At 32.3% G+C, this 72,089-nt stretch overlaps 9 non-coding genes across 9 annotated transcripts; all 9 read right to left on the bottom strand.

Moving 5' to 3' along the window:
• Positions 1-31,192: 31,192 nt before the first annotated feature.
• On the bottom strand, positions 31,193-31,265 carry TRNAF-GAA (transfer RNA phenylalanine (anticodon GAA)). Its single transcript has one exon. It is a non-coding gene; the product is annotated as a tRNA-Phe (tRNA).
• A 779-nt stretch (positions 31,266-32,044) lies between these two features.
• TRNAF-GAA (transfer RNA phenylalanine (anticodon GAA)) lies at positions 32,045-32,117 on the bottom strand. The gene has a single exon. It is a non-coding gene; the product is annotated as a tRNA-Phe (tRNA).
• Positions 32,118-32,738: 621 nt separating this feature from the next.
• Positions 32,739-32,811, bottom strand: TRNAF-GAA (transfer RNA phenylalanine (anticodon GAA)). The gene has a single exon. It is a non-coding gene; the product is annotated as a tRNA-Phe (tRNA).
• A 502-nt stretch (positions 32,812-33,313) lies between these two features.
• TRNAF-GAA (transfer RNA phenylalanine (anticodon GAA)) lies at positions 33,314-33,386 on the bottom strand. The gene has a single exon. It is a non-coding gene; the product is annotated as a tRNA-Phe (tRNA).
• A 286-nt stretch (positions 33,387-33,672) lies between these two features.
• Positions 33,673-33,745, bottom strand: TRNAF-GAA (transfer RNA phenylalanine (anticodon GAA)). The gene has a single exon. It is a non-coding gene; the product is annotated as a tRNA-Phe (tRNA).
• Positions 33,746-34,236: 491 nt separating this feature from the next.
• On the bottom strand, positions 34,237-34,309 carry TRNAF-GAA (transfer RNA phenylalanine (anticodon GAA)). Its single transcript has one exon. It is a non-coding gene; the product is annotated as a tRNA-Phe (tRNA).
• A 787-nt stretch (positions 34,310-35,096) lies between these two features.
• On the bottom strand, positions 35,097-35,169 carry TRNAF-GAA (transfer RNA phenylalanine (anticodon GAA)). Its single transcript has one exon. It is a non-coding gene; the product is annotated as a tRNA-Phe (tRNA).
• Positions 35,170-35,745: 576 nt separating this feature from the next.
• TRNAF-GAA (transfer RNA phenylalanine (anticodon GAA)) lies at positions 35,746-35,818 on the bottom strand. The gene has a single exon. It is a non-coding gene; the product is annotated as a tRNA-Phe (tRNA).
• Positions 35,819-36,064: 246 nt separating this feature from the next.
• On the bottom strand, positions 36,065-36,137 carry TRNAF-GAA (transfer RNA phenylalanine (anticodon GAA)). Its single transcript has one exon. It is a non-coding gene; the product is annotated as a tRNA-Phe (tRNA).
• Between the last annotated feature and the right edge of the window lie 35,952 nt (positions 36,138-72,089).

Raw genomic sequence — 72,089 nt, forward strand, 5'->3', positions numbered from 1 at the left:
ACTTTTCGTACCAAATAGTCCGAGCACTGAGCTAACCGGGCTGCTTTCCTACCGGATGTGTTGGGAGCTCTTTTGAAAATGCGTTCTATTTTTTTGGCTTTAGAAACATCATGTGGTTTTCTATCAACTGACAAGTTCTCCCGGTACTGTTTAATAACATTGGAAACAGTTTGACGGCAGACCTTTGTATGCTTGGCCAACTTTTTGTAAGACCAAGTTGGGTTTTGTTGAAAATATTTAATAATTTCAGTACGCACTTTTTTCTGGTCACTCATTTTAATCAGATTAACAAAAAAATTAATATAATTGACATTACACATAATAACTGACATGTTTTTCAAAGGTAACTTGATCAAAAAAAAATTCAAATAATACTTGGGTTAAAAAATGTAATGAAAAACGTGTGTTAAGAATTTTTCGATCTCACTCCTTAAGTAATAATTCATATTAAGGGGAAATATTGCACAATAAATCTGTCACTGACGGCATTGCAATTAATGTGTTTTGATTTGGGTTTACAGGAGTTTGATCTTTGTACTTGTCTGTTAAACAAATAATTGAAAAATAAATTTTAATATAATTATCAGGGTTTGTAAAACGCGAATTTTAAAAATATTTTTTTAAGCTAAGTTTAACTTGGTACACGAGTTCTCTGAAGTACATAATACAAAATATAAAGTTCCTTAAAATTTATGGTTTAGATTCTATCGAGGTTCAAAGTTCAAATTTTATATAACTTTTTCACACTCTAAGCAATTTTTACAATATTGGTCTCATAGTAATGATAATGAATCCTAGTTTCAATGTATTTCCCTTTGTTATGAATACAAAATATTTACTAGAGTTTTCTAAAAATCGACTTTTTTAGAAAATCGGATTCGATTGAATTAGTGGGCATCAGACATGCTTTCGAGAAGTTTCCTATTTCAAATTAGCAAAATCGGTCCACAAATGGCTGAGATATTAGGAAAGAATCAGGACAACATCGATTTTTGACTTATATCTGGATTACTAAGACTAGAGTATCCAAAACCGGCCAACCGGTTTTTTCATCTTTGTAAACTCGACCGGTTTCGGTTTTCTTAAACATTTCGGTTTTTTGAAAAACCGGTTTTTGTAAGACGGTTAACCGGTTTTATGAAACATATTTTCAAAAGCTCATTTAAACATATTTTTATGATACCATTTTTTAAAATATTGATTAGTTTTATAGAAAATTGTTGCATTTGACAATATTTCGTGAAATATATAAAATTATTGCCTTAAGAATTCAAAAATTTTGAATTAGCATATTTTTTATATTGAATAAAAATTTAATATAAACCGGTTAACCGGTTCTTTTGAAGACAAAAACCGAAACCGTATAATCGGTTTTTTTAAAAGATAAAAATCAAAACCGGTTTTTTCAAAAACACACCTTTTCGGTTAACCCGAAAACCGGTTTTTTAAATTTGCCGGTTTTTTGGACACTCTAACTAAGACATTAATATAGAAAATATGGATATCTAATGATAGATATTTCAAAGACCTTTGCAACCTTTTTATATAAGACCATACTAAATTGGACCTACAATGGGTGAAAATCGGAAAAAAAAAATTTTCTCCCAAAAAATAATTGAAAGAATAAAAACAAATTTTTCAAATTTAAAAAAAAAAATTAAAAAAACAATTCGAAAATTTTTTTTTCCAAAAAATTAAAAAAACAACTTTAGAAAAAAAAATTTTTTTTTAGTTTACCTAAAAATATTTGAAATTTTTATTTTGAAGTATAATTTGGTGCATGTCAGTTATTATTGTTGTTAATCTGATTTATAAAAAAAATGTGCCTGCTGCATAATGCATGACGAAACGTATGTTCTGGAAAATTGTTCGCAGCTTCTGAGTCAATATTTTTATGTTGCTGATGCTCGAGGGAATGTTGTAGAAAAGTTTAGGACCCAAAAGCAGTTAATTTTCCCAAAAAGTACATGGTATGGCAAGCAATATGCAATTTCGCCAAAAATTTCTTTCAAATGGCTCTATAAATACCGAAATTTACATCAAGGAATATTTACAAAAGAGGATGCTTCCATTCATAAAACTTCTTAATTTTCACTTATTTTTGGCCTGATTTGGCATCTTGTCACTATTGTAAGCAAGGTCTTAAGTGGTACAAGATCAATAATGTGGTATTTGTACCAAGAGAGGCAAAGCCTCCAAACTGTCTGGAGCTAAGGCCGTTGAAGAGATATTAAACTCTTGTTAAAAGAGAATTGAAGAGCATAAAAAAGGTGTCCAAAAGTGTGGGCAATATTTTGCATGCTGAATATGAATTTTGACATTTTTAGACCGTTTATCTAATGGTGTTTTCTTTTCTGGCATAAATGCTGCATTTATTCTGCCTTTTACCCTTCTTTGTGTTCTTTTCTGAAAAAAATGTAGTTTGGTCGTGTTCTTTTCTAATATTGTTACCCTAAAACCCTGAATATATGCAACATGTTTCACCCTCAATTTTATCAAAGGGTTAGAAATGCAGCACTTTTTTTGTAAGCAAAAAGTATAGTTTTTTAATATTTAGTAGCTACATAAAAGAAAATTGCATAAATGGTAATGATGTTGTTCTATTGTGATCGTTAAAAATGCAACACATTATGAGGGTATGGGTAACATTTAATAAATGGTATACAATATATAGGCAACATTTTGTGTCAGAAAAGAAAACACCATAATGCTCTATCCAATTTTGCTGCGGAAAATAATAAAGTTCTTGAAGAGAAGTACTTAGAGAAAAGTAATACGCAAATGGAGAGCGATAGTGCCCGTGCTAATCACTCTATACACTTGCCAATTCTAACATAAGAATTACTAGAGAAGCCTAGGTTGTTAAAATTATGAATATTTAAATTATGATTTCTTTAATAATTGAAATGATGACAAACTTATGGGGTTTTCTTCCATTAGACCAGGACGTGTAAATAACGATCCTACTGTGTCTAATTTAAGATCTCTTCTATATCTTCCAGATGGTAGCGTAACATATAAATAAAATTTTGATAAGGATCACATTGATCTACCTGTTCGTATTCAACCATATACAGAACATGTTGAACCAAAATCTCTATATTCTGGTTAACTATCAAAAAAATGATTTGCCGTTATTTTAAATAAATCACGTTAAAAACTGACAGATGTCATAAATGAAATCAAAATAATTTATTTTTATTAAAATGCTAAAAACACACACACATTGAATATTTTTGTGAAGCAAAACCAATTATATGTGAGATTCGGTAGTTAATTTAAAAAATATTGTAGAATACCGAATTTTTATAACTCAAGTAATACGCGACAAAAACTCTTGATGTATAACATTAATGTTTTTGAAAATTACAAGAAAATGTGTTTACACTCTTAAAAATTATAAAAAATTGGATTTATATTCATTTAATTTTTTACTATCATTGGGGTAGCGAAGCTCACCGGGTTAAGATAGTATTGTAGCCTTTATCTAATAACATCCTTAGAATCCCATTTCCAATTTTTGACATGTTTTTACCAAATAAAGTAATTTTTATTGAAAAAAATACAAACATTTAAGACATGCTTTTCGAGATATCCTTCTTTAAAGGCCTCATACTTATCATACTTATTTTTCTCTTACTGTTTAAAATTATTTTCTTTTAGTAATTGATTAGAATAAACTACTTTCAAGGATTAACATAAGACTAAGTGGAAAACGCATATAAAAAATATCATCGAATTATGAGAAATAATGGTTCAAAAATTTATTTTTTTTATCGAAATTTTTTGTTTCGTCCCCATTATAGAAATTTTCCAAATCATTCATTCATTACTGACTGGCATTATCAAAAATAATAAAGTGCAATAAATAACAAAAAAAAATATATATAAAAATATAATTAACACACATATTATATGACTTGTATTTATAAAATTGTTTATACAGTAATTCATTTAATAATTCATTCACTCTACTCTAACCCACTCTCTCTTTCCTGCATCTAAAGTTTACATGTGCATACCTGCAAAGTATTGCATTTTCAATCTGTCAATTAAAAATTGAATTAAAGTAAATATTTATATGTATACAAAAAATTTTAAATTTAAACAGAAAAAAAATATCATTAAATATAATCGTGATTATGGCAAATCAACAAGTGTGTGTTGAATATGACTGCTGCTGTTGTCATCCCTGCAATAATTTTGTGTTTTACATAGAACAAAATCTATACATACATTTGAAATGTGGGTATTTTTTATATAAAAAAAAATTTACAGATAATTTTAAATACAATAAATGCAAAAATAACAAAAATCTTTAAATATAAATGTATTAACCAAAGTATTTTGTCTATATTTACAATGACATCAACCATATGGTGCGAAAAAACAAATTCTATTATATGGATTTAATTTTATTTGTGAAATTTAACGGAATGTATGCTGAATTTAATATATTTTTTCTAAGGTTTTTGCAAAGTGTAAACAATGTAAAATTTTAGAAACCATTTGTCTGTAAATACATAATAACCCCATGTCAATACTTGACAAATATTTATCACAACACTTAATGACGTTTGTTATCAACTTTGTCTGAGCTAAAGCTCTGATAATTTTGTCATAACAATGCAATAACTTAAATAAATGGAGACTATACCTTGAATTTTTTTCTCTTGACAACAATTTTAAAGTACTCGTATATCATGATAAACATGTTTCATGTATAGACACTGTGTTATTGGTTTTGTAATATATATTTAGCAAATAAAGTTTTTGCAACCTATTCCAAAATGCTTATTTCAGAACCATATATTCTTTAATAATAGACCCGAGCAACTAAGGACAGATGTTGATGGTTTCGTAAAAGAATAACGCTGCAACAAATGGTTAGAATACCCCAACATTTGTACAGTTGGTTCCAAAAGGCTCTGTTATGCTATAATAATTCGATGTGGCATTAAAGATCGTAGAAATGATTGGCGTGCGCCACTCAGTTTGCAGATAATTTACTTTACTACTTAACACTTAAAATGATAAGTAGCTAATTAACAAAGCTGAAGTTATGCTACCACACCGATGATGAAATCAAAACGTACAACATTACTGCAAGGTTCGGAGCTTGGTCCTCTATTGTGCAATATTATGTACAACGATGTCAGTTTCAGCAAGGTATTTGGATGAAGTGGAACCGATCTCTAATGAAGAAGTATTGACTATTTGAAATATATGAATGTGTTGGGTTAGAGCTGGTAGTCGAGGAAAAAAGAATATATGAAATTAGTAGTTGGAGTCATAATAGATGCAAGACTAAACTTTAAGGTGTACATTTACTATGATCACAAGAAGGCATCAAATGTTAGAGAGGCTCTGGAAATAATGATGTAGAATGTAGGTCGAAGAATGTAGAAAAAGCGGTGGTCAGCTCTGTGATTCTTTACGCCGCTCACATATGGTCAGGAGCCCTAAAGGTAAAATACACAGCATTTTACGGAGTATCTTCTCTTTCTGAGCAACTGCTTAAGATGCAGTCTATATTCTCGTATATTCTCATTCTCATCGCCATAAGCGTAGGGTTTAAGGTGAGATCCGGGTCGACCGGAGTGGTAACGTGGGACAGCAGTATGAACAGTGAAACTGTTACAACAACAACTACTCGATATCGATAACCTTACTTATCGACAATGGGCTCAATCAGCAATGGCCATAATAGCACATACATATATACTCAAAGCATAACATTGTTGAACAATCTATGTTGATAAATGACATCTCGAACTCCTCTGTTTCCAACAATGTTAAACGCTCGATTGCCAATTACCACTGTGGCAGAAAATATTGTTCAGTTTAGAGGAAAAAAATAAAAATTAACGTGCCACAAGTGCAAGTAGTTTCAACAATACTGATACAGGATTACATTCCCCGACTCTTCCGAATGGCATTCCAGTGACTACCCAAAAATTAAGCAATATATGAACGAACATAACTAGCGATCAGACTAATACCACGTTTTCCATTTGGCGGAATAACTCCAAATCATTGTTCCGAACAGGACCAAAATTCTTATACTCCCAAAATTCAAGACTATTTCGTTTCAAATTGAGAAACGTTCTACTAATTGGGATTCGGAACTGCAGCGATCGGTTATATTCCTAAACAGCATGGACAATGGCAACGCACAATGTTTGCTGTGGGACTCATCCACAGCATTTTACACTGTTGTTCCTTTCACGCTGATTCCCGACATCAAGAAATTCACTGCTTCGTCCAACCATCTCAAACGCTAAAGACTAGAAATCAAATTATTCCAATGTCTCAATGTTCTTGTGATTACTGCACATTTCAAATTATTTTGCGTTGTACAATAAATTAGAAATTTTGGGAAATCTGCTTAAAACCCCGAGAACTTAGTACAGTTTTTCGTGAGATTTTTTGTTGTAAAATAAACGTGAACACATATTATCGTCGTTCGTGGAGTTTATAGACAAACGCTCACAGCCTCGCCACTCCTGTTTGACTAGTAGTTCTATTAACTCCTCGCACCTCCATAGGTAGTGGAAGTATGCTTAACAATGCGGTCTGGCGAATGGTTTATTCACTCAGCGTATCACCAACGAAGTCTTCACAACACTATCCACCATCTTACGAAGGAGGTAAAGTTCAATATTGGATTCTTAGTTGATTGTTAAATTTCAAATGTGACAATTTTGGGAGTCACCTTTGACAGCCTCTTTACCAAAGCAATTATGCACAAATTGTGAAGAAGAAGTTTCATGTATAAAAAAACCACGTTGACTCCCTACAAGACAATTGGACGGTCAGTGGTCAATTACGCTGCACTAGTGTGGCCTTCGTTGAGTAATACCCATTGGAGAAATATTAAATGCTGTCAAAATGCAACCTTAAGGCGTTTTTTGATATGCAGATAGAATCGGAACGTGGAACGAACTACACTCCCAGTAATGGAACACAACGTCATGTTGACAAAACAGTTCCTCTTGGGATGGTCCACACAGCTGGAGTCTCCCTAGAAGTATGTCAAGAAGGGTCTTGGATTATACGAGGAGAGCATACAAAGTGGAGCACAGGATCCATTAGATCATAATTCATATACATATACTTTGAACCAGATTCATAGAGACGCCATAAATACCACTGTTGCCGGATACCGCATTTATGTAGTACTTGGGAGTCACATTTGAAAGTCTCCTTACCTCAGCAATCTTACACAAATGGGGCATGGATAAAGAAACGATTGGACGGTCAGTGGTCACTTACGTTGAACTAGTGTGAACTTCATTGAGGGATACCCAGTGGAGAAATATTCGACGCTGTCAAAATGCAGCCTTAAGGCGTGTCACAGGCTATATGCAGATAACATCGGAACGAGGAACCAACTACTCTCCCAGTAATGGAACACATGTTGTCACGAGATTCAAAGAGATATCTCGTTCAAAGCTCGGTATACGAATTATGATCTAATGAATCCTGCGCACAACTTTGTATGTTCTCCTCGTATAATCAAAAGTCATTCCTGACATACAGCTAGGAAGACTCCAGCTGTGTGACACATCCATCCCAAGAGGAACTGTTTCGACAACATGTGTTCCATTACGGGGAGGGTAGTTGGTTCCTCGTTCCGATGTTATCTGCATATAGCCTGTAACAGGCCTTACTGCTGCATTTTGACAGCGTCGAATATTTCTCCACTGGGTATCCCTCAATGAAGTTCACACTAGTTCAGCGTAAGTGACCACTGACCGTCCAATCGTTTCTTTATCCATGCCCCATTTGTGTAAGATTGCTGAGGTAAATACGTCCCATAGCATATAGGTACAAACCCTACAGCGGAAAACAAGAATAATATTAGCTTTTAATATCTCCACGCAGAGAAAACAGATTCGTGATAGCAACCGAATTTGTTGCCAATCGAATGATTGCACACATAGAATTTTTCGGTTCTAACAACAGAAAGTCATTTGAAAAAGATGAATTTCGGTGGAATCAATCAAGAATTGTTTACCCCTTAAAAAATTTTGTAGCTGCAACTGTAAAATTCGGTCACTAAGGTAGAATAATTCGATTGGCAACAAATTCGGTTGCTATCACGAATCTTTATTCTCTGTGCATTTAAAGAGCTATATGTACATTTTGGATGAAAAATATTTTAGTTCTAGCTAAAGTAAGTGCCATTTGTATGTAGCACAGACCTGATTTTTTATTTGTATATTTTTGTTTTTATCTCAAAAACAAACAAACAAACAATAAAAGAAACAACAACAATAACATTCTTGTTTTTAATTTATATTTTGCAATTTTCCTTTTTATTTTCATTTTCTTTCCTTGTTAATGTCAATCAACATGCGGCGGGTTTTTAAGTGTGTGTATGTGTGTTTGTTGTTATGTTTGCATTTTTGTTGTTGTAGTTTGTTTTTAACAATATTCACTCTGTTGACATTTTCTTTATGGCCAGTCAGTCAGTCAGTCCATCATTTATAATTTTTCATTTATAATCCTTTGTTATTTATTAATGGTCGTCATCATTATCATCTTCCTCATCATTATAATCATCGTCATGTTGTTTGTTGTGGATCATGTTTATTATCATCCATCTGTGTTGTATTGTGATGACATGTAACCTGAAATGTCTTTCTTATTGTCAGAGTAGTTTGTTGAATTTCTCGTACATTACAAGTATGTATGTTTGTGGGTATTTATAGTTTTTGAGTTTTATTGTCACAAAAACACATACAGAGAATTTGGAGTAAGGTTACACAGCCTTACATACATACATACATATCGTCACCTAAAATGCAAAAGGGCCTATCAGCACTTTTGAAAATTTTACAGGAGAGACCAAAAACTTAATAAAATTAAATGTGTTTCTTTAATACGGTCGTTATTTATAAAAATAGAAAGCTAAAACTTTGTAAAGACTGTTACGCCCTTTTGCATGTGCCTTGATGCGCTGTAACAATATCTATTAAAAACTAAATTTTGAATGTTTTGGTTGTTACGCCCTTTTGCATTTCAGGCGACGATATGTACATACCGGCGGAAATACATTGTACATACAGACAATCATACTTTCGAGCCGTACTATTTTGCAAAGTGTGCTGTGTTGTGCTGCTATGTGGTGTCCCATTTGTACATCAGAGTCAGTTAATTTATCTCTCTGCCAAAGGATGACCTAGTTGTTGTTTTTGTAATTGAGTTTATGAAGAGTATGTCACTTGTATTTTCACCCAAAGTATGTCAATTTGAAGTATTTACTTTATATGTATGTATATAACGTACTTGTATATAAAAATCATAAAAAAACATACAATGTCATATTTAATCTCATTTGATTTTTATTCATAAAAAAAGGGTTGATAAATAAACACATTGTGTTTGAAGGGAGCAAAGAATATTTGATAAAGATTTTTTCTTATTCAAAAAATGTATAGATATTGTTATTTACTCTGTGTGGCATTACGCAGACATGGCAAATTGTTATTTTGAAATGGTAATGATCAATAACCAAAATTGTACTTTTATAATAATAGTAAAATAGTACTTTTTCCAACCTTTTTTCAAAGGTTTTTCAAAATTAAAAGGAAAACTGCACCGAGAAAACAGATTCGTGATAGCAACTGAATTTGTTGCCAATCGAATGATTCTACCTTAGTGACCGAATTTTACAGTTCTGGCTACCAAATTTTAGAACGGGTAACAAAAGTTTGGTTCCTTCAACCGAAATTCTTCTTTATCAACTGACTTTCTGTCAGTTTATGTGTACAACCGAATCATTCGATCCCGATCCCGAAAATCCCGGGATTTTTCGAGATCGTGATATCCCGAATCCCGGGATTTGTGAAAAAGAATCCCGGGAGTTTTCGGGATTAACAAATCCCGGAATATTATGAGATTTTTGATATTTTAGGAAGATTTTTGAAGCACCCAAAATACTTAGAAGCTAAATTTCAGCATATTTATAATACTAAATTTCGCTTCAAATCCAAACGCAGCCAGATTTTTTTATTTGAATCAGGGAGCAGCACGTCTCCCTTGCATTGACAGATTTTTACACAATTTACACTTTTACGAAATTTATGTTCAAGTTATTTTCTGAAGGGGACTAGGGGCAAATGTAGCCCGATTTCCGCAATACTTAACAGTATAATTTCAGAGTACTTACAACTTATTTTGTGCAAAATTTTATAAGGATTGCCGCATAATCAAGATATTTATGACTGCTCAAACAGTACACCGGGGGACAATTGTGAATCATGGACCATTTTATTTTAATTCAATGCATTAGTTTTTGATTTGTTATATTTTTACTTAAATATATTAATGAAATTAATAGTTTTTATTGTTGAATTTGATGTTTTTGACGTTTAACTAAAATCCCGAAAAATCCTGGGATCCCGGGATTTACATTTCTAAAATCCCGAATCCCGGGATTTGTAAAACCCAGTCCCGTTTGGAATACCTAGTTTAGTGTAAGAAATTAAAAGAAAACATAACGCCTCTCGCGATTCTCAAATTTTCGCATATTTCTACATGTACCTCAAAATTACTTCCCTTATTTCGCATATTTCTACATGTACCTCAAAATTACTTCCCTTATTTCGCTTACTACCCTTATTTCGCTCGATATTTTAAACAACAATGTTTAGAAAGAACTTATTATTTCTTAAATATATAGTACGCTCTGAATGGAACATAAAGACCAAATTATTTTTCATATACATATATAACATCTATAGCCGTACAAATGTGTCCGGATTGTCGAAGTTGCACTGTATTAATATAATACAGAGGGCTCTATTGAAGATCCTTAGATCCATGACGGCAGTACGTACGTACAATGACTTAAAAGTCCTATTGGTAAAGGACAAGTTTGCAAAAATTCTAGAGAAATAATTACAACGCCATCCGAACCCGCTTGCAAGACTCCTCAATCGAATTATATCAAATACAAGGCTTCATAGTGCCGATCTACCAGCCGTTAAATTCAGGTCCATTAGCTTACTAAAGCTCCCGAATGAAAGCAAATAGCCAAATCGGTATTCTAAGCGCACTGAAAATATAAAAGTAGGTCTAGTTTCTGAGAGATGACCACAAATGTTGATGAATATCAAATATATAGGGTTGCAACAGTTTGCAAATTAAATTAATTTTACAAGCCTGAAATCACTCCTCCATCTTTTCAGCAAATTTTATTCAAATCGGTGACTATCGGTAAAATACTTGTAAATATACAATGGAAATACTCAATATATTCTGAATTAATTGGATGTGGTACATGGTTTTATATGTAAAATTATTTAATTTAATTGATTTTCCATCTATTCAAAATATAAATTTCAAATTAAATTAACATTGAGTCTACAATTTGAGTTTGCAATAAAGGTGCGTGTAGCATATAATTGTTGTTGCTAGCCTTTGTATATTATAATTGCTGTTACTCGTAAACTGGAAAATAATACTTTTAAATAAATATACATGACTAAAACGTGATTATCATGACTACATACAGTATCGGTGAAAATACATTTGACAAACTTTTTTTTTCCAATTCCAAAGAAAGTAAATATTTTAGAAGCAACAGATGCACTCACTCTACACATCCACAATATTGTTACGTTTTAACCTTTTCAAAACGTTGTTTTATTTCCTTTAAATAAACCGGATACTTTTGATTGCAAATAAAAGTTTAGTAGTTTGAAAATTGTAACACGTGTTTATTTATTTAAAATGTACAACAACAGAATTAAATAGTCACTCAGTGTTTTTTTATACACGTTTATAAATTCGCAGAAATACAGACACACTTTATAATGTACACGAATTCACTTGAAAAATACAGCACACTTTAAGGCACTCAGTTGATGTTTATTCAAATAGCGTCTCTGATAAACTCACTAACGACTGCAACCTCTGCCACTATTTATAACACTACCATCTGCACTCTAGATTGTTCTTTAACTGTCAACGCTCGTATTTTCGAAGCCTAGAGCATACGCCATCTCTGGTGATTTTTCTACAATGTTCTTTAACTGTCAAAGCTAGCAAACATTCAGCGTTGCCATACTTACGATCAATGATCAACTCAAAGCTTTTATTTAATGTTAATAATGCCCACAGATACGTTACAGTTTGAGAGGCACTGCTTTCAAATAGCATTATGCAACTTTAAATCAGCCGTTAAAATCGTTATATTTGAATTCAAGTACAATTTCGTAACAATATTATAAAAACCGAAATCTAATTTCAGTATTTCATATGATAAATAAAAATTGTATAAACAGCAAACGAAGATAAAAAATCATTTGGTTTAAAAATTTGTTTTCCCATATGGGCAATATAGAGTGGAATAGATTTTGCAAAAATAAAAGTATCTGAAAAATAATTTGGTCTTTATGTTCCATTCAGAGGGTACTATATTTAAAAAAATAATAAGTTCTTTCGAAACATTGTTGTCCAGAATATCGAGCGAAATAAGAGTATATCGTACGTGACATAAAACGGAAGTCATTTTGAGGTACATGTAGAAATATGCGAATATTTTCGAATCAAGAGAGGCGTTATGTTTTCTTTTATTTTTCTTCTTTTCCTTTACAATCCGTCAAATTTAAATAAAATTTAATATCGTACGTGACATACCGTACGTGACAGATTTTTCTCTTATAATAAAACAATATATATTCTGTAAATATATGTATACAAAAACTAAAAAAATTAATAGAAAATATATATTCGGTTTCAATAAACAATTTTATAATCAGCCCAATTATGAATAAAAAATTGTCCGGGAGTTTTTTCCCATTGAATTTGAATAGGAAAAATGAGAAAAGGGAAAAAACGCCCATGGAATTTTTATTCATAATTGGGCTGAATAGCAAATAAACAATCAGAGTCAAATTCATTTCATACTATATGCTAATTGGGAGCTTAGTTTTAACCGCAATTTTAGCCTAAAACATGCCAATTAAATTAAAAAATTAAATATAGTCAGTTTAAACTAATATTTTTGCCAATAAAATATTGTAATAAGCTCTAAATACTTACACATTGTAATATTTTAGAGTTTACTCATATTCAAATCATCTTGAAAAAAAGTTTGAGGGGTTTTTGGGTTTTCAGTCGTGGTAGTCATTCTCGTGGAATTACCCATATGTTTTGACCGACACTGTACTTACAGTTTTTAGACAACAATTTATTTCGAATCATTTTGCCAGTTTTGTTTTCAGTTTTTCTGTTTCTCGCATATTTTTTCTTTAGTCATTTTGTTTTACTTTTATAAAAATCAGATATCAGAGTTTTTAAAGGTTTTATTCATTAGATTTAGAGTGAAAGCAAAGCATTAGTTTTACTCTCGCTTTAAAGCAAACTATTTAAAAATTCCGAATTAGCTGAATTAACCAATATTCTCTATTAAAATGTTTTGCTTTTTAAAACAAAACTGCTTCATACTCTTAATATTTTATCTTCTTCCAAAAATTTTGTATTTTTCAGCTATTAACATTTTTGGCGCCTAAAAATTGTGCTTTTCGCTTTTTTGAAAATTGTTATATAGCTGGAAAAGTTATTGATTAATTGTAAGAGTCATCTTATTTATTATTAATCTGCTGAAGATGTCACGCATTGGTAATGAAAGAAACCTATTTATTGCTTGTGAAACATGTTGCCCTGTGACAGGGCAACTTTTACGAGCGATAACTTGGGATCAAATTAAAGATTTAACTCATTAAAGCATCTGCAAATTGTAAATGCAATTGTTGTTGTTATTATTCTTATTATTATTGTATTTTTTTTTGGCATATGTTATTTGTAACTCTACAAAACGACAAGTATTGAACATACGACAGTGTACATTTTCTGTTAGTAATGTAAGCAATCGTAAGTGTTGTAAGTAGATGACTATTTCAATATGGAGACCCCAGCAGTTCTAGGAGACACTTCCGAACTAGTCATTTTACTAGTAATTTTTAGGGTAATTTTTAGGGTGGGAACTAGTTACTTCAATAGCTACGTGACTAGTTATTTTATGTCCTAAGCAGGGGGTCAATTGATCCTTTTTGATTACAATGAGACTGTCTAATACCTGGTCCAAAGTAGTCAACACATTGGATTCACATACTGGTTAAATAGCGTCAGTTACCTTACTAGCTACCTAACTGGTAACTTGATCATCTATATAATTAGTTATTTTAACAAATAGTTAGAAAAGACATATCATAGAAAGTCTAATAAAGGATTGCTTGTAAACAAAACTTCTTTCGACAACTCTCCAATAGATTGCTTCTGGTGGGTAAAATCAAGTGCAGTACAAAAAAAGTTTGAAGTGACTTCACCATAGGTTACTAAGAGACACTAAAGTGACTATTGATTTCATGCTATGTTACATGGGATATCAGTATACTTAAACAAAAAAAACCTGTATGAGAATTATATCAACAAAATTTGTATAAAACCAATTTGTACGAATTACTTACAAAACGTTTACAGTGACTACACTCTAGATTACTTAGAGACAGTTGAGTGACAATTGTCTTCACGCTAGATTATCTGGGACGTATAAAGTAACCAATTGTCTTCTCTCTGCAATACAAAGAGTACATACGTGTCAAATGACCCAAATATATAAATTGAAGACAATCAAGTGATAAGCAGTTCTAGGAGACAGTACCGAACTAGTGATTTTACCCATCATTTGGGGTGGGAGCTAGTTACTTCAATAGCCACGTGACTAGTCATTTTAACACGGGCATGTCCTAAGCAGAGGGTCAATTGTCTCTTTTTGATTAAAATGGGACTGTCTAATAGCTGGTCCAAAGTAGGCAATGCATTGGAGTCACATACTGGTTACATAGCGTCAGTTACCTTACTAGCTTTGTAACTGGTTACTTGATCAGCTACTTGACTAGTTATCTTAAGACGTGCATGTCCTAAGCAGGCGGTCAATTGACCCTGATTACAATGTGACTATCTGATAGCTGATCGAAAGTAGTCAACGCTTCTGGTGGGTAAAATAAATGCAGTACAAAAAAAGTTTGAAGTGACTTCTCCATAGGTTACTAAGAGACACTAAAGTGACTATTGACTTCATGCTATGTTACATGGGATACCAGATACTTAAGCATAAAACCAGTTTGTACGAATTACTCACAAAACGTTTAAAGTGTCTACACTCCAGATTACTTAGAGACACTTAAGTTTCAATTGTCTTCACGCTAGATTACTTGGGACGTATAAAGTAACCAATTGTCTTCTCTCTGCACTATAAAGTGCACACACATGTCAAATACCAAAATATATAAATTGAAGACAGCCAAGTGATAAGACATTTGTGACAATTACTGTCTTTAAGGGATACATTGACTACTTGCTTAACTGCTGGGCCAATACAAATATAACCACACACTGAAATGTACATACATACACACACATACAGATGAGTGTGTACGTGCAACGCTCTATATTGTGCTGGCTGCTTTTTGCTGCTGGTTGCAACTGCAAGAACGTATGCTGCTTATTTAAAGATTACAATACGAAACAACGTGAGTGCGTGCACGAAACACCAACGATACCAACCAAGAATTGAAAATATGTGCAGCTGAAATACATGTGTTGTTGCAACTACCCAGCAGTTCTGATGACTGTTCGCTTTTCATAACTTAATCCGTTCAATATAAATATTCTCAAAAATACGTAAATTTATTCAAATAATATACAAATTCATTACACATTAAAATATTGGCATATTACTCGGTATTTATTTTATTAAGTTTATCCACTTTTTCCGAAAATCCTCCCATTAAAGATTTTGGATGAGGTGGTTCACTTACGCTTAAAAACGGAATTGGGATACCTTTCCTGTATTCTTTAATTATTTTTTTTACAGGAGCCCGATACCTTTCCACTGGCCGATGTTGTGGACAGTGGATTTTCCACCCGTGATACAAAATTGTAATTATTGTTTGAATTCTATTCAAGGTTCATTTAACCATAGTGGCCTGATGTCAAAGCGGCCCAGAAATATGAAGGCACTCTGTGCTGTTTTAAGCAAGGTAAAGACCGTTTTGGTAGACACTCCGTAATATATATTTCGGGGTTTATCGTGCCTGATGTCACAAACGATTATTTTCTTTTGCCAAAACAGCAAATGGCTTGCCACACAAGAAACTTCTTGGGAAATTTCGTTAGGCTTTTTGTCCGGTATTATTTTTGAACATTACCTCGTCCATCAGCCACATAAAAATGTTGACCCGGAAGTTGTGAAAAGTCTGCCAGTACATAAGTTTCATTATCCATTACACAACAGGTGTATTTTTTTATAAAATTTTACCTCAATTTTTTCGCTCGTTCTTTTGCTTCTAAGTTTTACCGATCTGGAACTATCTGAACTTTATACAATTTCCACCCTGCATTATATTTGGCTCTGTCGACAAAAGAATCAGATCATTTAACTTTCTTATACTGTTTAATGGCTTTTGAAACAGTGTGACGATGAACCTTCAAATCTGTTGCTATTTTTTTTGAAAGTCCATATTGTATTTTTATAAGTTTTTTCTGATTCAGTCTTTAGAGGTCGTTTGGTCCTAAGCTGGATAAAACTGAGGGACACTAACATGACAAATACTTCTAAGTTAGATTACCTGGGACAAGAAAAGTAGCCAATTAACTTATTTTTGCATTACGAATGAAAAATAAGTGTAAAATGTTACAGCAACATATTAACTGGAGTTACTTGACATTAGAGATCAATTCGGTCTAAGAGTGGTTTATTGTCACTATGAAAACAGCAGGGTAGTGATGGAGAGTATGTGTGTGTTTGAGCTTGAGTGAGTGTAACCAACCAACAATATTGTTGGGTGTCGTGTGTCTTTAAAAAATTGTGTGTTTAGTGCAGTTTTTTTTTTTGTTTAGTTTCGATTTTGTTTTTATTTATAATTCTATATTTACAGTGACGAAATCAATGTTGGCAACACGTTTTCAACTGGCCTCTTCAATATCGAGTTAAAATACCAGAAATTTCTGTTGGAAATGGGAATCTTCCAAACTTTGTTTCTGCTATAAAGCAGAGGTAAGGATTCAGCAAGAAATAATATAGGTAGAAATTGGAGGAGTTAGAGGAGAGAAGAATTCAAGGAATTTGCCACCTGCTTTCCCTAATTAAGGCGTCTTTGCATCTTAATTCCTTCCCTAAAAGCCTGGCACGCAGATCTCCCAGAGCCCGACAATTACAAAAGAAGTGTAAGATGGTCTCGTCCTCCTGCTCATTCTGAAAACTCCTGCAGAAATCGTGGTGAGGCAGTTCAAGTCTTGCAGCATGGGTACCGAAAATGCAATGTCCGGTGATCATTGCCACCATATTGCTAAGTCGTTGCATTCGTTGTAAGCGAAGTAGATACGACATGCAGGCCATTTCACCCTCGTAATGGCACAGGTGGATTCATTATCCGCTGCTTACAAGTCGACAGCGGAATGCCACATAGGAAGTCTATTTCATCTTCCGACAGTGAGGCTCTTATTCCCGCCAAATTATCAGCAATACCCAAGTGAGTACAACTGTTGAATGTCTCGCCATCTAATTTAAGGATGCCCGGCATTAATGGACTGTATTTGATGTTGTATAAACACCTATCAGGGATTTGATTACGGTTTTACTGTCAATATATATACGAATATCCCTTCCAGATATCCTTTAATATTTGAGCAAGTTTGCCGCTCTCCTAATGGGCCTATACCTTGGCCTGAAGAATACTACAACCATTTGGGAGTCTAAAGGACATTCTTATCCCAAATTCAGGAATGTAGACACTTCCGACCACTCTATCCCCTTTTTTGGACCCATCCGTATAGATGGATAGCCCAATTGAACCAAGGGAGAGACCATCAACAGGTTCTATACAGGATGGGATTGAGAAACCGATGTTCCTCAGGAAGAAGGGTTTGATGGTGCAGTATTCAATATGATCAGGATGATTTTGAACCTATAAACAAAAATAGATCGCAAAATTCGCATTTTTAATTGAGCCCGAAAGAAATTACGAACGGGTTAACCGTGAAACGAACTGTCATAGGCTCACTTTTTGACATTTATGTTCAGTATACTCTGACAAAAAATAGGCTCACTTTTTGACATTTATGCTCAGTATACTCTGACAAAACATCATCAAATTATCCAAATTTAGTTTGAAAATCAGTCATCGATTCGCGCAACTTATAAACGACTGTTTTATCGCAACATTTTTTTCACCGATGAAGTTCATTTTTGGCTTAACGAGTTTGTTAATAAACAAAATTGTCGCATATGAAGTGAGACCAATCCACAACCCTACAGACTCCATCCAGAAAAATTCACTGTTTGGTGAGGTTTACCAGCTGGTGGCATCATCTGACATTATTTCTTCAAAAATGAAGCTGGAGCTTAAGTTTGATTTTGAGAAATGGAATTGTCAATTGGACTCCAAGGTCGTGAGATTTGACATCTCTCGTTTATTTCCTGTGGGGCCGCGTAAAGTCACTTGTTTATGTTAAAAAACACCCTTTACCTAAAATTAAACTTTATTAGAAGCGAAAACATTTCAAAGAAAAATAAATATTTTTTGGAATTTTATTGAACATGCGGTATTTTTTAAAATTTTTTGCATTTATTTCAAAACATTTGTACAATATAAAATTATTCGAAGTATTGACCATTGTTAGTTATGACCTTTTCCCATCTTTATGGCAAAATATGGATTCCGTGCCAAAAGAACTGTTTATCTTTTGAGGCCAACAACGAATCAAGTCAATTTCTGATACTCTGTTCTGAAGTGATGCGTATCCGAGAGCGAGCGTTCTGCATTCAACCGAAACAAATAGTTGTCGGACGGGTAAGGCAAAACTTCCCAACCACTTCATTCTAAATAGTTTTGAACAGGTAGTGCAACATGCGACCGAGCGTTGCCGAGATGGAATATTACGATTTCATGTCTGGCCGTTTTTCGAATCAAACGAATCAGTTGCGTTCGGTACGTTGAAACCGATATAACACATTCAACGTATGCTTTGGTGAGCAAACTTTGTGCTTCAGCTGAAGTAAAGTAAAACTTCCCGCAAGAACAAATTTAGAAATATCTTTTGTGGCTTTTAGAAGAGATCGTAAAATAGGCGAATTGGTCCCTCTCCCATCCTACTCAAATTCATCTAAGATCATTTCTGTGGGAACAAGTTCCGAGTGTCAGCCATGCTGACGTGAATACCTTTAGTAACTCTTTATTATGAATCATTTGTTTCATTTTAATGAATAGATTTTTAAAATGATTGCCATAATTTTTGATACATGAATGTTGTTACTGTGACACATTTTATGGATTATTTACATTTTCTTTTAAACGTTAACGACAACATAACCCTTCTTCTAGAAATATTGTACATTTTTAGTTTATTTTATTGAATCATCTGGTGTATTTCTCCAACATGCATTTTTAAAAGCGCATAATTTGTTTCATTTTCTTTACTTCTCCCCCTTAATCATGGAGTGTGCGGTTCACATTAAACTGTTGTAGTAGTTTGTTATCAGCCATAATTCCTGTGTCATTATTTTTATTATTTCAAGCTGAAGGGGTTCCTCATCTTCATAAGCATCTACTTCAACTGGTTAAAGCCAAACTTATGTTTTGTTTCTACACGTGCTGTGCAGGAATAGCAACGTGCCAACATGTATTTTGTCTCATTGGTTTCATTTCTAAAGCTGGCTGGCATCTGTTGACGATATTTTGTTGTTTGCTTGCCTGGCTGCTTGCTTGCCTTTCTTCATCATAAAAAGTGCACCGAAGAACTGACTCAATAAAAAATGTCTTGATTGCATATTTTCATATTTTCTGGCTGTTTGCTGTTTTTCTCTCTCCCCCACCGCCATGGTTGCACCATAAGGGGTCAGCAATAAATGTTAATATAAACAATAATATGTTTATATTCCATCGAATAGGTTCCTGGCACGCAATTAACCACAAACTATAAGTGTATTTGAAACAAGCAAAAAATTAAGGCGGTAAAATTCACAATGTTTTGAACTTTTCAAAATCTGTTGCTGGAGTTTCTATCAAAGGCTTTAATTGCTTCAGGGCGGGTTTTTGACTTGAAGATTAAATTAAGTTTAAAATACAGATGTTGTTTTTGGGTCGACGATTATTTTATTTTGTTTGCTAGTTTAAGCGGCCAATATAGGCGGCTTAATCTTTGCAAAAAAAATCTAAAAGTACAAATATTTATGCAGGAAAACATAAAAAATGGGTTATTCCAAGTGCAAAGATACTCGAAAATATTTGTTTTTTATTATTTTATTTGACCTCTTTCAAATAATACATTTTTGAGCTTAAGGTATTTTTTATAAAAATGTGTAGCATCTTCAGAAAAAAAATATTGAGATAAAAATATCAAAATTTTCATAAAAAAGGCCCTGGAGCTCAAATACTCTGAATTATTTGATTTTTCGAAATTTTTCCAATTTATTATCACTGCATACGCAGCCAGCTACACTTTTCTTCTTCTTATTCAGAAATTACTCACTTTTTGTTTTCACAAGGCGAATTTATATATCAATTGGTGTTGGTAGCGAATTCGGATAATATGAGCGAATTCATTATTCATTTTTTATATATGTAGACTGAGATTCGAATCAACTCTCACATTGACAATGAGTGATTGTTGAGAATGTCCAACTCCATATGTAAACAATTCATGAATTCGCTCGTATTAGCCGAATTCGCCACCAACGCCAATTGGTATATAAATTCGCCTTGCTTTTTGATAACAAAATGTTACACTTTCTGAAATTTTTTATGGCAATACTACAAAGTTTAAACTAACAAAAACAACATCAAAGGGGATTAACGTTAGATTATATTTATTTTTAGATTAACTAATCTGATTATTAATTAACATTTCATCCTTAAATTAGATCCTTAGGTGGTTATGTAATTTTCGTATAGACTTAAACGAAGTTATATAAGTTATTTCAAATATTTCAGTATTTTTTTTTTGAGAACTTATTGACCCATCCCCAGGTGCTTTATATTTGTATGTATGTATGTATTTATATTTACTGGTCATTACTATTTTGTTTGCTTTTCTTGTATGGCTTGTTTTTCATTTCAATTCACATCACTTTGAACTATTCAGCTTCCCCTTGCAAAAGTTTGAAAACGTCTATACACGTGTTAAATAAATATCACGTTCTACTTTTTATAGCCATATTTTCTACACCATTTCCATAGTTTCAACACAAATGTATCAAATTCAACACTTCAAAATGATTGTCCTATTTAACACATGTTTTAAGATATAATAGGTTGGGTCGAAAAATAACCTCATAACGATATTCTTCCTCAACATTTTCAGAGTCAATAATGATATTGATATAATCACCCCTATCGCGAATCAATATTTCACATGAAATATGTTCCCTTTTCCCACTTTTCGTTCATAAATTTTGTTCACGTGAAAAAATTCCCGAACAAAATCAACTATTGTGAATGAAAAGTTCAGGGGTATATCACGATAGCAATTTTTCCTTCGAGGGAAATGGATATTTCATGGGAACATAATTTTCACATGTTTTTCACGATAGGGGTGAATTTGTCTGGTGGCTACAAAATCACATCGTGTGAGTCAAATAAACTTAATATTTTTAAAGCTGCAAGCTATTTTATGAACAAATTTAAGAATATAATTATTGAGTTTGACATTAAAATATAGAAATCTACAAAATATAGAGCATTTAAAAAGTTCAAAAGACTTAAAAGAGAAAAGCTAATTCTGGTATATTTATTTTCATAATTTTTGCAGTTTTATATTTTACTGTTGTTGAATCCAATAATTTTAACATGAAACAAGTGTTTCTTTAAGAGCCATTTTAATAGTCTGTAATTAAAGATGTGGGATGTGTTGCTCCTCCAAGATAGTAAGATCGTCATAGCATTATCTAGAACAGGAATGAATTCGTTGACATATGTATGTCTATTGGTAGCAAGTTAAACATTTTATTTGGAAAATTTAAACCATATTTCAGCACTAATCCATAAAAATCAATATTCTCAAGAATGGTTTTGGTTAATAATTATTAAAATTAAAGATTAATCTTCCATATTATTACGCTAATTATTGGCATTACTTATATCACCTTGAAGAATCTGTTATCCTTGTAGAATAATTCTATTATTTTAATTTTAAAGTAAAGTCTATACTGTTTCATTAATTTAAACTAGAGCTTGATGAAATAAATAATTCTAAACTAAATGGTGTATTTGCAGTTCAAGTAAATGTAGTGACCAAAGAATTAAATTTATGTTAAAACTCTTCCAACGCCACGTCAAATTCTATAAATCATCAAGTTAACACGTTTAATATGATAAAAGATTTAGCAGAAAAATATATTTTTGAACTTTAAAAACTCAAAATATGTTTTATATATTGTAATTATAAATCATAGTTGAAATGGTAATTTATAATGTTAAATATTTAATTCATATCGTAATAATAACCACTATCGCGAATCAATATTTCACATGAAATGTGTTCCCTTTTCCTTTTTTCGTTCATCAACTTTGTTCACGTGAAAAAATTCCCCATGTTGTGGAATTTTGTAAACAATAAACAGCTGTTACGAACAAAATCAACTATTGTGAATGAAAAGTTCCAGTGGAATTTCACGATAGCAATTTTCCCTTCGAGGGAAATGGATATTACATGGGAACAAAATTTCACATGTTATTGCCGATAGGGGTGAATATAAATATGAATCGACTCTATATTCGAGTGTAGTTGATTTCGTGCAAGAGCTTAAACCTGTTTTTAATTAAGGTTAGTATACACGTAGATCCTGGGGCGCATTGTAATATAGTATATTCCCGTTGATCCTATAAGGAGCATAGGGTCACAATAAATTGGTTGACCATGTTCCTTTCGTGTGCTAACGCTGTCACTTCGCTCCAACCCTTATGCATTTCGGATATTTCTGCGTCGATTTGCCTTCCCCAGGTATGAGTTGGGCGAATTCTTCTTCTACTGCCTACTGGATTCCATTCAATTGCATTTCTTGTGATGTCTTTCCATGGCCTTCTCAATGTATGGCCAATCCATCGCCATTTACGTCTTTTTATTTCTGAGGCTATGGGCTGTTGATTGGATTGTTCCTAGAGCATAATATTGGATATTACCATCGGCCAGAATATTCGCAAGATCCCTCCAATAAAGTCTACATACAGGAATTCAAATTAAATTTCTTTCGTTGAAAGCTGTATTTGTAAGTTAAAAGTAATGAAATATATTTGTTAAAAAAATAAATTCACACTAAAAAAATTAAAACAACATCACTTAAGTCGGGTTTGGCAACATTTCCTATCACGTCCAAAATTTCACCGTTATTAGAATTTTTGATTCGGAGTCAAAAAACGAATTTTTTTTGGGTATTAATTAGGGTATTCATTCGACTAATGATCGTTCGATTAATCGAATAATTTCTTTCGAATAATTATTCGAACAATTTAAAAATGGCCATTTTCGAATAACGAATAATTCGAAAAATTTTATGTAGAATAATCGAATAAAACGAATAAATAAATGTTCATATATATTTAAATTTATTAAATTGCTTAAAATTTTTCATAATTTCAAATTTAAATAAGTAATAATGACTCACAAAAATAGTATTGTTTCTGAAATTTAACAAATAACTAAAGACAAAGGGACTTTCGATCATTGTAGATGAGTGTTTCGATAGCTCCTTTTATAAATATATAAATATTACTGCAAGAAGTTACAATTCTAAAAACAAATCTTTCAAGATTTTTAACTTAGGACTTGAACCAATGAAAATAAAAGGTACGGAATAAAATATTTGTTATTTAGCTGGCGAAATATTAGAAGAATCGCAATTAATAATCAAAATTTTAAGTTAGATTAAAGTGGAGTTGAATGTGATGGAGAATGTGATTTTGAAACGGTCGTCGAAAGTGATATTGAGGATGACATTTATAATGATTACATTGAAATAGATGAAGGCCATGATCTTAAAATATATGCGTATAAGTGATTGATAAACACAAATATTGCAAACTAACGTTTTGTTGCAAGAAAAGCATGGAGTTTGTCTTATACATGATTTTGAACATCGTTGAAGATCTTTGTCTAACATGGTAATAAAATTTTTGCGTATTTGTAAATGCGTCAATCATGCACTGTCTGACTTCAAATTAGCCACGTTCACTGACAATAATATCAAACTTTGGACAGATTCCCTTTATTGTGTAATTCCCCAAGACCACATTATTAACCAATGATTCGGACACGTTGATAGATAGAACTTGATGTATAATACAATTTGTTATAAATAATTTAGAAATAGTGAATAATTAATTTACTAAAGAATTATTTATATTGTGTTTGAATTCAGGATCATGTCCAACTAGCTCAAATTTTTTAAAGCATAGCTCAAAAACGGAAACTAAAGGGGGAGTTAATCTCATCAGAATATTTCTGTTGATAATTTAATAATGGACTTTGTTTTCGAATGTTTTTTAACATTATCAGTACTTGAATTGTTAACTTAACGTTATTTTTTTTTTTCTTTAACAATAAAATATTAAAAAAATTAAATTATTCGAATAATTCGATTAATTTTAAACGTGTGATCGAATTATTCGAACAAGTTAAAATCTCTTATTCGAATTATTCGTTTTATTCGAACAAGAGAAAAATCGAATAATTCGAATACCCTAGTATTAATGTTCAAAATATTATGAAACTTAATAGCCCCGCCCACCAAAAAGTAGGCGTGACCGAGAATAAATTTTTCGCTATTTTACTCAGAATCAATAACTCTAATAACAGTGAACTTTTGGGCGTTATTTGAATTTTTTTATTGCTAAAATCGACATAAGACATGTATTATTATATATCTCATAAAAAAACTAAAAAAAACTGCTTTAAATTAAAGTAACATAATAATTTTTCCTGTATGTAGACTTTCTTGGGCTACTATATAATTTATACAATACAATCACTAGAGTCCGATCGAAACCGATCAAATTCCTAGAAAGACCCGGTACTTTGCCGTGACTAAGACGGCCAGAGTATTCTAGATATTCTACAAGTGATACCTTAGATCACCGATTTTCATATTCGATATCGCAACCAAAGTCTTTGCACGCTACAAACTCGCTTTCATTCAACCAGTTTCTTTCTCACGGATGAGATCATATTCCGACATATCACCCATCTTAGCTCGACATGATGATGTCCAAGCTGTCATATTGAATGTATGCAATCGAGTAGACATTTCAAGTTCGCCACATTGGAACTGAGAGCCTTGATTGGTGCATGCATGTCTATTTAGATATCAATAATCGATGAGTCTAGATTGAGTTGTTGAATTATTTTCGCTGCCGCAGCGATGCTTTAAATTTGCGTTTGAACAACGGGCAGTTTGATATCCGTTGTTAAACATTATCGGAGAAAATTCCCGAATCAGTGTCTGTTTTCGTCCTTTAACCAGTGCACAGTGGTTGCACTTGTATGGAAGAGAGTGACAAAAATAGTAAGAGTAAATATATACATATTCTTAAAACTTACACAATATATTTATGGTGACATTAAAACGATATTCTGAGAATTTTTATACCCTGCACCACCATAGTGGGGAGGGTTAATAGGGTTCGTGCAGATGCTTGTAACGGGCAAAAATATTGTCCCAGCACTGCAGTGGTGGGCACAAATGTATTTTAGTGTTGCAGGAAACGAATTTTATGATTGTGTTTTTGATGCAATATCTCCAATTTGATTCCTTTTTGATGATTTTAACGAGTTTCGCTCATATTTGTATTGTTTATTCTGAATTATGGATCGCCTTTTGACCCTGATCGGCCGACCACTGGCATATGTAACCTGTTATGACCTTTCTGTCTCTGATGCATTCTGACCATCTATTGATTATGATTTTTGTTTCTTATTTAATGATTTTTATGAACTACTTTAACATTCGCGTTGTTTTTAGTAAAATAAACGATCATGTTCGTCCTCTGACGACTATGAGTGCCGACCACTATTTTACAACAATAACATGCTCTGAGTGTGTGCGTGAAAACAAATATGTCCCAGTATTGGATCATAAAGAGGCATTATTGAGTGGAAAAGTTCGCCGTTATTAATAAGGTTTCAAGAAAAAAGGTGTAAATGGGTATGGAATAAACAATTTTTACCTCACCATAAAATAAATAGTAGAATATTTAAAAGATTTTTAGTAGAGCATACTGTAGTTTTGTACAAATAACCAGCAACCATAAATGTAATAATTATAATACACCACCGACATTATTCACAACAATTACGTCTTTATCTCAATTATCATTATCGTCACAACTATAATTATTATTACTAACTATATTTGTTATAAATATAAACATTTTTATTATTATTGGCGGTTGTTTGTTTAAATGCCATTTCTTGTACGCAAACAATATTTCGTATCATTTCAAGCATGATGTTGTTTAATTATTTCAGCACTTGTTTTCTTCATTTCTTTATATGTTTTGCAGTAACTCCTTTATATTTATTTTTTTATATTATTTCGACGATAAATCTTTGTCAAAATGGCTTTGTTCTGGTTTCTTTCTTTCAAAAAACTCTTTATTGTCTTGTTTTTTTACATTTAAACACAGGCAGTACATTTAGTGCGCAATATTGCAGAGAAATTGTGTGGTTTAATAATTTTAATAATCGTAATTACGAAAAATAAATATTCTACTTGTTGTATAGATTTCTTTATGCCATCATGTACTAAATTGTTGCATATCTATACAAATTTAATATTTTTACACATATTTATTCAGTACATATTCTTTTTTCTTCTGTTATTTACAATAATTTCTTTGTTTTTATAGTTTTACTGCTCAGCTTTCTTTGGAAGCAAAATATAAGTAAATGGAATATTTCTTTTTATCACATTGTAAAGTGCGTTTTTTTATATTTATACTTAATGTACCCATCACCAAAAAGTGGGGGGCTATATTCATTTTGTCATTCCGTTTGTAACTTATGGAAATATTAGTCGTAGAATCAAAGATCTAGCTATAGGGCCTCGATGCAATGACGTAGGGGAAATGATATTTCTCCTAAATATTCTTTGTTGATTAGAAATGTTTGGTATTGAAAATTAGTATAATCGGTCAAGTAGATCCAGAATACAAAATTCCGTAAAAGTAAGTTCCATGTAAAAATAAATCAAAAAAACGATATTTTGTTTGGACCATATTTGACCATAGCTCCCATATAAAGTTCACTTCCTAAAACCATTTAAATGTACATAAATCTGCTATAAATTTGATAAGGTTAAAATCATAAGGATCACTTCGAAAAAGACGTTAACCTACATACATAAATTACTACTGGATTTTGTGACGATCAGTCTATGATTGCCCATAGCTCCAATATAAGCTCCACTTAATCGGATCAACCAGAAGTGTTTATACCAAAGTGTTTATACAAAATGCACAGAAATCGGCGTTTGTATTATATTAGTGGTGTGTATATTTCCACAATATAATTTTCCGACCCTATAAAGTATATATATTCTGGATCCTTATAGATAGCGGTGTCGATTAAGCCATGTCTGTCTGTTGAAATCAAATATCTGAAGACCCCAGATATCTTCGGAATCCAAATCTTCAATAATGCTTTCGAAAAGTTTCCTATATAAAATCAGCAAAATCGGTCCACAAATGGCTGAGATATGAGGAAAAAACCAGGACAACCTCGATTTTTGACCTATATCTGAATTACTAAGTTATTAATATAGACAATATGGATATCTAATGATAGACATTTCAAAGACCTTTGCAACGACGTATATAAGACCATAATAAGTTGGACCTACAATGGGCCCAAATCGGAAAAAAATTTTTATCCCGAATTTTTTTTTTTCACCAAAAAAAAAATTTCAAAAAATTAAAAAAAAACTTTGGAAAAAAAATAAATTTTGTTTACCTAAAAATATTTAAATTTTGTATTTTGAAGTATAATTTGGTGAAGGGTATATAAGATTCGTTACAGCCGAATATAGCTCTCTCACTTGTTTTTTTGTATTTTGTATGATGAACAGCACAATAACATCATTATCATGCTGCTGCTGGTCGGGGCTACCAGGTTTGAGGTATAATTTCCATATGGAATTCTATGTTTCTTTGGTTTTGTTTTCATACTTTAGGAGAGAGTACGGCAAATGCCAACATTTACATATTAATTAAAAACTAATAATTAGGATATAATGTATTTCTTTAATACAATTTTCGCTCCATTCTCCATTCATTTGCTTTTATACAGTATTATTGTCAACCACAGAGTATCCTCTTCGCCACTTATTTTTAAAATCCTGATCGCTTCGTGCCACTTTTTTACTCATCTTTAGAGATCTTTTCTCCAAGGCCCAATATCTCTCAATGGGGGTGGACCTCCGGGCAATTTGGTGGATTTGTCTTTTTCGGAAAAACAAATAATATTGTCTGTATTATATAACTCAATTGTGTGATTTGCCTGGTTGTTAAATCTGGCCAAAATTGCACAGAGCCATTGTATTTTCGAATAAACTGTGGTGTTTAAGGACTCCCCACAGTGGTTTAGAAATGTTTTTTTTTTAATAATTCTGTATCTCGGGAACTATTAGATATATTTTTGCGAAATTACACAAGGTTGGAGCTGATGTGTGTTCAAGTTGACTTACGTTTGTTCAGCTAATGGGGGCCAGTGCGTTGCCACTCAAAGTTGGTCACCTCGGTTCTCAATTTTTTTTAAAAAATCGCCAAAAATCCATTTATTGTCCGAATGAGATGAAATTTTAAATAATAGTCATTAAGAAAATCTACAAATATGCTTACATGTATAGGTTATCTCTATTAGTTGAAGAGATATTCAAGTTCACTGATTTGTTTTTAATTTTGCTCAAACTTGTTATGGATTTTTGGATATGGTGGGTCTACGGAGGGTCGAAATTTATTTCTAAAATATCAGCTATATTGGCGATAAAATTCTAAATTAAATAAAAACAACTTGCTAACAGTTATCTCTTCCCTATAAAAAGTTATACGTATCCAAAGTTGGAACTTGTAAAAAGGGCCGTATTTTTACGTTTTTTCCCTAAAAAGCCCATATATTTTTTCTTTTGTAGAAAAAAAAATTTCTTCGGGACTATATAGAATTTTTATATGATCCGGAAAGATAACTTAATGCAAAAGCGTGTAAAGACAAATTTGGCTCACTTAAGCGGACATATCACCCTCCAGTCCTATCCAAACTTGGCCTATTTTAAAATAAAAAAAATCGCTTTGAATAAAAAATTCTAAAAAGGCACCGTTCCACGAAAAAGCTCCATATATGTATAACCTCATATGTTTCTTAAATACCTACTAAGTATTTTTACTATCACTCGGTAAATAACGTCATAGTAGGCACTTTTCTAAAAAAAACTCAGTTTTTGAAACACATTTTCCCCGTTTTAGCATTTTCGGTATTTGAAAATAAAAAACTTCTAAAATTCTAATGCCATTGATTTAAAGACATTTGAGTCTATATTAGTTCCAAATTTTGTTGTGATATCTTTAATTGTTAAAATTTTACATTAATTAAAATTTTTATTCGTGGGAAATCACCATATGAAATTTTCTTTTAGTTTTTAAGGTAAATGAAGTCCCAAAAATTTATAAAATTATTTAATTTTACTAAAATATCAATCAAAAGGTCCTAAGGTTTTCAACAATATCAAATTCGTATATAAAAAGCCTTTATTTACTCCTCAGAAGTTCCACAAACCTTGCCCCCTTTGAAAAATTTGTACGTTTTTTCATATAATGCGGGCAAAATCTGTTACACCAAAATTTCTGTTAGTCAGAAATATTGGCATGTGGTATTCAATATTTGGGTCTTAACTCACTATTTTTGGGAATAAAATGATTGGAAATCTAAAAGGATATTCAAGGACATCTTGACATCTTTTGATCCTTAAAGGATAAAATAAATATAATACGAAATATTTTGCAACTCTTCTTGATTATTTGACACCAAATTTGGCATAGTAGGATGATCAGAAGTATTTTAAAACCTCTGAAAATTTAAAGTCCTTTTAAAAGGAAACAGGATCACGAAATGAAAAACTGAAAACGCGATACGTAAGCATTACTATGAGAACAATATTGTAAAAACTTTATAAGCGGTTCACATTTTGTATGACCATAAATAACCTGTGTACCAAGTTTTTACAAATTCAGAACGGGTAGGGTGCGATGCCTTGTCAAAATTGTTTGTTTCCTCCCTATGTACTTTGTAACCACACATTTTCTACAGCACTTCAAAAATTATTGGAATATTTATTATTTAGCGATTAAAAAAAAATTTCCATGATTTTAATACATTTTCATTTATTATTTTGGAAACTGTTTCTAAAAAATCTGGCAGCCATGTTCCACATCATCAACATTCTTAAAATTGTTTATTGTTAAAATGTTTATTACTTTGATTGTTGTGTTGGATGTTTTTTTTTTTCATTTAATGTAACGATGAGAAATTTATGCAAGATGGTTTTAATGATTTTCACATAAAATCGTAATGTTTTGTGAATATTTTTTTTTTATATAAACTTGAAATTGAAAGAGAATTTTATATAAGTTTCACCATTTAGCAAATTGTTCACTTTAAATTATATATTATTACAATTTCTTTATATAACCCAGTTTCATAAGTAAGGTGTTCGACAGTAAAAAATTATACATTTAAATAACTACAAAGAAAACATTTTGTACTCATACATAACTGTAATGAATTGCTTTACATTGATTTGAATTCATTAAAGGTTTAACAAGAATTCATACATTTCATGAATTTCTTCATAATTTTTGAATATGACATAAAACTAGAAGACTTATAAAAATACAGCACACGCAGTTCAAACCATATAGAACATAGAGCGGAAACTAGAAAAAAACTCAAACAAAAAAATTACTCAAAATAATCACACATACGAGTGTTGTTTTTGCTTTCGCATAGTTTTTTCTACTAATACATTCTCACCACTTAGGTTTTTGACAACTGAGAAGAATTTGAAGAATATTGTTATTAAAATTGCATTTCTTTCTGAAATTATGATATTATGAAATTCATAAAAGATATTTTTTGCCGAAACCCGGGATTGAACCGGGGACCTTTAGATCTTCAGTCTAACGCTCTCCCAACTGAGCTATTTCGGCTTATAATAACCAGAACTAGGGTCTTCAAACTACCGACAGTCAAATTCGATAAGGATTTCTGGCTTTAAATCTAAATAAAAAAAATTAAAATAGACAATCGTAGCAAATATACATAAATGTTTCCACCATAGAGAATAGACATAGAGCGGAAACTCTCCTGTCAAAGACCTAACGCTCTCCCAACTGAGCTATTTCGGCTTATAATAACCAGAACTATGGGTTTTAATCTACCGACAGTCAAATTCGATAAGGATTTCTGGCTTTAAATCTAAATAAAAAAATTAAAATAGACATTCGTAGCTAATATACATAAATGTTTCCACCATAGAGAATAGACATAGAGCGGAAACTCTCCTGTCAAAGACCTAAATCAGTTGTCAGAAACCTAAGTGGTGAGAATATATTAGTGGAAAAAACTATGTGAAAACAAAAACAACACTCGTATGTGTGATTATTTTGAGTAATTTTTTTGTTTGAGTTTTTTTCTAGTTTCCGCTCTATGTTTCTCTATGGTTTCCACTTCAAAATATTGTAATTATGAGAAACTATTTTGCAGGCATACGTCTGTATAGCAAACTCAGAAAGTTTCTTTTTTCTCTTCCTCTATATACAGCTTCTTAATTCAAGTCTTGAATTTCAAGGTCATGTTCATCTCATTACCCAGAAACCCGCGAATTGCACTTTATTTTAATACCATGGTATAGCGTGTTAAATGCATTATTATAATCTAATAATAATATTTTTTTTTATAGATTGTGAAATACATAAAAATTGTTTTTTGCCGAAACCCGGGATTGAACCGGGGACCTTTAGATCTTCAGTCTAACGCTCTCCCAACTGAGCTATTTTGGCATATAATTTGCTTAACACGAATTTCAATGTTTCAAAATTTTTGAGAACACATTTGTTAAAAAAATATGCATATATTTATTACCTGCAAACGTAAATGACGTTTACTAAAACTAAAGCTTTGAAAAGGTCAAATCTGTGATTAGAACACCAATATATTTAGTGGATTCACAGGTTATGCTATCATCTCATATTGTCATATTTTCTAATATTTCACAATGGTTTAAAAATACTACTCTGTGTATGTTATGTTTATTGTACTGTCGTAACCAACCAGCAGAGACCTGCGACGAACGCTTAAGAGCCGGATAAGACGAGCCTCCGAGTTGTGAAATATTAGAACATTAAGACAATATGTCATGATAGGATACCATGTGAATCCACAAATTATATAATTCTTAATTTCAGAACAGTTGCAATTGCATTTCTTCTTCAAAAGCATTTAGATGAATGGAATCAAATAATAACCTGATATGATTTATTTAAGATACCTGATTTTTTATATTTTTAGCTCCGCGGTTTCTACGTCTTAAACCAACTTAATTTGGAACTGCATAAATGTATCTATCGTCATGTAATGCCCCATTGGTTTCATAAAATTGGAAGTGCATAAAACAGTACTTATGCCGAAACCCGGGATTGAACCGGGGACCTTTAGATCTTCAGTCTAACGCTCTCCCAACTGAGCTATTTCGGCTTATAATAATCTGAACTAAGTAGGGTCTTCAAACTACCGACATTTGACTAAAAAATAAGGATTAAAAATTATGGAAACATTAATACTTTAGCTTTTTACCTGAATGCTAAATTCAAGTTAATAATTCAAGTTAAGTTTAAAAGGTCAAATTCGATAAGGATTTGTGCCTTTAAATCATAATAGAAATATTAAAATAGACATTCGTAGCAAATATATGTAAATGTTTCTACTTTCAAAATGTTGTATTTATGAGAAACAATTTTGCAGGAAAACATATGTATAACAAACTCAGAAAGTTTCTTTTTTCCACTCCTTTATATACATCTTCTTAATTCAGGTCTTGACTTCCAAGATCATAGTCATTTCATTTCCCAGAAACCGCGAATTGCACTTTATTATAATTTCGTAGTATGGTGTAGCGTGTTGAATGCATTATTATAATCTAAGACTATCTAATAATAACAGTTTTTTATGGATTATGAAATGCATAAAAGTTGAGTTTTGCCGAAACCCGGGATTGAACCGGGGACCTTTAGATCTTCAGTCTAACGCTCTCCCAACTGAGCTATTTCGGCTTCTAATTAACTGAACAAAGTACTTCAAATTAGCAACATTTTAAACAAAATTTTGATTAAAACTTTCGATCAAATACATGTTTTTTTCACCTGAATGATAAAATGAATTTATTAAACATAGGTTGTAGAAAGAAGGTTACATTTTCAATAAAGATTTGTGTAGTGTAATTCAATTTTATTAAAATTTCATACTATCAAGCCTTGCACTATTATAACATAAACTTCTGTCTTGTGTGCATTAAATATTGGTTTTATAAAGATTATGAAATTCATAAAAGATAAGTTTTGCCGAAACCCGGGATTGAACCGGGGACCTTTAGATCTTCAGTCTAGCGCTCTCCCAACTGAGCTATTTCGGCTTATAATAATCTGAACTAGGGTCTTTAAACTACCGACATTTGATTAAAAAATAAGGATTAAAAATTATGCAAACATAACATACTTTTGCTTTTCATCTGAATGCTAAATTCAATTTAATAAACATGGGGTTAAAAAGGTCAAATTAGATAAGGATTTGTGGCTTTAAATTAAAATATTAAAATAGACATTTGTAGCAAATATACATAAATGTTTCCACTTCCAAAGATGTTGTAATTATGAGAAACAATTTTGCAAGCAAACATCTGTATAGCAAATTCAGAAAGTTTATTTTTTCTTTTCCTCTATATACACCTTTTTAATTCAAGTCTTGAATTTCAAAGTCATGGTCATCTCATTTCCCAGAAACCGGGAATTGCACTTTATTTTCATTTCGTACCATGGTAGAGCGTGTTGAATGCATTTTTATAATCTAAGACTATCTAATAATAATAGTTTTTTATGGATTATGAAATGCATAAAAGTTGAGTTTTGCCGAAACCCGGGATTGAACCGGGGACCTTTAGATCTTCAGTCTAACGCTCTCCCAACTGAGCTATTTCGGCATATAATTTGCTTCGCAGGATTTTCAAAGCTACAACATTTTAGAGAACATATTTGCTAAAAAAAATATGCATATATTTATTACCTGCTTACTAAAACCAATGCTTTGAAAAGGTCAAATCTGTGATAAGAACACCAATATATTTAGTGGATTCACATGTTATACTATCATGTCATATTGTCATATTTTCTAAGATTTGACAATGGTTTAAAAGTGTGTTATTGCCTTTCAAGCCAATCAATTTTTTAAATACATAAGCCCACATATGCATTAAAATTCCCCGAAAGTATTTTATCTTTTCCCTTTTCCCATTTTTCTTTTTCAAATTCAATGTTAAAAATAAGAAAAAGGGGAAAAACTCCACTGGAATTTTTATTCATAATTAGTCTGAATACTACTCTATGTATGCTGGTTGGTACAGCAGGTCTCTGCTGTAACCAACCAGCAGAGACCTGCGACGAACGTATTTGGCCCGGATAAGCCAAGCCTCCGAGTCGTGAAATATTAGAACATTAAGACAATATGACATTATAGGATACCTTCTGAATCCACTAATTATATAATTCTTAATTTCAGAAGGTAAAGACTGCATTTCTTCAAAAGCATTTAGATGGATGGAATCAAATAATAATCTGATATGATTTATTTAAAATACCTGATTTTTTATATTGTTAGACCCGCGGTTCCTACATCTTAAACCAACTTAATTTTGAACTGCATTAATCTATTTATCGTCATGTAATTCTCCATTGGTTTCATAAAATTGGAAGTGCATAAAACAGTACTTATGCCGAAACCCGGGATTGAACCGGGGACCTTTAGATCTTCAGTCTAACGCTCTCCCAACTGAGCTATTTCGGCATATAATTTGCTTAACAGGATTTTCAAAGCTACAACATTTTAGAGAACATATTTGCAAATAAAAAATATGCATATATTTATTAAACACAAAGCTTTGAAATGGTCAAATCTGTGATAAGAACACCAATATATTTAATGGATTCACAAGGTATCCTATTATGTCATAATGTTCTAATCTATGTCTGCTATTTTTATTGTGCTGTCGTAACGAACCAGCAGAGACCTCCGAAAAGCCGAGCCGGATAAGACGAGCCTCCGAGTGGTGGAATATTAGAACATTAAGACAATATGACATGATAGGATACCTTGTTAATCCACTAATTATATAATTCTAAATTTCAGAACAGTTGAGATTACATTTCTTCTTCAAAAGCATTTAGATTGATGAAATGATCTATTTAAGATACCTGATTTTTTATATTGATAGCTCCGCGGGTTCTACGTCTTATAGTTAAAATCGTATTCTCGTAATCTCGGGAATTCTAAACCAACTTAATTTTGAACTACATTATTGTATCTAAAGTCATGTAATCCCCATTGATTTCGTAAAATTAGAAGTGCATAAAACAGAAGTTATGCCGAAACCCGGGATTGAACCGGGGACCTTTAGATCTTCAGTCTAACGCTCTCCCAACTGAGCTATTTCGGCTTCTAATTAATTGAACGAAGTACTTCAAATTAGCAACATTTTAAACAAAATTTTGTTTAAAACTTTCGATCATTAAATTAAATTGAATTTAATAAACGCAGGTTTTAAAAGGTTTAATTCTCGATATGAATAATGACTTCAACAAGCTTTGCTGAAGTCATTATTATAACATAAACATAAACTACTGTCGTGTGTGAATAAAACATTGGTTTTATAAAGATTATGAAATTCATAAAAGATATTTTTTGCCGAAACCCGGGATTGAACCGGGGACCTTTAGATCTTCAGTCTAACGCTCTCCCAACTGAGCTATTTCGGCTTATAACTAACTCAAATAACGATTTGAATCTAGCGACATTTTAAAGAAAATTCAGTTTAAAATTTGCGATCACATTCGATAAGGATTTGAGTCATTGCTTTTGTGTTTCTAAAATATATTTTAATGTTATGAACCCAACATAATCATTAACTCGGTGTATATAGGTTTAGAACAATTTTTATACATTCCCCTTTATTACTCAGAAATATTGGACGATGTCATATAAATACACAACACCTTTTTGATATAGACTTCGTTTCTTATTGTTTTATCATTTCTAGATTTCCTACAAATCCATATGTCTTTAATGAACTTTCAGATCGCTTTGGAAACATGCCTATTTCTAAATTTAAATTGAGAGTTTTTTAATGGTATAAAATTTGTTTGGGTACTTACTTATCTTTTTTTATCCATTCCGCAATGACAAACCGATTTATCTTTTGACTTGGACCCTCGCTAACTCATGCAGAGCATTGTGTTGGAACTAGGAAATTGGTTATGGGAGTTAGAATAGAGGGAGTAGCATTTGTGGACATTCGATTTGTAGTTGCTTACATTGAAAATGACAGGAACTACTGTACAATCGACCACGAATATATAAACTCTTGTTAAAGAAAGTGTATTACGTAAAGAACTATGGGTATAGCTAAGTACTCTGTTCAAAATTTCGTGCGAAATGCTGTCAAACTACATATAAAATATTTGGAATGAAATATTTGAAAAATAATTTCGCAAAAGCAGTACTCTGTTCTTTTTGTTAAAAAACATGTGAAATACATCTGGCAACCATAATTTTCCACACGAAATAATATAAGCAGCACTTATTTCGCACGAAATTAAAACCAACAGCTGATCATGTTTATGTATATAAAGTTTTTCGCACGAAACAACCATAATTTTACGCAAATATGAACAGTTGAACACATTGAATGTAAAACGATAGAGTTGGATACCCAACTGTCAGCGATAAGTGGGGTATCTCTATTCTGTGAGCTATCGAGAAACTCCAGAATAGACTTCGAATCTCCCACCCATACATCAGAGCTGCATTCCATTTGGTGGTATCAATAGTAAGGATATCAAATTGAGTGAAGTATTTCTTAATTGTAAAAACCGGTTAACCGATATATAAATCGTCTTTTTAGGAATTGACGTTACATGTTACCACTTTTATGGTCGCATTTCTCAATTTTTTAAAACAGACTTTGGGGTGAGATTTTATAAATGGTAACATAGATTTTTAAATCGTTCTCTATAAATTTCACCATTATTTGCATCGGTTGTAAAAAAAGGTCTTCATATTCACCCACAAGAACCAACATCTTTTTGAGAAATTTGCACTTAATTTGCAAATCACAAAGATCTGGACTACCATGTTGCTGAAGTTTTAAAAAAACAATTTGTTTCGTCACCCACTATAATGAAATTATTAACACTTGGAATGTACTTTTGGAAATTACTTTTGGTTTATTCATATCTGGACATAGCTGAGCGATTTAATGATTTTGCATTTATATTTATTTCATTCCTTTAATTTTAAACAATTCTAATTTAAAATCAAAATACTCTATATGTACGTTGATTTTTCAATTTATCACTAAATATCAAGTGATCTAGCCACCACCATTTCTCTGTTATCACCTTCCGGTGATAATTATTACTTTGTTTGAGTCCTGAGGTGTGTATGTATGTGTGCATATTTATAAAATTCAACAACAAAACATCTGTTACCACATGTAGGGGTTACAATCTGTTTTGTACTGATAAATCTGAAATGAAAACACGTTTTTACTAACATGTCAACATTTTACAATTTAAGATGGAAAAAGGGAAAAGAGGTACCAACATGAGTTTAAGGATAAAGAAACAGTTACATATTTATCTACTGATAATGATAATTTAAAATTATGAATATTTATTTGGGAAAAATATTAATTAAAAATACCAGTTTATATTTTATTTCTGGTATTCTTGTATTGAAGTTTAGATGTAAACTGGTACAGATTTTTGTTGTTGGTGTGTTAAAAATGTGTGAAACTTTTTGTTAAAAAAAATGCTGGATTTCGAAGCAATATGTTTCTAAAACGTTCAGAAATTCCATTAAAATTAAAAAGGAAACCTGGAACACATTAAAGCGAATGATTAATTGAAGATATCAAAATTAAAATGTAAAAAAAGGATGGTAAGTAGGAGACTGTTTACAAAGTGCTCTAGATGAATGGGATAAAAACTGTTTGATCGACTGGGCCCTTTGGGTTCTCTCAGATTTTCCGATACCTCCACTATTTCGAGGCGGATATTTACGTCATCATTGCAGTCAAGAAGGGCTCTCAACTCCAACGTTTATTGAAATCTTACTTACTTACTAACTTACTTACTTACTTACTTACTTACTTACTTACTTACTTACTTACTTACTTACTTACTTACTTACTTACTTACTTACTTACTTACTTACTTACTTACTTACTTACTTACTTACTTACTTACTTACTTACTTACTTACTTACTTACTTACTTACTTACTTACTTACTTACTTACTTACTTACTTACTTACTTACTTACTTACTTACTTACTTACTTACTTACTTACTTACTTACTTACTTACTTACTTACTTACTTACTTACTTACTTACTTACTTACTTACTTACTTACTTACTTACTTACTTACTTACTTACTTACTTACTTACTTACTTACTTACTTACTTACTTACTTACTTACTTACTTACTTACTTACTTACTTACTTACTTACTTACTTACTTACTTACTTACTTACTTACTTACTTACTTACTTACTTACTTACTTACTTACTTACTTACTTACTTACTTACTTACTTACTTACTTACTTACTTACTTACTTACTTACTTACTTAGGGAAGTGTGAGGGAAATGTTAACAAATCTGTAATTGTAAGTCACAGTTAAATTTTAAAAAAAAAAATAATTACTCTTTGAGATAATTGGTGTTTTGTAATGCATGCCTTGAGGCACTCTTTAACGGAAATCTTTTTTAACAAATGCGTTTGAGGAACTAAAAATAGTTCCATAAAAATAGCTATTAAGGTTAAATGAACGCCGACTTTGGAACTAAATTTAATTCAAATGACCAAGCGAATTTTCAAGTTAACTCAAAATTTGTTGAGTAATAATGACAACACAGAAGTAAACAACTTTAAATTAAATTTAAAAAATAAAAATAATAATTCAACTAGGAAATGAAAACAAGGTAGACAAGCAAACCTCCAAAACAATTCCTCAAAATCAATGAGAACAATTGATGCGTATAGCGGTGTGGTAGAGGCAGGCATGAGTTTAGCGTATTCATATGTACCGTACAGCCAGCAATATTTTGTTTCGGCTGACTGACTGCATTTTTACTCACTTGGGTGTTACATGGATGTTGTTTTTATCTACTACGACGTAGTGGCATAAATTTTACACACGCAGGGGCTCGCTGGGCTCTTCACTTCCATGACAGGCTGCTACAAGTAATTTAAACTCGATTGGTGGTGGTGGTGTTTCTTTGTTACAAGTCAGTGGAAGAGTGTGAGTGGTTGTTCTATGACCATAATTCACCTCACTCTGACACATCACTTCAGCTCATACAAACATTTTATTACAATTATTTCCTTTTTTTGAGCACAGAAAGTGTGTGTGTCTAAAATTAAATTTTATTTCGTTTTAGATATCAGAGAGTTTGTTGTATTGAAACAAGTATTGTCTTTATTTTGATTATTTTACTCATAAAGTGCAAGTGAAGTATTGAACGCTTAATAATAAATATTTTTCCATAATCCGTCGTTGTTGTTTCATTTCCTATTTGCTGATCGTGTGTGTATTCATATCATTAACAGCAGTGCAGGGGGTGCAGTAGTTGAGACCTCAAGCGAAGTAATTCCCATTTTAACAACTATTTATTACTAATTCTATGGGTTGGTTATTTTGTTGTTGTTGTTATTGTTTTTTTTTAAGAGGATCATTCTTAACATGCTGCACATACGAATGCTGTCACATTTAGCAGCAGCTGATAACGATGTTTCTCTATAATAATCATACGATCTCCAAAATAGACTAGGGTTGTCAATTATTCGAGTTTTATTTTAATCGAATAAAAGTTTATAATTGGGTTATTGTACAAGTGAAAAAATAATTTTTAAAATTTCCTCGATTATTCGAACGAAAACCGAGTAAAAAATATTCGAATAATTTAATAAAATACATTTGAAACCAGAAAATTTTATGAAATAAAATTCCACAGTATTTTTTAATCTTTATTTATTACCAAACTCAATGAAATTTTTAAATAACAAAGTGTAAAAAACTTGTTAAAAGGTCAAAGTGAATCCCGCAATTCCTAAAAATTGGAGCAAAAATCCCAAAAATTTTATTTTTTACAATTTTGCCCATAGGGTGGTCCATATTTCGTTTGGGGATAAATAGAAAACACATCAAAGGTTTCCAAAGGTGTTTTCCGTTTTCTGATTCCTACTTTGGGATTTTAGAACATGTGGCCCAAAGTTGAAATTTTGATAAAAAAAATAGGTAAAATTCCGAGGAACGTAATTTTAAATATTTTTAGGTAACAAAATTAATTTTTTTTTTTTATTTTTTGAAAAAAAAATTTCGTATTGCAATTTGTGGACCGATTTTCTAGATTTTAAATAGCAACCAAGACGGAAGAATATTGAGATATTGATGTATGAATCGTGTATGTAACCATGACTTTGGCACATTAATCAGGCAGAATTTGATGGATGGCATGGGTTATGTTGCCTTTGAGGGCCGATGTGGTTTGTGGCTTATTCACATAGACCTGCGACTTAAGAAAATCCCACAAAAATTAAATTTTTTTCGATATTTTTTATAAAATTTTTTTTTTTAAATTTTTTTCTTTCGAAATAGTTTTTTGTTAATTTTTTTAAAAAAAAGTTTTTTCCGATTTTTTTTTTGTAAATTTTTTTAAAATTTTTATTTTAATTTTTAAAAAAAAATTTTGGAAAAATAATTTATGACAAACAAATTTTTGATAAAAAAAAATTCGGGTTTAAAAATATTAAATATTCCCGATTTTGACCCATTGTAGGTCCAATTTACTATAGCTATATACAGTATTGGCCATAACTAAAGCACCCCCTCATTGGATTTTTTCAAATCATAATTTTTTTGATAAAAACGGCTTTTTTGGGATGTATTTTGTATATATTTTATTAACTAATATTGTTAATGTTCATTTAGTAAAAGATAATTTTATCAAAAATTAATTTAAAATGATAAATCATATAAAAACTCAAAACGCAACGGACAAAACAAAAGCACCCTCTTTTAAGATGTTTAAAAATTTGACCCGGTAGTGTATATTTGCAATGTGAGTTATCGGGAATCACAATGAATGGACTTAAAAATTCCCAAAGATAAAAATAAAGGAAGACGTAATGTGCAAAATTTAAGTTTTATACAGTTTATTGTGAAAAAAAAAAACAATGACAAGGAACAAGTACTCCAGTGAATTTAAAATTAAAGTTATTGAGGACTGGAAGACGGGCTTATCACTACATGAATTTAGTAAAAAATATTCAATTAACAGATCAGTTATTTCCAGGCTCGTTTCAAAATTTTTTAAGACTGGTCGCATATCACCGGCGCATTCTGGAGGTCGTTCGTGAAAAAAACACGATATTATGATTCCTTGATCAAAAAAGCAATACAAAAAGATCCTACAGCATTAGCTATTCAAGTACGAACAAGTTTAAGATTATGCGTTAGCGAAAAAACAATCCGTAGAAGAGTAGTAGAAGCCCGATTATTCAGCTAACGACCAGCAAAAAAAACATTTCTATCAGCTAAGAACAAGAAAGCTAGACTGAAATTTGCCAAAGCCCACATCGACTGGAGTGTCCAAAAATTAAAGACAGTACTGTTCCCTGCCGAATCCAAATACAACTTAAAAAGTTCCGCTGGAATAAGGCGTGTACGTTGACCAAAAGGAGGAAGACTGAATCCTAAGTATTGCAAAGGAACAATTAAACATGGAGGAGGCAATGTAATGGTCTGGGGTTGCTTTTCTGGTCAAGGATTTGGGCCAAATCATAAAATTTATGGGATTATGGATCGGTTCATGTACCGTGATGTATTAAAAGCTGTAATGTTGCCTTATGCCAGTGAAGATATGCCAATTATAGGGAGCTTCCAACAGGATAACGATCCTATGCACCCCTCCAAACTTTGTAAGACTTGGCTACACAGCAATAAGATTCAAGTTCTTCATTGGCCTGGTCAATCTCCCGATCTCAATCCTATTGAGAACTTGTGGCACATTGTTAATATGAAAATAAATCGTGAAAATTGTTGAAATAAGGATCGGAAATTTTCACGATTTATTTCATGCCGTTAAAATAGTCTGGGAAGGAATATCGAAAAACGCCATAAAAACATATTATCTTCAATGCCAAGAGATGTTCTTTTGTCATCCAAAACAAAGGATTTGCAACAAAAAATTAACTAAATTTTTTTTTATATTATATCCTTGAAGGGGTGCTTTAGTTTTGTCCGTTTCATTTTCTACCTTAAAATATTTTTTGATTTTAAGTTACCTCTTATAGAAAGGTTAACTTTGAAAGTATTTGTAATAGATATTTAAAACTTTGACTTTGTACAAAAAAATACCATATGAAAAAAATTCATTGAGGAGGTGCTTTAGTTATGGCCAATACTGTATATATCAAATTTTAGTTCTAATTCAAACTTAACCGTTCTAAGTGTTAAAGAAATATTGTCTTTTAAATTTGCTCCTATAACATCAGTTGATGTCGAAAGCACATTTTCTATGTATAAAAATGTTTTCAGATCCAATTGACAACGATTTTTATTTGAAAATTTAAGTCAATATTTTGTAATTTATTGCATTAATAACCTTAATTGAAGAAGTGACTTTATATTTATATAAAATATCATAAAAAAATACCTCTGGAGGCCTTTTCATAGCTTAAGTTCCTATTGTTTTTATATTGTATTTATTTTTTGTTATACTTGTTTTAGTTCATGTTATTTTTGTTTATTTTATGTTACTTTACCTTTTTAGAAATGAATTGTATTGATTTTTTTAAATAGAAGTATATTTTTTGGTTAAAAATTATGTAAAAGTTTGTTTTTTTAAGAGCATATTTTTTAAATTTTAAGAGCATATTATAAAGTTTTTACTGCATATTTAAAGCGCTTAAAATGCTTATTTCTGGTTTCCCTGGTTATTACTATCTATTGTAGAGCTAAATGTGAATGTAGTCTTGACACCTCCGATATAAAATTAATATATATTGTTACGTTTTAACCTTTTCAAAACGTTGGTTTATTTCCTTTAAATAAACCGGATACTTTTGATTGCAAATAAAAGCCGTTTAGTAGTTTAAAAATTGTAACAACTCTTTATTTATTCAAAATGTACAACAACCACAGAATTAAATAGCCACTCAATGTTTTTTATACACGTTTATAAATTCTCAGAAATACAGACACAATTTATAATGTACACGAACACACTTTAAGGCATTTAGTTGATGTTTATTCGAAAAGCGTCTCTGATAAACTCACTAACGACTGCAACCTCTGCCACTATTTATAACACTGCCATCTGCACTCTAGATTGCTCTTTAACTGTCAAAGTTCGAATATTCTAGATCATTGGTAGGCAAAAAGAGGCATTTAATTTGTGTGCTCTTTTGTGTAAAAAATAAAATATCCACAACAACATCAAGAAACTGAATGAATTGTGTATATTTTTACGCTCTATTACGCTCTTTTGTTCACATTCGGGTTGTTTGACGAAAATCATCGTAACCTGAACAATATGAACGCCTACCATGGTTCTAGATCATACGCCATCTGTGGTGTACTTTCTACAATGTTCTTTAACTGAATATTCGAATTCAAACAGCGTTGCCAACTTACGATCAATGGTCAACTGAAAGCTTTTATTTAATAATGCCCACAGATATGTTACAGTTTGCTATTACAGCAATATTATTTGAAAGCATTATGCTACTTTTAAATCAGCCCTTAAAATCGTTATATTTGAATTCAAGTACAATTTCGTAACAATATTATTGAATATATCAACACTTTAATAGTTTGAAACTCAATACTTTGCATGAGTTTTTTTTAATATCTTTGCAAGAAGTTGGAATGTAAATGGATGAGATTAGAGCAAAAGTAAATAGTTATTTTATTGTGAAAGTATGTATACATTTTGTTATTTTACTGCGATTGTGGTAGCGATGCTCACCGGGTGATGCTAGTATGTTATAAAGATAACAAATAATGGTCAGTACTAATTAGCAAGCCATTGCAGTGACCTAAAGCGTTTTGTATTTAATGTAATACATATTAATATTTATGCACGCTAAAAATACTTATGATTCACTTTAAAAATTTCTAAAATAACTATGAATGTCGATGATGACATTGATAAAGATGACTGTTACTTTGCATCGTGCAGCGATGTTGTTAATATTTTCTGCTACCCTCAACTGGTGGTAGAAGTGATGTGGTAAGCGATGCCCTCCATTTTGCTTGTGATGACAATATTTTCATTATCCAGCAACTCAATGATGGTGGTGATGGTTAATGGTGGCGTTACTAATACAGTTTTTTTTTTGTATTCGTATTGTTTACCTCCATGTGTTGAGTTTCTATTGTTTTTTACTCATTCAAAAATTTTGTTGACTAATAAAAATTTCTACGTAGTATTTTAACATTTTCCAAACATATGATTTCTATATGGGTTTGAGTTTGAGTGCATGTTTTTTCGTCATTGAAAATTTCGTTTTCGCTTTGTGTTTTATTTCTATTTGATGAATGAACAGATAGACAAAAGCCATCAAACGTCTTTGACTGACTTCTATTGCGTTGTATGAGTAGTACCCGCAGTGCAATTTAACTGCGTTTTTGTATATTTTTTTCATTTCGTATTAATATTTGTTTTATTGCTGGAATATTTCATTATTTTTTAACACTATTTGGTGTGGTGAGGAATTTTAGTTAAATAATTTAAATTTTTATAAGAAAAATTATAAATAAAAGGCAAGACACATTAGGTGTTCAATTCCTCATCATGACTACTTCTACAGTAAACATTAAAAGGTGGAATAAATCTCCTCGCATCAAACTTTAAGCAGTGCCCTGTCAATAAGAGCCACAACAGATCGGCCGATCTATAGCACTGGTAAAGGGACCACAGATGTCTAGATATCGAGCACGTAGCCATATTAGACCATCAAGTCTGAGTAGACCCATACAATTCCCGACTTATAGACTTAGAGCAAGATATGTCAACATGACCTAAAATAGATCCATGTTAGAATGTGCTGTCATTTCATTAAGAGACACTTGACATTAATGAACTAATATTGATGTCGTGTAGACACCACAGAAAGACTTAATCGAAGGTTTTAAAATCTGTATATATTCGAATATTCTTACCGCATATCCTGTCTCCCATTCTAGATTACACTATATTTTTCCGACAGCTTGTAACCCTTCGGTGGAGATTTCATAATTAATTTTGAAAATAACTTCAAAATGTTTCTTCAACCTTTGGCTTATTGCTAATTTTACACTCTTTAAAAATTTACTTTCAATTTTCGTTGTAGCTAAAAACCCCTTTAAAATTAAATTGGTTTGCTTTAAAGACTGAGTGTGTTTTTCAATGAATTGATTTCATCTGTGCCAGCATCTGTGTAAGGTGGGGTGCTTTTAAAGGGTACATGAACTCGTAACTGCAATTTAATATTACAGATGTGATTGCCTGTTTAAAGAGAGTATGTTACTTAAAATGTATTCCATAGAACACTCAAGAGACAATTTTACTTTGTTATTACTGCGAGATATTGAGAGAAAGGTAGACATAATTGCACTTTTTTTTGTAATTTTGTGTCTAGTCAACTTGAGCAATAATTTAGGAATAGGAATTCTCTCTCGTAGTCTCTCTTAGCAAACAAAGCAAGAAGTTTATATTTTTATACCCTTCAGCTTCGTGAGAAGGGTATATATAAGTTTGTCATTCCGTTTGTAATTTCTACATTTTTCATTTCCGACCCTATAAAGTATATATATTCTGGATCCTTATAGATAGCGGAGTCGATTAAGCCATGTCCGTCTGTCTGTCTGTCTGTCTGTCTGTCTGTCTGTCCGTCTGTCTGTTGAAATCAATTTTCTGAAGGCCCCAGATATCTCCGGGATCCAAATCTTCAACAATTCTGTCAGACATACTTTCGAGAATTTTGCTATTTAAAATCAGCAAAATCCGTCCATAAATAACGGAGATATGAGCAAAAATCCGAGACAACCTCTGAAAATTTCATCAAAAAACACAATGTATTGCATGCTTTGACAAAAAAAACAACAAAACGTATGCTTGGGTGTGCAAGCTTTGTGTATTTGGTTTTTTTTTGTTTTTTGTTTCTTTTGGCGTTGTTGTTGTTTTTTATACAACTAAACGTTTGTTTGGTTGTGTGTTGGTTTTTTTGACAAAAAATCAACAAATCGTATGTTTGAATGTGCATGCTTTGCGTATTTTGTTTCTTTTGGCGTTGTTGTTGTTTTTTATACAATTAAACGTATGTTTGGATGTGTGTTGGTTTCATTGCCTTGCGTATTTTGTTTTTTCTTTTGGTGTTTTGTTTCGTTTGGCGTTGTTGTTGTTTTTTGTGTTCTTGATAAATTTAGGATGCTGTACGCTGAAAGTGGGCAATGTATATACATACCTACATATATACTAATTATAAAAAATAATAATGCATCCACAACAAAGGTGAAGGGTATATAAGATTCGGCATAGCCGAATATAGCACTCTTACTTGTTTTTATTTCCTGTTTTTCCTATTGGTTATTGTTGCTATTCTCGTCATAGTTGCCAAATAAATTATATAGGGAATATTTTGTTTAAGAAATTTGCGGGGAATTTCGATATAATCGCAATAACATGTAAAATTTTGTTCCCATGAAATATCCATTTGCCTCGAAGGGAAAATTGCAATCGTGATATTCCCATGAACTTTTCATTCACAATAGTTGATTTTGTTCGTAACAGCTGCTTATTGTTTACAAAATTCCATCTAAAAATTTCACAACATGGGAATTTTTTCACAAAGTTTATGAAATGGGAAAAGGGAACATATTTCATGTGAAATATTGCTATAGCACTGTTTTTTTGTATATCTCTTCTAGTAAAGGGTCTTTCAATAGCGACTTCCGGTATATAGCCTTCAACAACATGCTCTGGGTGCAATCCTACACATCCCACCCTTACATTTATTGGTAATGGATGAGGCCTATAGGAGTGCATCCAGATTACCGGGAATATCCCATGTAATGCCGGGAGATCTGGTTGGGCATATGCGCATTCTAGGCATCTTTGAAAATGATCCTAGTATTGCAATATCTGACCATATGTCACCAACTCTGGTGTTAAATAGGAAGTTTAGGGTCCTTATACCTGAAAGGGACGAGTGGTTAAACCAAACATGGTGGCAAAATAATGCCGATCAAATATAGTTTACTGATGGTTCCAAACAGGCTAATAGTGACACTGGGTCTGGTATCTATGGTCCCAATTTTCAAAGGGGTATCCCAATGGAAACATTCCCATCAATATTTCAGGCGGAGATTTACGCCATCCTTATATGCTCCAACGAGTGCTTAAGAAGGAGACTAAGGGATAATATAATATTTGTTATGTCTGATAGTCAGGCTGCTCCTAGAGCATTATCATCATATGAAGTGAGGTCTGGTGTGGTCTTGGACTGCTTGACATCCTTGAATGAACTCGGCGCACACAATGAACTTATACTGTGCTGGGTACCTGGCCATGAAGGTCACGCTGGCAATGAACGTGCTGATTGTCTTGCCAACAGGGGCGCTCGACGCTCGCTTATAGGTCCTGAACCGTTCTTTGGCATCCCACGTGGATACACTATGGAACGAATTCGTTCTTGGTTTGAATCGGAATTTGCCCGTTTTTGGAGTAATCTACCAGGTCTAAGACAATCCAAACGATTCATCACAATGAACTTATACTGTGCTGGGTACCTGGCCATGAAGGTCACGCTGGCAATGAACGTGCTGATTGTCTTGCCAACAGGGGCGCTCGACGCTCGCTTATAGGTCCTGAACCGTTCTTTGGCATCCCACGTGGATACACTATGGAACGTATTCGTTCTTGAGTTGAATCGGAATTTGCCCGTTTTTATGGTAATCTACCAGGTCTAAGACAATCCAAACGATTCATCACCCTATCCAGACGTAGATCCCAGTCGTTGCTTTCGTTCGGAAAGGGTGACTTGAGGATACTTACTGGATTATTCACCGGACACTGTGGTTTGAGGTATCACCAATTTATGTTAGGTAACGTTGAGAATGAACAGTGCAGGTTCTGCGGACTTCATGCCGAAACCTCTGAACATGTTCTATGTGACTGCCCAATGCTGGCAATATGCAGAACAAAATGGCTCTGAAGGGCCTTAATGGCCCCGGGGGACGTAATTAATCTCTCACCTAATAGAATACTTGGCTTTATACGTATCCTAAATCTATTAGGATGAAATAAATCTAGACTGCACAAAAGATCCTTTGGGTCTTTCAACAATACATGCAAATGATAAAGTTGTTTTCTAAAAAGGGTTTCTTTACGGAAACCGCTTCGCCCATTTTACAATGAGGCTCATGTCTGGATAAATGGCTACGTCAACAAATAAAATTGTAGAATTTAAGACGACACTAATCCTCTTGAGATTCAAAAGCGCCCAATGCATCCCGAAAATGTCACTGTTTGGTGTGGATTTTGGGAATCGGTCCATATATCTTTGGGAACGACGTTGGACAGGCCATCACCGCCAACGGCGAGCTCAATAGGTCGATGATTACCAACATATTTTGGCCAGAATTGGATGATATGGTTTCAATAGAATGCCGCAAAAGGACATTTTGCACGACCTATTTGAGGGCATGGTCCTAACACGTGTATGTGATAAGAACTATACACCGAGATTGTGCGATTTGAACCCGTTAGACGTTTCCTTGTGGGGTTTTCTTAAGTCGCAGGTCTATGTGAAAAAGCTACATACCACAAAGCCAACATAACCCATGCCATCGGTCAAATTTAGCCCGATTTATGCCACAGAGTAATGGAACATTTTACATTTCTGATGCGATGCATCGAGCAAAGCTGATGTTATATGTCATATATAATGACATCGATCGAAATTTTGTATTTGTTTGAAAATCCTCAAACGAATAAAAAATTTCGATAATATCTCACACCTTGTTTTATTTAAATTTAAAGAAGAATCACCTTTTAGTTTCCATACACAGAGAAAACAGATTCGTGATAGCAACCGAATTCGTGCAAATCGAATGATTCTACCTTAGTGACACAATTTTACAGTTGTGGCTACAAAATTTTGGAAGGGGTAACAAAAGTTTGGTTGCTTCAACCAAAATTCTTCTTTATCAATTTTACAGTTGTGTCTACAAAATTTTGGAAGGGGTAACAAAAGTTTGGTTGCTTCAACCGAAATTCTTCTTTATCAACTGACTTTCTGTTGACAGAATCGAAAAATTGTATGTGTGCAACCGAATCATTCGATTGGCAACAAATTCGGTTGCTATCACGAATCTGTTTTATCTGTGTATATATAAAAATCGAATCAAAACCAGAAATTTGGCATAATTTTTAATTTACCCGAGATACCCCACTTTGGAGCCTTGAGACATTCCCTTCCCCTTGGTATTTAAAGTCCAAATTAAAAACATAAATTCAACTACACCCGCTCTATGGCCATGGAACATTTTATTAAAACCGGACCGGATTTAGAAGTTACAATGTTATTTCCACCTTTCTTTTAGTCTGGTATATTAGGGTGTCGTCGTTAGAGAGTTCCAATTAAAGTTATGGCCTGATTCAGATAATTTTCTATTTTAAAATTCTTTGCCGGTCATGTTTCTGAAGCATTATTTTGTTAAACATTATTTTGGCAACACCGTTTTACAACACTTGGTTGGTGTGGAAAAATTGTGGTGGTGTAAATGCTTTTGTTCTCATAGATACTGGGCCAGCACTGCTGGCTTGAGAGTGTACTATAGTGGATTTTACACATGAACTCTTTTTGTCTGTCTGTCGTCTATTCTCTTTGTCTACGTGTATTTGTCAGTCATTCTGACAGTGCGTCCGTCCTTGCAATTGTTCTTTTGTCTATTGGACTCATGAGTGTAAAAGCAGATTTATTATTTTTGTTGTTTTTTTTTGTGTTGTTGCTTTTTTTCCGTGTCGGAGCCATTTATTTTGAGAAGGAAGAAAAAGAAAAAAATCTGTAATAGAATTTGAAACGTTTTTCGTTTTGTGTTTGAACTAGTATTGCCAAATGTCCTGATTTTCGTGGAACTGTCTCGCGCGGGAGTCGTAATGTCCACTTTTTCTAGATTTTTAAAATCTAATACATACTTGACATCACAGCTTTCGAAAATTATTCTGTATTTTATAAAAACACATAATTGATTTATTATAAAATTTTGATTTTTATATTGAATAAATAGTAGTGTTGTGATTAGTATATTGGTTGGAAGAATATATTTTTTATTCAAATGAATAACATTTTCAATTTAGTATAAAAAATTATTCGATCAATAATTGTCGATTAATGGAATACTCGAATAAATATATTTTAAGGTTAAAATAAAAAAAATTATACAAATTTGTAGAAAAATACCTCAAAGAAACAAGACCTATAGATTATAATGTTATTCCAAGTTGGTTACATAGGAAATGTTGGAATGATTTTGCAATTAATAATAAATAGGGGGACATTTGTCGGACACAGAGAATGCAAAATAGCGTCGAAGTAAAAAATGGATAATTTTGTGTCAGGTCAACAAAGTGGATACACTAAATTTTATGCTTCATCTGTTTATGGGACATCAGAGCATAACATTACCATTGGATCAAGAAATACTGGCTGTTGACGGCTGGAAACCATTTTGCCTCCATTACACATAAAATTGGAACTTATGAAGCATTATGTGAAGGCATTAAAAAAATCTGGTGTATGTTCTGCCTTTCTTTCAGGAAAGTTTCCGAGTTTGAGTACAGATGGCCCACAAATAAGACTTTTAATAATAGACAACGATTTCATACATTCAATGAATGATTTAGAAGCAGCGGCTTGAAAATATTTTGTTGCCGTTGAGAAAAAATTCTTTTAAAATCAGAAGGCTGAAATTTATTAAGTTTCCTGAAATCAAACAAGGAGAACATTTCCAGTCATATTTAAAAGTGATTTATTGGGAGTATAACTTAAAAATGCAGGATACACAACATATGGTATATCTTTTGAATTCGGTTTTTGTCTTTAATAACATATATGTATGTCATTTTGAAAGGTACATATCTGTCATTTATTCTCACTAAGTTTTTGAACATTATATTGTGAACAACAAAGTAGTTTTTTGCTTCGAAAATGTAAAATTTTGTGTCATATGCGGGAAGACAATTTTGAATATCCGAAGTGCTGCTTGAAAGAAAATCATTTTTGCACCGAATCATTATCATAAAAAATGTATGCATTACGATAAACCGAAGCGTAAGAGATCGTATGTGAAACCCGTCCAACCAACCAAATATCCATGGTGTTAAGGCATTTACTTGGACCAAAAGGGTCCTATCTGTTATCAAGTGCTGAAATCTGGCTAGACCATCAGAGGAAACTTGACCGAACGCAACTGGTTAGTTTGAAGCGAACATTGGCCGAAAAACACCCAGAATATGCTCGGCCTTATACCTGTTAAAAACTATTTAGAGAGAAGTGGTGGGAAAGTTTTGACTCGTCCGACTTATAGTCCACACCTTGTCCTGTCCGACTACTATTTGTTTCAATCGATTCCGAACGCTCTCTCTGGCCTTAAAAGATGAGCAGTTCTTTTGGCACGGAATCAATTGATCAATTCACAAGGTCTCTTATCATGTCATATTGTCATAATGTCCTAATATTTCACAATGGTTTTTATTGCTTTTCAAGCAAAAAAAGTCCTAAAATAATACTACTCTGTATGCTATATTTACAGAGCTGCGCCGAATGCCTAAGAGTTGGTTAATCCGAGCCGCCGAGTCGTGATATATTAGGACATTATGACAATATGACTGATAAGAGACCTTGTGAATTGACCAAATATGTTGTCAGAAAGCATTTTGAAGTTATACGCCCAATAGATACCAAGATCGCTGGGATGAATATATCATTTCAGAATACAAAGAAACAGTTTGCATTTTATCTTTAATCTAGTACGAAACAGTCGTAGGCGTAAGACGTTTACGCCAACCACGATAAGGGTGATTAAGAAGTCTTATGAATGGAAGCATAAGTAAACATTCCTTGATGTAAATTTCGGTATTTATAGAGCCCTTTGTAACAAATGTTTGGCTTCTTTTGTCGCAACTGCATATTGCTTGCCATGTCAAGATCTTTTTGGCAAAATCTTCTGCTTTCCGGTCCTAAACTTTTCCACAAAAAGAAAAATTTTCCAGAACATACACTGAGGGAAAACCTGCAACTTAAAAAATTTCAACATTACTAGACTTTCGTTAATGTTTCTTATTGATTCAATATGGTTTTTATTGATTTTAAGTTGTTTTTTCTCTGGGTGTACGTTTCACCTTCGTGAGAAGGGTATATACATATAAGTTTGTCATTCCGTTTGTAATTACCACAATATAATTTTCCGACCCTATAAAGTATATATATTCTGGATAGATAGCGAAGTCGATTAAGCCATGTCTGTCCGTCTGTCTGTTGAAATCAATTTTCTGAAGACCCCAGATTACTTCGGGATCAAAAACCAGTGCAACCTCGATTTTTGACCTATATCTGGATTACTAAGTCATTAGTATAGACAATATGGATATCTAAACGACGTATATAATACCATAGTAAGTTGGAAATTGAAATAATGGATCAAAATCGGAAAAAAATATTTTTTAATCCGATTTTTTTCACCAAAAAAAATTTAAAAAAAAAATGTTCCAAAAATGAAAAAACAACTTTGAGAAAAAAAAAATAAATTTTGTTTACCTAAAAATATTTAAAATTTGTATTTTGAAGTATAATTTGGTGAAGGGTATATTAGATTCGGCACAGCCGAATATAGCTCTCTTACTTATTTTGAATAAAATTTTACTTCAATTTTCATGCTCTGTCTTTGGCATCTAAATTTTAAGCAGAGTTCCTGTCATGTACTTTTTAAGCCTTGTATGTTTTTAAACCACCATTGTCCTTAACTTTGTATACCAAATACTGAGCTAAGCAGGCTGATTTCCAACCGGATGTGTTGGAAGCTCTTTTGAAAATGTATACTATTTTTTGGCTTTAGAAACATCATGTGGACCATTCCTTCTACCTGAACCAAGTTTTCTATCAACGGACAAGTTCTCCCGGTACTGTTTAATAACATTGGTAACAGTTTGACAGCAGACCTTTGATTGTTTGGTCAACTTTTTGTAGGGCCAAGTTTCGTTTTGTTGAAAATATTTAATATTTTTAGTACGCACTTTTTTCTGTGCACTCATTTTAATCAGATTAACAACAAATAAATATAATTGACATTAAACATAATAACTGACATGCTTTACAAAGCTAACTTTATAAAAAATCAAATAATACATGGGTTAAAAGATTTAATGAAAATCGTGTGTTAAGAATTTTTCGATCTCAGTCCTTATTTTAGTCTAACACTTTACAAATTACTGAAAGCCTTATACGAATTTAAAAATACTTTGGAATCTAAAGTATCTTTGGATTTATTCTCATATTCTGTCCCGCGTAAGTTTTTGATAATCCCGGAATTTTTCAACCATTTTGAAAATTGTTCTGCTTTTTGTTAAAATAAAACCTAGTGCTGCTGCAACCCTAATTTGAACACACCCGTATAATAAATTGGAGGATTATTTTTCTATTTTGTTGTTGCTGTGCACATTGGCTGGCTATTATTAATTTAAAATACAATATTTTAATACATTTTAGTTATTTTTGTATTTGATTTGTTTTGTTTTGGAAGCTATTTTTAATATTTGCTGCTTTGCTGGTTGCTTTTAATGCATCAATTTTTATTATTAATTTGAAAGTCTGTGTCTGCTGTAGTATTATTACTCGTGGTTAAAAGTACGTGCCTCTTCTATGTATCGAATTTTTTTTTGTTTTATTTTCTTTATTTTGGTTTTTGTTGCAATCACCAATATTTATTTTTATTTATTTTTTCTTGTTGTTTTATAAAAGTATTTCAATGCTTTTTTTCTCTAGCTTTTGTCCGTCCGTCAGTCTGTCTGTCTGGCTCTGTACAAGTGAGCGAGTGAATTTGTGCTGCTGCTGTTATCATGAACCAGTTTGCCTTGCCTGTTTTTTTTTGTTTTCATTTATTTATTTTTATTTTGTTGTTTTGGTGATTTCAGTTTCTTTATTATTATTTTTGTATTTTGTGTTGTTTTTGCTGCATAATAGTATCTCTTTATAAATTTTCATTCGTGGCTTGTTTCTTATATTTCTTATACATAGTAGTTTATTTGATTTATTTTCGTCTGTTAAATTGGCTTTTAAATAATAAAAAAAACAAAGAAAAAAAATGATAAATTCAACAAAAAATAAACAAGTTTATTTTGTGTCATTCTTTTCCTGAATTTTTCTTTTATAACCCACCTTCTATTTGACTCTATTCTCTTCCTGTTATCGCTCTCTTTTTTTATCGACTCTCTGGTTCAATTAATCCCCTTACTCACCTTTTTGTGATGGCTTTTTATCTGTCTAGCACAGTGTTAGATTAGAAAAACAAAGTAAATATAACAAAGAATTTCTCATACCATTTCTGGAACTCATAAAAATACTTCTCCTGCACAGTAGTATTTTTCCGGTGTACACAATTTTGTATTTTTATACCCTTCACCATGTGTGGCAAGGGTACATATAAGTTTGTCATTCCGTCATTCATAAGTTTGTCATTCGATATAGCCATGTCCGTCTGTATGTTGAAATCAACTTTCCGTAGCCCCTAAATAACATACATACATGATTCATACATCAATATATCGAGAATTCTTCCGGCTCGGTTGCTATTTAAAATCGACGAAATCCCTCAGATATAAGGAAAAAACCGGGATAACTTAGATTTTTGACCTATTTTTGATCTATATCTGAATCACTAAGTCATTAATATAGACAATATGGATATCCAATGATAGAAATTTCGAAGTCCTTTGCAACGATGTACAATATTTTCCATAACTAAAGCACCCCCTCAATGGATTTTTTCAAATCATAATTTTTTTTGATAAAAACGACTTTTTTGAGATGTATTTTGAATATATTTTATTAACTAATATTTTTAATGTTCATTTAATATTCATTTAGTAAAAGATAATTTAATTAAAAATTAATTTGAAATGATAAATCATATAAAAACTCAAAAAGCAACGGACAAAACAAAAGCACCCTCTTATAAGATGTTTAAAAATTTGACTCGGTACTGCATATTTGCAATGTGAATTATCGGGAATCACAATGAATGGACTTAAAAATTCCAAAAGATAAAAATATAGGAAGACGTAGTGTGCAAAATTTAAGTTATATATAGTTTATTGTGAAAAAAACAATGACAAGGAACAAGTACTCCAGTAAATTTAAAATTAAAGTTATTGAAGACTGGAAGACGGGCTTATCACTACATGAATTTAGTTAAAAATATTCAATTAACAGATCAGTTATTTCCAGCCTCGTTTCAAAATTTTTTAAGACTGGTCGAAAATCTCCGGTGCATTCTGGAGGTCGTTCGCGAAAAAAACACGATATTATGATTCCTTGATCAAAAGAGCAATACAAAAAGATCATACAGCATCAGCTATGCAAGTACGAACAAGTTTAAGATTATGCGTTAGCGAAAGAACAATCCGTAGAAAAGTAGTAGAAGCCCGATTATTCAGCTGACGACCAGCAAAAAAAAACCTTTCTATCAGCTAAGAACAATAAAGCTAGACTGAAATTTGCCAAAGCCCACATCGACTGGAGTCCAAAAATTAAAGACAGTACTGTTCCCTGCCGAATCCAAATACAACTTAAAAAGTTCCGCTGGAATAAGGCGTGTACGCAGACCAAAAGGAGGAAACCTGAATCCTAAGTATTGCAAATGAACAATTAAACATGGAAGAGGCAATATAATGGTCTGGGGTTGCTTTTCTGGTCAAGGATTTGGGCCAAATCATAAAATTTATGGGATTATGGATCGGTTCATATACCGTGATGTATTGAAAGCTGTAATGTTGCCTTATGCCAGTGAAGAGATGCCAATTATAGGGAGCTTCCAACAGGATAACGATCCTAAGCACCCCTTCAAAGTTTGTAAGACTTGGATACACAGCAATAAGATTCAATTTCTTCATTGGCCTGGTCAATCTGCCGATCTCAATCCTATTGAGAACTTGTGGCACATTGTTAATATGAAAATAAATCGTGAAAATTGTTGAAATAAGGATCGGAAATTTTCACGATTTATTTCATGCCGTTAAAATAGCCTGGGAAGGAATATCGAAAAACGCCATAAAAACATATTATCTTCTATGCCAAGAGATGTTCTTGTGCCATCCAAAACAAAGGATTTGCAACAAAAAATTAACTAAAACTTTTTTTCATAGTATATCCTTGAAGGGGTGCTTTAGTTTTGTCCGTTTCATTTTCTACTTTAAAGTATTTTTTGATTTTAAGTTACCTCTTATAGAAAGGTTAACTTTGAAAGGATTTGTTTATCAATACTAAACATATTAACAAATGAAAATAATACATAATAGATATTTAAAACTTTGATTTTATACAAAAAAATACCATATGAAAAAAAATCATTGAGGGGGTGCTTTAGTTATGGCCAATACTGTATATTGAACGTGTGCAGTGCCCTTAAAATTAAGAAATCCATGTTTTTTATTGAATTTCTGCTTCGGTAACTTTGTTATAAATTGAAATAAAGGATGTCTTGTAAACAGTTTGCGGATTTATCATAAAGAATTTCATAACTTCTAGTTCTGTACAGACCAAGGATAGTAATGACAAGAGACAAACACCCATGGGGAATGGAGTTATCTCTATTTTTGTGGAACCTTATAGTGAATATGATATTTTTGAAGCTCAGTATAATATGTACCAAGGTAGTCACATGAGCTGAAGATCTTTGCACCTTATTAAAGTGAAATTTCTTTCCACTATATGTGAAATATTAGAATCAGCACTTAGCATACTACTTTCATGGGTCAAAGAAAATGGACTCTAAAGACTGAATTGGTACTTTATTGCGTAATATATAAAATTTCGGATTTTAGATCACGTTGAACTGGAACTCTGGAAATTTCAAAGGAACTTAGCATTATTTTAAACACAAAGATCTTATAGAAACTTAATACTGAGAGTCGTAAGGACGTATGTGCATTTAAATTTTAAAACGACATTTGTGAAGATGGATGAACACAGCGGTGAACAGGTCGATTCTGTCCTATCTGTATGGTAGAGAATGAATTACTTCTGCATTCTGTATTCCACAGTTCTGTCTGATTGCTAGACATATTATCCTTGATATCTATGTATGTCAAATTCATATTTACTAAGCCAACTCTTTAGTTTAAGTAGTCAGGCGATCCGAAGCATTACTGTATAATAGCTCTATATATAAAAATCTTTGAAATCGGATAGGAAACAAAAAAATTGCACGTGTTTAAAAATTGTACATGTCGAAGGTACCCTACTTTGAGCCCCCATAGCGCCGTCCCTGAATTATTTCTATAGCTCATTTTAATATCTTAAACTCGAATACTCCTTGGCTATGCCCACGTCAAATTATATCCCGATCGGACCAGTCGTTTAGAAATGCCAGATTTATTTCCAAAAAATGTTGATTCTGCCCCCACTGTGCGCCATTTGCCTTCCACCACGACCGAAGTCTGACATGCCAATCGTCTATTGCCGTACGCACCAAATTCATAGGAAAATTGTTCAATCCCCCGCATAAGATTAATCTTTAGGGATTTCAAATTTGAGTGACGAGTAATGCAGACCACAATTCATAATCAAAAGGATTCACATCTAAACTACCAGAAGGCCAATCATCAGTTGAAATAAAATTGGGCAGTGTGTTTTAACCATGTTTATGTTGTTTTTGCTGGGACAGGGTCCTTCTAAAAGGTTCATGGTTATTATTTAAACAATGTGTTGTTCGCCAAAATGTCAGATTAATACACAATTGCTGATTTTTTTCTCTTGTCGAGATGACGTAGCATAGACGCTGTCATTTTGTTTGTTGAACATCTTCTCCACTGTGAAAATGTTCTCATTTGTATCGTTCTCCTATGGTAGTTAGATACATACCGGCGAAACAGTGCTTTTGATGTTTGCTTGTGTTTCTGCTTCAGTGCTGCCGCAAGTAGATGTCCGGAGTGCACTTGAAAGCCCGAAGTCTCAAGTCATATTTAATGATATATGATCTGCGACAGGAATAGATTTTTTGGAACTCGGTTTCTGCTCACATCTTCTGGGAGTTATCAAACTGCGCGAATGATAAGATCTAGGACGGTCAGCCAATCCACCAGTGTCTTCATGGTACATTTTTCTTAGACCAAAAATTACAATACGGTAAATAATGATTGTAAATAACGCAAGCCATATATGAAATGAAATGGTCCATGTATGTAATGTCATTACGTGAGAACGGCTGGAGCGATTTGGCTGATTTTTTTTATTCGATTCGAAATTTTCAGGAGATGGTTTGTAAAGAAAAAAATTCAAAAATTCCGGTTAAAACTCGGAAATTCTTTTTTTTGTGAGTCCATCCATCCATCAACTGTAATAAAAAAGCTCCCTAAAGTATGCAGTACAAATTTAGATATTTTATTTGCAAATAAATAAGAACAGGCTGGTGTGCGTGGGTTGGAGAAACTTGAAGAACTACTACTAACATTATATATATATAGTAAATGCTACCAGGCGAAGCCGGGCGATAAACTAATGAAATATAAATATCACTTGTCAAAAATTGTAAAGATGACGCTTGTATGATGGGTACATTTCTTACAGTAGGAACTGATTCCCAGATGTCTCACTGTCACTGGAATATGCTTAATCGAATTTATTCATAACAAAATAACAATCTGACTGGTGGAACGATTACTGCAACCGAAAATTTGAGTAAGCGTTGAAAATACTACAGTGATGTGGACAGTTTAAAAATCCTGACTAAAAAAATAATATTGTTTCCGCTTGAAACTAGTCTGATGAAGAGTAACTGGTTTATTCTAGAGGATTATAGCCGAAGAAAATCAAGGCGATTTCTCCACCAACATGTTCATGGTACGGATTTGATTAGAAGGCATAAATCAACAACAAAAGCGTATTCGACATGAAAATTTTCAATAAATTGTGCTAAAAATGTCTGGGTAATCCAACATATTTTTAAAATTTGGGCCATCTGCGGTTAATTATTGTTTCAAATCTTAAACAATAATAAAGGATTATTAATATTGTATCATTTGGAAGGGATTAAAATTGGAGATTTGTGGAAATATTACAGTTCAACAACTATACTTAAAATATCTGAAAATAAAAATCTAAAATAAAGTTATTAATTATTAATAATTGATGTTGGATTAGTTCCTAATAATTCTTCACCCGTATTAGCTATAAAAACGGTTTAAATTTTTTAACTAATCGGCCGACTGTAAATGAGTGTGAGTTATTTTAAAATTCATAGCCAGTTCTCTTTTTCAAACACTTTTAACACTCTAATTTCTCCTTTTATTGTCTGGAATTCAACACTTACATTTGAATTGTGTTGAAAATGCTCATCGAAATTCTCAACACGCAACAACATAAAACGCAAATAAGTTGTAAGAGCGTTTTTCTTTGTTGTTCTTTTTTGTGTATTTGTTCGTTCGTTTGTTGTGTTTTATTTTTTTTAATTAGTTCACCTCAATTCAACCTCATTTCAATTGAAACGTAGAAGAAGAACAAAAATAAAATAATAATAAAAACACTTTTCCTCTTTGTGTGTGTGGAAGTTTTATTATTATTGTTTTTTTTTTGTTTTTTATGCATATTTTCTTCATGCTGTTGTTGTACGACGTTGTTCTTTTGTGTTTTTTATTACTTGAGTAAATGAAAATGTTTTTCTTGTTAATTTTTCTTAAAGGTTTGTAAATTTTGGCACTGTTTTTTATGTTTAACTTGAGTTTGTTTAATATTAATAACATTAAATTTCTTTGATTTTCTCCGTCTTGGTCAGCAAAAAGCAGGTGCAAAATTGTTATTTACTTGAGTTTTTTTTAGTGCGAGTATCTATTAATTTTGAGTGTGTTTATGTACATACACATCTGCTCAAAATAATAGATACACCTAATTGGAAAAAATTTAAATGGCGGTAACATTGAAAATTTCCTCGCAAGCGTTAAGAATACATCATATTATTAAAATTTCTATCTGGCAATGTCATGTCAGTCAAAAATCTGGCAACTATTTGCTTTCATGTTGATTTTTAAAAACGAATTTATTTGAATTACAAAAAATTATTTGCTCATAAAAATAGATACACATCAGTAATTTGTAATTTGTTTATATACAATTTTTTTTTTGTGCAATTTTTTGTTCCTATTTACGTGAAACAGTAAGTATAATTTAAATTTTAGCAACAATTTTATAAAAAATAGGACTCTTTTGAAGAAAATGGGACGAAATCATCATTGTACCGAAGATGAGAAAAAAATTGTTCAAACGATGAGAAATCAAGGAAAATCATTACGGGAAATAGCAAAGAGCATAGGAAGATCTTTACATTTTGTCCAAAATGCTTTATCTAAAAAACAAAAAAGAGAAACTCGCGGTAGATCAAAGAAAACCAGTCCAGAAACAGATAGGCGGATCGTCCTTATGGTTAAAAAAGACCCTTTCATATCATCGAAAGCTATTTCTGCGGAGCTATGTAACGAAATCAGTCCACAAACAGTTCGTCGTCGTCTTTTACAAGCTAAATTGCCGGGAAGAATTGCCAGAAAAGTGCCACTAATGCGCCAAAAAAATATCAAGACAAGATTTGAATTTGCTAAAGAGCACTTACAATGGTCCGGGTGTGAAGGCGAAAAAAATGGAGAAATATTTTATGGAGCGACGAAACAAAAATAAATTTGTTTGGAAACGACTGCCAAAGAAATGTACGCCGACCAAAAGGAAAAGAATTCCACGTTAAATTTACAAAAAATACGGTAAAACATGGCGGGGGAAACATAATGGTTTGGGGTTGCTTTTCATGGAATGGTGTTGGTCCGATATTCCGAATAGAAGATACCATGAATGCTAGTGGGTATAGAGACATATTGGAAAACGTAATGCTTCCATATGCATCGGAAAATATGCCATTAATATGGACATTCCAGCAGGACAACGACCCAAAACATAGTTCAAGATTAGTTAAAAACTGGTTCTTGGAGAATAACGTACCTGTTTTAAGCTGGCCCAGCCAATCCCCTGATTTAAACCCAATAGAAAACTTGTGGAGTGAATTAAAGATAAGGCTTTCGAAGGAAGTTTTCAAAAATAAAGACGATTTATGGGAGAAAACGCAAAAAATATGGTACGAGATTCCATTGGAGAAGTGTCAGAACTTGATATCCAGTATGCCCAGAAGAGTGGAGAAAGTTTTACTCTCCTTTTAACTATAAATAAAAATCGACTGAATTTTTTTTATAAATTTACAATATACCATTATTTTTTTTCGTTTTTAAAAAATAAATTTTGGTGTATCTATTATTTTGAGCAGATGTGTATGTTTAGATTTTTATACCGGAAATACTATATTTTTTATGATTTTTATTATAATTAAGATATTTTTTTTTCAAATAGGTAATTATTTAAGATTATGCTTTTAATAATATAATACATAGTTTTATTGTATGGTTTTCTATTAAAACCTTGGTTTAGAATTTTTATTTCTAGTTGTTTGCTATTTTGTCGCATTAATGATGATTCTAAAACTTAAATAAAATATATTACCTATATTATTGAAATATTAAATTATTGAAATATACATATAGCCAATTCCATGTCATCGTAGGTATGTGACATTTGTACGTCTATAGAGTATTCAGTTTCAATAAACAATTTGATAATAACAAAAAAAACAATCAAATTCATTTCATACCTACTACATGCTAATTGGGAGCTTAGTTTTTAATAGACTGTGATGGTAGAACATTTGTAAGGCGGCCAATGTAAAATGGAGCTATTTATCAGGGCAAGGTATGGGTCCAATTTATATCATAAAAGAAATTTTTAATGTAATGTTATGCATCAATACGCTGAGGAAAATATGACTCTAGTTTGAAGATTCCAGCACTAAAATTCCATCAAATACACCTCTAGTGTTGTAACCTAGAGGTTACAAGTCAATAAGGTACGTGATCTCAATCCCATAGAAAATTGTAGATCGCAAAATACGGTCCCAAAATTATACCACGAAGAAAGCTTTATCAGATAAGGTTATAAAGTGAATGGCAAAATATCTCAAAAGTGACGATTGACTATTTAAAAGGGACAGACGGAAACAGGTAAAGTTCGACGTCTAGTCGAAAAATTTTGATTCCTCTCTGTTATGTTAGTTTGCTCGCAAATTGAGCGAGATCACTGTGTTATCCTTAGAATTCTTCATATAAGCTGTGATAATGAAGAAAGAAAGCATGAGATCAATAAATACAGAAGAAAACAGACGAAAATTAATATTCGCCCTCCCTGTTCCGGACAACTTTGTGATTCATGTGGATCATTTTTGAAGCAACCCGTACATCTAACAAATTTGATTAGATTCGTTGGTGACACATCTCGTGAGACTGTCCTGATCATGAAATATACACACAGTTACTAAAGTATACGTACGATTGACATTTTAAGCCTTTTTTAAAAAATCTATATATTTAAAAATACAAGGCCTGACACATTCACTCACTCACTCATTCACTGCTTTATCAGTCACTGCTTCATCAGTCATGAGTGAGTGAATGAATGAGTCAGGCCTTGTATTTTTAAATATATAGATTTTTTAAAAAAGGCCCAAAAAGTCAATCGTACGTATACTTTAGTAACTGTGTGTACCTGTACCAAGATGTAATAATCACCGATCTTGAAGGGATATATTAGCATAAAATGTGTTGTACCGATTCCTCTTCTTCCTCGTCTAAACAACTTCTACAATAGTTATAACATCATACAGTGCTCAGTAATTATATCCCTACCAAGAGTCAAGTCTTGATGCTTTCTCTTTTCAAATAGGGCCATATCATTATGGATATCTTTCAAGTTGTGATATTAGACCACCTGAGTTCCGTCTCTTTCAACGTCTATTTCTCTAGCAAATTCGATTTCGCCACCAAGGGTGTATAAATGTCCTTTTGTGCAAGTTTTACGTCCAAGGACGACCGGTTATTTGCACATTCATCAGCGATTTCATTCCCCGAGATGTCATCGTGACCTATAACCCATATTAACTCAACATTGTGTTGTCTAAGTTGGGCCAGTGAATCTATACAGTCGAGTAGACATTTCGACTTAATTCCGTTGGAGTTAAGATAAGAGCCTTGATTGACGCGTACACGTATATATTTATGGTCGAATATTCGAGATTTTATTCCCGAATTATTAACGCAGCTGTTCAGATAGTATAGACCTCAGTATAGAGCTAAGACTGCCTGACAGTGCAGGTGTCAGGCAGTCTGAGAACGACCAAAATGCGGACTTCACCAGATATGATTCCTGAGCCTGTACCTGTTTCTCGTCCCGTTTTTGATACGTCAGTGTAGATTGAGATCACGTCGTAGGTATAGGAAATATATAGTCCGTACGTTGCTCCAAGATTGGACTGACTATATTATGTAGAATGGTATCATGACCAATACGGTCATACTTCAGTTCGCCTGACTCTGTGTCTTTGAGCAGACTTAGCTTAGGGGAGATTTGTCCAGCATGGTCTAAAGACTGGATTGAGAATAGGTGTGTTTTAATGTCCATCGCTCTCCACCCGACAAAGGCGCCATAGATCGGATTAGGTCTTATGACCTGACTGTTCTATAGAAAGAGTTTGTCTGGCACACACTTTTCCATACAAAAATCTATCTCTGACACTAAAATAATATCAATGTCACTCATGTATGCCAAAGTTATCGTATCCCGTATTAATTTATTTCGCTTTTCGCACTTTAAAACATATCAAATTTGTAGTTCAAAGAACTTTTTCCTTGTCTTTTCGATATTTTGTTCTTCTTTTATTTTTTGTTGAAAATTTAAGTTCATTAACTTTATTTATTTTGTTTTACATTGTTGTTCTGCAAATTTAGCAGTTTTTGTTCGTCATAATTCTTCATAGAGAAATTGTGAAACGAAAAAATTTATTTTTATACATATGTACACGAGTTTTTTTTTCGTACTCAATTATTTTTGAAGAATTTCGGGGTTTCTTCCTTGTACTCCTTTAAAATAACGTGTCTGCGTTTATTTTTTGCTGTTCTTGTAAAAGTTTATATAGTCTGTAGTTGTTGTGTAACTTTTGTTGTTGTGGATGGTTTTTTACGTTGTTTATTTCTTTGTTGCTTTTGTTGATATTTACATGCATGTAATTTGTTGTTATTGTGCTCAGTCTTAATGCAATTATTTTATATATGTATGTAGTTCTATTTCTTGCTGGATTATATTGTAATAAAATTATGATTGATATTCTGTCAAAGTTTGTTGCTTTAAATTTATTATAGTTCAATAAATGCTTATCATTGTGTCTGATGACTATCTTTGTCTTTATTATATTAATATAATAAAGTCAAAACTTTTATTTATTTAACTACCAATAACCTTTTCTAGTTAAAGCATAAAAGTTCTAAGTTCACGGAAAAATTACTCCCTTTGCCACTCGTTTTTAGTCATTAGTAATAGTATGGTAACTCTTCCTCGCTTAAGAGAAATTAATTGCTTTTGTTTTGTTGTCACTAGTTTTGCTTTGTTTTCTCAATGTGTCATTTTGTCTTTGTTTTCTACGTAATCTTCTTCGCTTACATTTTTTTAACACAAAACTAACAACGACCTTGTGACTTTACAGTGTACAAATATGAAAAAATAATATTAAAATATGTATAAATAATAAAAAAAACAACAATATTTTTTTTTTTAATAAATCGTGTACGTTTAAATACGTATTATTTTCAAATGTTATTGCTTTTTATTCATCAATTCATTAGCAAAGATTTCTTGGTTTTATTTTGCGTCTTTGTTGTTGCTGTTTTTGTTATGTTACGATTCGTTTCACTACAAATAAGAAAACATACAACGAACGAGCGAACGAACGAATAAATAACAAAGTGTTCATGTTGAAAAAGTAAAAAAAAAAATAAATAAAACTGAATTGAATTGAACAACGTATCGTCGTAGTCGTCGTCGTCTTGGTCGTATCGTATGAATTTCAATATAAAATTTATGCGATTTTTTTCTTTATTTTGTTGGTTGGTATCTTTTGGTATATTCTGCTTTATACTACATACAGTTTCAACAACGACGACTAAGTACTCTATACAATGTAGTATGTAGAGTATAGAGTACAAAAAAAATAAATAAATATGTACATTTACTGATACTGTCTGTTCATGAAAGTATCAGCACGAGGGTATGCTGGAAAATTATTTCAGGATTTCTGAGTATGCAGAAATGGGACATATAATTCCAATAAGCATTTTTAGTGGGACATATAATCCCAATCAGTGTTGTTGCTGGTGATTCGAAATTAAAAAATTAATAAAACATCAGAATATTATTAAATTTAGATAAAAATACACATTTATTTGCTTATTTATAGCATTTTATAAATGTAATTAGGGATTTAATTTGTGGAATGGGTCCAAAACTTTGTACACATTTCGATACCAAGTGAAGACCAGTATGCTCTACTGGCATACTGGTCTAATAAAATTAAGATGGAGACATTTGGGAAATATTTGGACCCTCTGATATCAAAAAACTGGAGCAAGGTGGGTAAAAATTTTTAAAATTTAATTTTCAAATACGAATATCTCCTAAGCAATAAGAATCCAAACAAGGGGATCCCATAGTGACCTACTTTGGGATCCCCTGGACTTGAACTAGACAAGACTTCCTCTTTGCGCATGTCAAATTTCATTCAAATTGGACTAAGTGTTTAGAAGTTACAGATTTATTTCCCTCTATATTTTTTCTATACTACTGCGCGGCCGACTTCCAAAATGCTCAAATTTCAACAATGTTGTGAAATTAATTTTCAAGCTGCATGAATACGCTGACATGTACCGTAATGTTTTTATTCAAATATTATATTGAACTCTTGAACATGGTTTAGGTGTTATTTAGATAAGAAATTGCATTTGAAAATTGCTGGGACATATAATCCCAGTAGTCCCCAAAGGGTTAATCAAGTTGATTTCTGACAAATACTGACTGTCAATTGAATGCCATCAAAATGTTATTAATAGTTTTTACTATCAACGTTTTTATAGAAATTCAAAAATCTACGTGGCACTGTTAAACATGGTGGAGGCCATGTCATGGTGTGGGGAAGCATTTCGTCAGCAGTGGTCAGGAATTTAGTATTTATCGATGACACTATGGACAAAAATGTATATTTTAACTAATTGAAACTTAATTTATTGCAAAGAGCTGAGAAATTTCGTATTGGAGTCGATTTTAGGTTTTAACAGGAACACGTCGGAACTTGTACAAACATGACCTGTTTGGAACCGCCCACATCGTTGAAACTCCGTTTTAATCAGCAGATATCAATGTTATTGAGAATTTGTGGAGTGTTCTGGAGAGAAATGTTAGAAAACATCAGATAAGTAATGCACACCAACATGAAGATGGCAGATGATAACGACACAAAACTGGTTTACTCTATTCAATCTAGACTTAAAGCTCTGTTTTAAAACAATAGGGATGTCCCACAAAATATTAGTTTTCTTTAAAATATGACTAAAATTATTTTAATGTATTGTTTGTAATAAATGAATTTAGTATTTAATATGTACACGAAATAAGCTGTGAGGTTATTTTCGGCATTTTCAATTTAGAACTTCGGCGGTAAGTACTTCAAAAACACCCAAAGAAAGAAATCTACAGCGGTCCAATCGGGCGATATAACTTCACATTAAGTGACACGGAGAGACTTCCATTTGTCCTCCAGCTCAAATCATAAATTTGTGGCAATAAAAACTTGTTGATCGTAGATCTATATTGTATACCAGCCACAGTAACCTTGTTGTACTCTTTGGAGACTTAAACAATTCTCAAAGAAATAAATGTTGAGCAGTGTGTTGCACCGTTCTGTTGTGCAACCAAAAGCCCAAATTTGCTTTGAATTTGCGCTAATAAAGACTAGCCACAGTATCCCTGTTACCCACGATTTCTCAAAAAAATAATGGCGGACCATGCATTTACGTTGGAATTCATTTGTGTCGAGCTCCATAAGCTCAAATTTTGTTAGTTTACGTATCCATACAGCTGAAGAATTATTTCGTGGACACAAATAATCATGAGTATTCTGTGTTTTTGAGGATTATCTGTTTGTATCTGTTTACTTCACAAATGGTCGTCAAAACAAAACGTAGTAATTGCCTCCATTTACAAAAATTAATAACAATTTCTGAATACCCGTAAGCTATCAAGTAGAATCGATATTACACCGTTTGGATCAGTGAACTAGATCAATACTATGTGCTAGTGAAAATAGTACTAGATCCAACCTGTCGCAGTCAGATACAGATAGCTCGTTCTTAGCAAATGAAGATCCGGAAATTGCAGGAGAATGTGAAAATCTTTTCCTCATTTTCCAAGTCCCACCTGTTGGAAGAAAGTTCATTTGTGCTTGATTACTAATCAGAAATAAATCGCCAATGTTCCTTACGCGTAGAACTTTGCATGCATCGATGAAGACATTAACCTTATCTGGAAGACAATCACATGTCATATTCATTTACCAAGTTACCTCATCTACTGTTGGAATAAGAACTTTGAATATTATACCAAAGTCCGTACTAGGCGTTATGATCAAGGAGTGTGGATTGCAAAAACATGATGCTTACGTGTCCATTCGTTCCAGGAGTGGATTGTCTCACAACAGGTGGATATAACCATTAAGTAAAGATCTATTGAAATTAATTGCATCCCAATAAGCACTAAAGAACTAAAAATTCCACTCGAATTTTACTTCAATTAAATTTAAACTTGAAAAATATATGCCTTGAACTTCACTAGAGAATGCTATTGAATTGCTTGCAATTCGAATTCCAGCAAAAATTATTCTTGGGAAACAACCCTGGAACCATTAATATCATACAGTTAGCAATAGCAGAGGATATATCAAAGAGATCTACCAATTTGGTTTCAATTACATTCCATTACTGCAGGAGTAATCGCCAAAGACGCCATTTGTTTCTTGTTATAAGCAACATTTTATAGAACTAACTCATGAATATCACTTCAACCTTTTACAGGCCTGGATTTTAAAAGTTCGTTGCTGACTAATTGGGATCAAATATTATTTCCACAAGTGCCGTCAATATTTAATCGATTAGTCGAAATGCCGACACGTCCTTAGATTAAATACTTTTCTTGATTGTCAGACGTCTCTCAACGAAATATCGGAGCTGTTCAGGATTCATTGCTCCCGGTCACATTAATATACAAGACTTTGTACTGCAATACGTATTATTTTGGATCTGAAATGTATTGGTGTGTTTCACTGTTCTACCGATACTACAATGGTATGTATGTGCTCGGGAACTTGTTCCCGAAACCCGTAGTTTTTTACGCAACACACGCTCTTCGGCAAGGGCACATCAATTCGTTGTCGACTGGACCATCGCACAACACATTACAGGGAAAATTCGTTCCTTAGCCGTACAGTCCGTATGTGGAATAAGCTCCCTCCTGAAGTCTGTCACTTTCAATATAGGAAAATTCAAATCAAATGTCCACAAACAATACTAATTAAGGTATTAAAGGCTAAACGTGTTGCACCAGTGGAAATGTCAGTGCTCTGACAGAGGGAAATGTCGTGTACACATGACTACTACTTCATGGGGCATCATGGGATAATGGGCAAAGAAAATGTGAGTTATTTAAGATGAGATTTACTATAGATACATTAAACCTTAAAAAATAATTCAAAGAATGAGCAGTTAGTGAGTATGACAGACAATGACACGAATTTGATGGTGAGGCTACTCAAATACTATGGAGAAATCCCGATAAACATAAAATTGTATAGACTAGCTTTGAGAAGGCTAATGGGAGTCCTCAGTGAAAACCTTCTCGAAGTCCCGCCAGCTGTAAGGAAGGCCAATTCTGCTTGAGTGCTTATCGATCATCCAATGACCGGGTAACACTGTCATTAGTCTCAAAATATTCGTCAAATATACATATAAAGTTGATAGTGGCCCCACCAATTTCCCTTAGGCGCAGAACTTTGCATGCTTCGCTGAATGCACTAGCCTTAGCTGGAAGACATATTGAGAACATCCTATCAATGTACAGTTTTATGTCATATAACGAGTCAGTCAGACAATGGCATGAATCCGCTGTTGGTGGGGCTACTAAAATGCTATGGAGAAATCCCGATAAACAAAACAGAGAACATTCTAAAATTGAAAAGATCTCCAAAGAATGATATGGTTAATTGGGAGTCGTTACTTATCTAGCCGTGTTCATACGCGGATTTCGAACAACATAGACGGTACGTCAGTCTACATTTTTAATAAACTTTCTGGGAATTCCGAGGCATTTAAGCAATTGAAAGTAACATAAATACATACAGTGTACTCTCTCTTTGCGGACACGTCCCATACACGGACACTTTTTTCAGTCCCAAAAAATTATTTGGAATTATTTTCTACTCTCAATAGCGGACACCTCTCAAAACCGGACAAATTTGGCAGTCCCTTAGGTGTCCGCTTATGAGAGAGTACACTGTATATGTAGCATATGAACTAAAAATAACTTTACATACTGCCCTCGAATATCAGTTTTTTTATTTTTGTATGGCAGTTTATGTGTATGAGAGCGTTTATTCTTCATGTACTGCAAACATATTGTGGAATGGGGGAGGGGGTCTACTCCTCATACATGGTATAATCCAACATATAGAGTCTATAAACAGCAAGAAGCAGGAGCAGTAGTAGTCACTTCACTTTATAGTTCAGTTATACATGTAGTACGACTAAAGGTAATTTATTATAGGTATTTTTGCAATTTTTTTTTTGTACGTTCGATTTCTTTTTAGGTTTATTTTTTATTATTTTTTGGTTTTGTTTGCGTCTTCTAAAGAAATCATTAGGACCCGAGCGAGCCACTCTCATATACTACATATTGCTGCTGTTCTGGTGTAGCATTTTAGCAGTATGTTGTTTGCTTTTAAATTGTATTGAATTTTTTCCTTTTTGTTTGCATTTATTATCATGTTGTTGCGTTAAAGTTTTTTCCACTACTTGGCATGAGTATTTTTTTTTTTTGGTGTTGCATATTTATAAAATTGTTTGTTGGTTGGGTAATCAGTTGAGTTGAAATTACATTACATTCTCTTGTACTCTCTGTTAGTAAATTCACCACATTTTATTTATTTTTGTTGGGGTGGGGGTTTTATTCTTTCTCTTTTGGTTTTATGCTACATATTTGCATATATGTATGTATATATTTATTATTGTTTCGCAACAAACAATTGCAAAAACTCAACGTATAACAGAGAGAGCAACAAAGTAAAATTAAAGCAAATGTTAATGACAGTTCATTTTATTTTAGCAGAGTTGATTTTTTTGTTGTTATTATTTCTTTTGTCACTTCTGTAGATAGTGTTATGTGTAGTCAAGAGTGGAGTAAGTATATGGGGTACTATTATTCATTTACATTTTTTTTTGTTCGTTCTGCTCTGACGTTGCATTTGTTGCTTAAGGCGCAGTTTTATTTGTTTATATACATATGTATGTATTTATACATATTCGTACATCAGTCCATATAAATCTACATACATATTTATACTGTTTGTCGTTGATGACGCAGCACCTTAATAACAGCGTGTGTGTTTGCATTTGAGTGGCGTTGTAGTAAAGCTCCAAATTCAACTTATCTATACAGTGTGTAATTTACTTTAGGTGCTGCCATGTCGTAGATATTTTTTCATTAAAAGATTTATGATTTTTTAGACTATGAAATTGTATCCACAATAAGGGTACTCATTTAAACGCTTAAGTTTCCCATTTGTGCAAATTTGAGCGACATGTTTCATGAACCCACCTTTTCAATTGTGGAAAAATTTACATTTGATCAAATACAAATAAATTCAACAAAAAACAATTTTAAAACTATTGAATGAAAGTTAAATCTTTGGAACAAACGATGGCATACAAGTTTAGAAGATTTTATTTATGTTATATCTGTTCGTTAATGTTTTAATACACAATGACATTTAATCCTATCATTCTGTTCCAAAGTTACACAATTTTCACATGAACCAAATTTTTATGTTTTATTGATTTTTATTTCTTATAAATAAAAGTAAACAAAAGCAGCTGATTCGTCAAATGCACAATAAATTCAAGTTTGCGAGTCTAAATTGTCGCGCAAACTTATCGGAGTTGTGCAAACGAATTTCCATAAATTTTTTGACAGTTCATTTGCGAGAGTATAAAAATGCACAGATTGCACAGTTTGCGAGACATTTAAGCGTTTACATGAAGCCCCTTAATATGTTTTTATACCCTCAACCAACAATATGGTGGGTAATTCCATGTTTAACACTGAGAAATAATCATTTAAGACCCAACAAAGTCAACAACAATGAAATTCTAT

The sequence above is a fragment of the Calliphora vicina genome, chromosome 1, assembly GCF_958450345.1.
Source record: "Calliphora vicina chromosome 1, idCalVici1.1, whole genome shotgun sequence".
Classification (NCBI taxonomy): Eukaryota; Metazoa; Arthropoda; class Insecta; order Diptera; family Calliphoridae; genus Calliphora; species Calliphora vicina.